General features: G+C 31.6%; 3 protein-coding genes across 4 annotated transcripts; 2 read left to right on the top strand and 1 right to left on the bottom strand.

Annotated features, from left to right (window-relative positions):
* Nucleotides 1–363: 363 nt before the first annotated feature.
* On the bottom strand, nt 364–10,795 carry LOC139520295 (uncharacterized). Of its 2 annotated transcripts, none has more exons than XM_071312810.1 (6): nt 10,712–10,795; nt 6,543–6,722; nt 5,512–5,532; nt 4,672–4,845; nt 3,957–4,052; nt 364–2,303 (listed from the first exon to the last, which is right to left on the bottom strand). In XM_071312810.1, the coding sequence occupies exons 2-6, from the start codon at nt 6,713–6,715 to the stop codon at nt 2,243–2,245; spliced, it is 525 nt and encodes a 174-aa protein (XP_071168911.1). In that variant the 5' UTR covers nt 6,716–6,722; nt 10,712–10,795; the 3' UTR covers nt 364–2,242. The 2 variants fall into 2 exon arrangements, with proteins under 2 accessions (XP_071168911.1, XP_071168912.1); XM_071312811.1 differs by having other exon boundaries at nt 10,721–10,792.
* Nucleotides 10,796–10,813: 18 nt separating this feature from the next.
* Nucleotides 10,814–35,008, top strand: LOC139520294 (bromodomain-containing protein 8-like). The gene is made up of 20 exons (XM_071312809.1): nt 10,814–11,055; nt 12,854–12,944; nt 13,686–13,755; nt 14,729–14,778; nt 16,900–17,019; nt 18,367–18,447; nt 19,026–19,087; nt 19,353–19,444; nt 20,827–20,994; nt 23,469–23,574; nt 24,434–24,535; nt 27,188–27,309; nt 28,332–28,479; nt 29,624–29,685; nt 31,049–31,215; nt 31,813–31,893; nt 32,273–32,341; nt 32,863–33,040; nt 33,607–33,699; nt 34,691–35,008. The coding sequence occupies exons 1-20, from the start codon at nt 11,040–11,042 to the stop codon at nt 34,781–34,783; spliced, it is 1,971 nt and encodes a 656-aa protein (XP_071168910.1). The 5' UTR covers nt 10,814–11,039; the 3' UTR covers nt 34,784–35,008.
* A 4,669-nt stretch (nt 35,009–39,677) lies between these two features.
* On the top strand, nt 39,678–42,299 carry LOC139518511 (protein wech-like). Its single transcript, XM_071310019.1, has 2 exons — nt 39,678–39,750; nt 40,394–42,299. Exon 2 carries the CDS (start codon nt 40,430–40,432, stop codon nt 42,134–42,136), a length of 1,707 nt encoding a protein of 568 aa, XP_071166120.1. The 5' UTR covers nt 39,678–39,750; nt 40,394–40,429; the 3' UTR covers nt 42,137–42,299.
* The last annotated feature ends 18,649 nt before the right edge of the window (nt 42,300–60,948 follow it).

Raw genomic sequence — 60,948 nt, 5'->3', positions numbered from 1 at the left:
AAAGAAATCTCTATTTAACAGGCTATTATTTGAACTTGGAATTATTTTTAAATATGGAATTTGCTTGATTTCTTGTTATTGAAATTTTTAATAAATTCCATGTTTATACTGTACTGAAATGTTCTGTGCTGCGCACAACACTTTCTATTACAAAGAATATAGTATATTTTCAATAGAATGTACTGTGCCGCGCACAACACTATCTAACCAAAATACATTGTATGGAAAGTGTTATTAACCGCTCAAAAGATTATGATACCAAATAAACATGGAAATTTATTAAAAATTTTAAACACAAGAAATTATGCAAATTCCATAATTGAAAATAATTCCAAGTTCAAATAATAGCCTGTTATTTGTTTTTGTTCAAATTTCAAGCCAATTAATTCTTGTAAAATATATTAGTATAAATGCACTGAAATATTTAAACAAATGATCTTAAAAAAAAAAGAAGAAAAAACAACTATATGTTATAAAATACATGTTAATTTTTAAATAAACTCAAATACTAGGTACAATATCAAATACACTGATATATCTCTACAAACTGGCAAGACTGGACAAAACTCAAATGCAAAGTTCAAATAAATAATTGTGTAAAATATAAAGACAAACATACTATGGTTGGTTTTAATTTCACATTAAATCACATTAAATATGCACATAAATACATGTTTTTTTGTAGATATATAAGAATTATGAATTTGATATGTTTAATGAATATACTAACACAACTAACTAAAATGTAGTATTTTGGCACATATATTAAGGACGGAGTATTATAACTTGAATATAAAGATTCTACAATAAAACATCATAGGCGGATCCAGGAGGGGGGGGGGCCTGGGCTCCCCCTTTCGTGGGAAAAATTTGGTTGATTATATAGGGAATCATTGAAGCATGACTGGATCAGTCCCCCCTTAGGTCAGTCAGCGGGCCTCCCCTTAGGAAAAGTTCTGGATCCGCGACTGAACATGAACATCTTTTTTGATAAAAATATACCAATAATATGGAAATATAAGTATAAACAGATGGACGACAAGAGTAATCTAGATAGGGGTTAGAGCAAATATCTATATCCTTTTTTTTCTTCAAAAATGAATGCAGTTACATATCTTCCAGGGGGGACAATATTCAAAAATATTTTTCCAATAAAGAACTTATATTATAAAGGAACTTCTATTCCATGAAAGATACCAGATAGAGGGACAGTCAAGCTCTATTCCATGACAAGTTGATGGTTAATTAATTTAAATCTTAACTGTTATTGTCTTTTGGACTTTTTCTTTTCAGCCATGGCATTGTTAGCTTATTTTTTGACTTATGTCCCTTTGGTATTTTTTGACTTATGTCCCTTTGGTATTTTTTGACTTATGTCCCTTTGGTATCTTTTGTCTCCTCTTTTTATACTTCAATGTCCTGTCATAAATCACTTCAAAATATATTTTAATGATGAATCTGCCTGTATTTTGGATATCCTTGTTTGAAATAGATTAATTAAAATAGTTTGACAACTTAAAATGCAAATTTGCAATATGAATAAGTATGTTGACATTACTAGAAATTCTTATAAATGTGAAGTTTTGCTTTGACTATTTGTGGCTAAACATGTCCTGTATAAGAACCTGTTGTAAAGGAGCTACACTTTTAAATTCTAGCACACTAGCTGGTAACTATAAATTTGGAACTGTACTGGTTGATAAATATAACAAAAGAATTTAATATATATATATTGTGACTCCTTCAAAGAAGACCCTTATTTGGGCTGTTCCAAAATTGATCTTGTGGGAGGGAAGGGTTTCACTCAAATCAATAAATTGTGGGTGGTAGCATTTTCCTTATTATTTTGAAAGAATTAGAAGTAAAATGAAAGTTTTATTTAATGGGTGTTTGGGGTCAAAAATAATGCCTCTCATTCCACAATTGTGTTTAATTCTGAAACACTTACAGAATATTATTTCGTTTTATTCTCTGATGAAAAAATATTTAAGTCTTCAAAAATCATATTGTTATACAACTGTCAGACCAAAAATTAGCCTTTATCAGAATATTGTTTAGAATTTAGTTGCAATATATGCAATATATGCCATTTATTAAAGATCTTATCTGATGGCATTATTAAAATCATATGAAAAGATAACACTCAAATTCCTGAAGGTCTTGTGTTACATAAGGCTGCCAGTGTATAGATATGTAACATTCTAATAATCCCAACTCCTAACTTGAATTCAAAACATTGTAGTTACAAGTCATATTTGTAATGTGTTGGCATACTTGGCTGGTTTAATTCGTTAGATTCTGATCTGTAAATAAAATATAAAGTGTTTTTACATACAGCACATTCATCTTTCATATAAGAAATATGTTATCAAGAACAATGAACATGTATTTGATGACATGTTAAACCAATGAAGCCTGATAAACAAAGCATCAAATTTTTAAATAAATTTATCTCGATACTGATCCAATGCTAAGGTTTAACAGAAACATATGATAGGCAATGCCTGAATTGTATTTTAACCAGCTTGTCAATTAAGATATATCACCTGATATGATATATTGTTATAAGGACTTTAAAATATAACCATAGTAACATTTTCTATAAACACTTCATGTTTGCTCTATACAAGAATAAAATCTGAATAAAGATAGTATCTTAGACTTGAGTTTTATCTTTTTTTATGTGCAGGACTAAATAAATATTTATGAAGCACAATGTTATGGGTAGTACAATAATTTTTTCTTTCTTAATATATAATTTTGAAAAATGTTTTAATAGAACTAATTCATTAAATCCACTGATACACAAAAAAGTCTATTGAAATTGTTCATCTCCCCTTCATCAAAATGTTACATTCAGTTACAATAATTAAACAATGAAGTAAAATATTCTAGTAAAATTCTAATTGTAATATCAACCCAAATATAAGTTAAAAGTTCAAGTAAGCTTTTTCACGCCATTATCATGTTATTAAAAAATAAAGTACCTCATAAAGTAGCTCCATAACCTTTCAATATTTTAGCTTACTTTGTTCCCTTACTAATGCTGTTCTAGCTACAATATCATTTTGTTTTTTTAATTTCACCTTAGTACATCCTTAAATGACATTTTAAAATGAAACTATGAAGAAATATGACTTATGAATAAGTTTGAGGATTTTGGTAGCTGAGTGGTGACTTACCAAGATATGTCAGACACATATGAATAGGTTTATGGATTTTGGTGGTAAGTGGTGACTCACCCAGATAAATTAGATAACTATGAGTAACCTGATGGATTTTGATAGCAGAGAAGAGAAGTCACTTAAAAATAAGCTGGTGGATTTTAATAGCTAGTTTAATACTTACCCAAATAAGTCTGACACATAAGAATAAGCTGGTGGATTTTAATAGCTAGTTTAATACTTACCCAAATAAGTCTGACACATATGAATAAGCTGGTGGATTTTAATAGCTAGTTTAATACTTACCCAAATAAGTCTGACACATAAGAATAAGCTGGTGGATTTTAATAGCTAGTTTAATACTTACCCAAATAAGTCTGACACATAAGAATAAGCTGGTGGATTTTAATAGCTAGTTTAAGACTTACCCAAATAAGTCTGACACATAAGAATAAGCTGGTGGATTTTAATAGCTAGTTTAATACTTACCCAAATAAGTCTGACACATATGAATAAGCTGGTGGATTTTAATAGCTAGTTTAAGACTTACCCAAATAAGTCTGACACATATGAATAAGCTGGTGGGTTTTAATAGCTAGTTTAATACTAACCCAAATAAGTCTGACACATAAGAATAAGCTGGTGGATTTTAATAGCTAGTTTAATACTAACCCAAATAAGTGACACATAAGAATAAGCTGGTGGATTTTAATAGCTAGTTTAATACTTACCCAAATAAGTCTGAAACATATGAATAAGCTGGTGGATTTTAATAGCTAGTTTAATACTTACCCAAATAAGTCTGACACATAAGAATAAGCTGGTGGATTTTGATAACTGGGTGGTGACAAACTATGTGTTTCTTCTCTTTGATGCCGACGTCTGTCTCTGAAAAAATATAAATTAGTCAACTACATTTTGTATATTTACACAACTCTGAATAAAACAAAAAAATAATCAAAATTTGACCCATTGTACATTGATGATTAACAGTCCATTTTAGTGTTAAAAATAAACTGTGCTTTGGCTTTTTTATGTTCAGTGTTTTCGCTGGCGATTAAAATTCATCATTGGCATAAGAATTAGGCGAAAGAAATATATTTTACGATTTATTTTCAGCCATCTTGTTTATTTACATTTTTTTCGGGTTTCTCGGATTTTATCGGATCAGACAATATACTCTGAATTCACTTTGAACTGGTTTAGATTTAGACAATGTTGTAATGTTGCTGTGTTATTGAGGTATATGCTACATCTCATTGTATACCAGTACATCTTTTCAGGAAAACCAATCTAAATTTTGTGTCACGGAGATGTGTTAAAATACAAGGATTGCACCATATCCTAATTTAACTTTAAATATTTTGAATCATTAAAAAAACTAAGATGCTTTATCATTATGATCATGTTAATGGTAGATTTTTTTCAACATTTGCAAAAAAAATATCAACCTTATTTAATGGTGTCTTTAAATTTGACTCCAAACCATTTATTGCAAATCAGATACCTTTGTAGTGTATTAGGAGCAGAGTAACATGTTCTTCGTGATCTGCCGCTGGATCCATTTCTAGGTAAGCTCAGAGATCCACTCCTTGGTTCTAACAATGTATCTCTCTTGTGTGACAGATCTCTAAGACTCTGAGAAGCTCTCCTTATTGTATTGTAACATTCCATTTCATACCTTATCAATGATAATAGTATAAACATGATAAACATTATAATATTTTTCCTATTTCATTTCCATCTTCATTTTACTTTTTAGATTCATATTTTCCTATGACATGTATGAAATGGCAAAACAGAAGAAAATGAACTGAAATCTTTTATTTATATATAAAAACCTAATATTCCGAAAGAACAGTTTACTTGCTTTGAAAAAAATCCAAACCAATTAATTGTATTTGTCATATTTCTACAGTGGAAGTACACATCCATGATCTTCAATATTTTTTTTATATACAATTGAATAGATTCGTTTGTTAATGTGTTACACATTTGTTTTTCGTTCATAAATTAGGCCATTAGTTTTCTTGTTTGAATTGTTTTACATTGTTATTTCCGAGTCTTTTATAGGTGACTATGTGGTATGGGCTTTTCTCATTGTTGAAGGCGGTAAAGTGACCTATAGTTGTTAATTTCTGTGTCATTTTGGTCTCTTGTGCAGAGTTTTCTCCTTGGCAAATCATACCACATCTTCTTTTTTAAATTTTGTATTACATGTCATGTATATTGTTGCTAGTACTGTGTCTGTTGCTACATATAAACTGAAGAGAACTTGTAACCCTTCCTTTATCCAAATGTAAAATGTATTGCAATCTAATAACTAAATATTTCACTTTAAACTTACTCTTCCACTGGCTTTTCTTTCCTAAAAAAGAAAAAAATATATATGATTATGGTTAAATGGTGAAAATGTACACATATTATATGCCTAAGTGTTATGTCAGCCTGTCTTTTAGCATATGATTTGATTTATGGGTAATTCTAATTCTGTCAATTCAAAAATTATTGAGAGGTTTTTATCAATTGATGTGAAAAATGTCAATGTTAAGCAGTGAACAAGGGAGATAATTAAATGTTTTTGATTGATTGGATATGTCTGACTTCTACAGTTTAAATTTTTTCCATTTCGCTTAGTATTTCTCAAATTAGAAGAAACTTCACCATATCTGCATTATTATTGATAAATTTGTTTATTTACTGTTTTCAGTTTTTTTTATATGAAACCAAGTATAGAGTTTGACACACATCCATCATACAGAATTTTTAGTATGAATTTTGTAGCTATTTTAGGCATGATTTATCATCTTTATATAATAATCATTTACTTAGTTTAAATATATTTTCAAAGATGTGAAATAAGGGAGACAATTTTTCTTTCTAATAAATGAAAATAATATTCAACATGGGAGATAACTCCATAATCCTAAATTGTGGTAAAATGTGTCATAAATTTGTTTGTTCACTGTATTTTTTCTGCAGTTATTCTATTTGTTCAGGTTGTTATCAAAGATAAGCTGTTAATTTAAAAAATAGTTCATTTTATCAACTTTATTTTTAATTCTAAATGTTTTGTCAAAGGGAAGCAATTCATTGATAGGACATTAATCTGTATCCTGTCTATTCAAACCTGATATAAAGTGTATGCTATTTTGATGAAAACTGATTAATTTTGGAATTCAATTTTGACCAAGAATGTAATGAACTTATAAAGTCAAAACTATTGTCAGATCCCACATATTAACAAAATTACTTTTATATGTATGAGGTCCTGTATTTTGATTGCATTATTTTTATATTTGACTCTTATTATCTAATGTGCTTTAACCTTTCAGGTACTTGAAGGTATCAAACTAACAATGATTTAAATAATCTTACCTTTTACAACAGGTACATAGAATAGAAACTGTAATTATCATAGTCAGTAACAACACTATTCCCCCTGGAATAATGAAACAATACACAAACTCCATGAAATAGTCTCGACATCTTTCATCACCACATATGTCAGGAGGGTTGAAATCATCTACTGGCATCACATTTACATCCATTGATAATCTAAAATGGTAAAAGGATTTTTTAAAGAAATCATTTTCATAAATGTAACTTGCAATACAACAAATACAGTTTAAGAAACCAAACAAAATTTTTTTTTCACTAGAAACTATGCATTTCTCTAGGTTTATTATTAAACCAAATCAAATTAACCTGCAAAATTGAAAAAGCTGCAGTTGAGGTATGACCCAAGTTTTTCACAGTTTAATTGTGCCTCAGAAGTGTTTAAAGTATATTTAAGTGTAATATGAAGATTAAGTAGCCAACACAGCCACATCATGATTAGTGATTTAATGCATTGGGAAAACATTGAAACAATAATTGCATTCTTTCTAAAATCTTTTTAAGTCTCTTTAAAACTACCACCATAGATAGGTACCATAAAAAGGTGGTTTAACATGGTAAACAGGTTGGCAAAGATTCTCCTCAATGAGGGTATTAAAATCCCAAAAGGCCATTAATGGTAGAAAAGTTGATTTTGCTCTACAGAAGTATCACATCATCATGAAAAAACTATTTTTGGGTTTTATGTTTTTTCCTTATACGTATAGTAAAGAATCATACAATATCACACAAATTAGTATCTGATTAACAAAAGGAATGATGCTAAGAAAGACAAAATTAAAGTATAAATGCTCAAATATCCTATATATAGCTACAGGCTTTGAACTAGCTCAGTCAGAAACTGGCAGTACTCAGAGATCTGTACCGGTACTTTATGTCTTTTTTGTTGTGAGAATTGTGGGAATGTATAAATACCCTACAACGTCCAGTCTGTGTTTGTGTTTGTATCTATCTCATGAGTTAGGCCATTTTTAACTGATTTTTATAGATTGATTTTATTATGTACTGTTACACCACTGTTCCAGGTTAGGGGGAGGGTTTGGTGTCAGCAAACTTGTATAAACCAGCTACAACATATATGGAGCCTGTAATTCATTGTCATTTGTTGCGTAACTTTGCAGTATATCATATTTGTTTTTAGTTCATTGTTCTCACTATCACCTTCAACCCTCTGTGTAAAGTATTGGCTATTGCTGTGGTTCATTTGATTAGTTGACTCTGCATTTGTCGCATGATTATGATAAAGGTGATAGTGATAAGACATTTTCTCTAATTCTTTGTCAATTTATCCCTTTCTGCAGCCATTGTATAAAAAAATTAATCAATGTGTGGTTTGTTTGATTTTAGTTCTTCATTGGTTAAAATTGATTATGACGTGAAATTTTCTTGCTTTCCTCTGAATTTCCTATTGTGACAGCATGAAAAAAGGCGACCATGCCTGATGACTTTACATAGAAAGAACAAATCTTTTTGCAGATCATTAGAAAGGAAGGAATAAGTTTGCCTGCGTATTGTTTGAAAATCATTAGAGAAACAGATTCCACCACCAAATCTTCTGTAATAAAATATTTATCCACTCTCAACAGTTAAATTCTAAATATTTAAACCGCTCAGCGAGCCTCAAGTTTTATCCTCATGTGATGAGTTTTCGTACAAATACAATTTTCACTGCTTACAGTTTTCACTGTTGAGTTTTATTCACATGTGTACCTACATGTTAAAAGCATGTTCTGTTGAATGTTTTTATGTATTTAGATTTTTTTGTCAAGGCTCACTATGATTTTTTACTGTTTCTGATTATTGTGTGATTTTTCGTATGTCAAAAAACAGTGTCATATGATTTCGTATAAAGTAAAAATTGGATCAATACACGGACAGGAAATTACTATAAAATCCGGAAATGAGTTTTTTCTAAAGTCTTGGTTCTTGTAATTGATTGAATCATAAAAAGAGATTTTAATTCCTTGCAGTACTATTTGGTTGATGTTTCATGTGCTGAAATTTTAACATTGTGATGTTTTTTCAGATCCGAACTGAATGACTGATAAAGTTTTACAAAAGACCTTACTTTTTATAATTTAAAATGCAATCTTTATGTATTAAGGATGTATAAAAAGAATAGTCAATAGAATATTGAAGGAATGGAGATTGAACAACCATTTTACATAAGAACCCTGATTATTTTAACTCGCTCACTGGTTTGTAATAAAAACCAAAAAAATTCACACATGACAGTCACATGTCTTGAAGATCCGGTGTCTAACAGACAAACAACATATCTTTACTGTATGTAACTCTTCAGAATTTTTCTCAACAACTATTTTAGTGATGCATATTTATGACATTAAATAAAAATGGCTAATCTGGTCAGATTTATTAAATTTGTTCTAGCTTCTTTTTAAGCGACTTTGAAAATGTTTTAAATTTGAAAAGTTTTCGTGTTGTTGTTGTTCCAGATATAGAAACCGAAAAACCCACCACAATATACGCGTGAGCAATCAAAACCAATGACATATGGATGATACAAAAACATATGACGTACGAAAACATTAGTCCAAATAATTATGACGTCTTGAAAGGCTATTATAGCAGGGATCTCTATGGATGAAAATTGAACGGTGGAGGAACTTTCACCATCATAAATCGTATCTACGTCGTACAGTGTAGCGCGATCGAAAGTATTTCATCCCTCCACATAAGGATAGGTGAACATGCTAATTCATTGCTTATTCAAATTACATTTATTTGAATTTTCATTATAAATACTACATGTATATAAAAGTATATATATTTTCAATAATTGCCGTTTGTAACCCTTCAAAGGCCAAGCCCTCATGCCCCCTAGGCCTCTCTTTCCCTTAGTCGAGAATGACCAATAGCTATCACGAAGGTCCCAATGTAGTTTTCTTGCTATTTTTGGTAATTGTAATGGGGGTTAAAATTCATGTGCAGCTTATTTTTCACGGACATTGTCAAATTCAGAATTCATGAACCCATTACCAATATGGCTGGTTTGCAGCAACGACAAAACGAGTCGTACGGGTTATGTAAAAGGTTAAAAGATTTGTAAAGCGAACATTGTCAAATGAAAAGGTTTTTAATGACTTTATCTAGCAAATCGATGATATATGCAACATGCATCTTTCGAGTCTGAATAGAAACCGGAAACGCGGATGTATCAATTTGATTGTAAACTACGAAATGAAGTCGGAATTACGATACGATATTTATTTACAGGAAATATTAAAAGTTTTTACTTTTTAACATGTTTAACTTTTAAAGTAATTCTATATTATCGTTTCAATACAGCTGTACTCGAGTTATTTGTGATGAAATAATAATTACTGTTTTACGTCTTCTTTTTACTTCTTAAAAAGGGGGATGCTGATTGCGTAAGTCAAAATAAAAGCATGTGTTCTACTTGTTAAACTTTGTAACTGGACTATTAATTTATTTATTTAATCTGAATTATCATAAGCATTTGCGAAAACTTAATTAAATAATTCAACAAATGAATCGTCTATCTTCAGATAATATTCTCCTGTCTGCTTTGTTGATCTACCTGTACAAGCTCAGGTACAAGTGATTAGCGATCTTAATTCCGGATATCCCTCAGGCGTTAGAATTGGATTATACTATATATAAAGAAAGCCTGAAGATTATGCAATTCATGATTACATGCATTTGATTATAATTGCTAAAAAAATGGCGTCAGGCTGTAAAAACGATCACAGTTTTGAACGATGGCGCAAGTCATTTGACGATGGCGCAAGACATTTGAACGATGGTGCAAGTCATTTGACGGGGCGCCATCGTTAAACAGGCCATGGAGATCCCTGTATAGTCAGAATTATTTGGACTAACGAAAACATATGACACGATGATACTCTAGTGGATAAATATCGTATTACACTCGATGCAGTGTTAAAATCTATATATATATTTATGACAGAGTTTTAAAAATCTTCCTGCAGTTTGTTCATTAAACAATTTATAAAGGTACATGTACATAATTATGTCCGTTGTAATTTTACTCATTAAAATTCTCTTTGTGCAGTATTTGTTAAATATTCAAATTGTACCATTTTGAATAAATAATAATTTATCTCAAGACATATGCAAAATAGATAAATAATCTAACAAATTACATGAATTACTTTCAGTCACTAAAATTTATAAATCTCTGGTTTTCTTCAACACACAAAAGTTGGTCTTCAGTTAAATTTTAGTTTATTGAACCTAAAATATGTATACGACTCCCGAACTCCATTTAAAGAAATGTATATGTACAATGCGAGAATTGTCGCAATTCATTTAAAAAAAAAAATAACTTCATTGGAATAAATTGATTCAATGAATGTTTTGGAACAAAAAAATGTCGATTCTGAACGCAAAAAAGAAATTCACAATAGATGGGTGAAGGTCGGAAACGTACACCTAAAATTTTAATAATCCATAAAACAACTTCCGGTTCAGATGGCCAGTGCGACGAGTAAGTTTTCTTCTTTTAAATCAATGTTTTGCATTAAATAAATGCACAAAGTCATAAATTATCACATTTTATTCATATCTAATACTACCAACGCTCATAAAACATGATTTATCTGATAGTTTGTTAAATTCATTGGTGAAACGATTGGTACATCTGAATACCAATAAATTGTATTTTTGAAGATAAACAAAACGTCCCTTCATTTAAACATAAGTGCAAGCTTTAGGCATTCAAGCTTATTTAATATGTTATGCCTTTGTGTATCTTTACATCACAGTTCAGTTCACATTCCAGTAGACACTGATGTTAATGTGATTGCTTTAAAATGCTTTAGTTCTTTGTCTCTTTAAAAAGGTGTCTGATTTTATTTTACACACAAACCACACATGTTAATTTTTATGCTTAATGTCAGAAATTATGCATTGTTGCGAACAGTTGAACATGTTTTCATCAACATATAGATAATGTAGTCTTACGGTAGATTTTCAACAAGGTGAATAATTCAAACAATGCTACATTGAAGACCTGTTGGTGACCCTCTGCTGTTGTTTTCTATTTGGTCGGGTTGTTGTCTCTTTGACACATTCCCCATTTCCATTCTCAATTTTAGTCCTATGGAAATATAATTAGATCTTAACATTTACTTAATTCACCTATGTAAAAATATAGGCAGTGATATTGTTGTCTTTTTTCAAAACTACCTCTACCCTTTTTTATTGGGCATGTTGGGAAAAATGCATATTTTTTATTGAAATTGGAAAATTTGTATATTTTATTCTAAACACATCTCAAATTTTTTACTAACCTTTGCTGTCATTTTTGCACTGTTTTTTCATGTATATTTTGGTTGTCAGACATTTTCAACCTGAAAGGTACTTTTCGGAGAGGGGAAAGAAACAGAAGCAATGATGGTACTTAATGCATTGAAAACTACATGTGTTACGTATACAAACACCATGATGATTCTGATCAGAAAACCGGATCTTAAAAGTGCTTTCTAATATCAAAATAATAACATAATTACGATATTTACAAACATTACTACCAATGCCATCACTGTTTGGGGAAAATGAAAAACTTTTTGGGAGGAATTTTAAGCCATTTTTTTAGTAATTGGGAATTTTCTCCAGGGGAAAAGGCAGAATTTCCGCTGTAATTTGAGGCAAACAATATCACTGATAGGCATGTCATACCTGCCAACTGTCACTAATTGCAGGGGATTTCCCCTATGGAGGCTCCAAAATGGAAATTTTGATAGAGCAGTTTTGTCCACAATTTCAAACAAAACAATTAACTTTAGCCATTTTGCACGTAAAACCCCCATGGGTGTTTTGAAAAGTTGGCAGGTATGGCATGTGCATAGAAAGATGTAGTGTGATATCTATTTCTCTAAATTGAAACAAAATCTATCCCGAGAAATCAGAATACTCCTATTGCAACTGACATGATAATTCAGATATAGGTATATCCATTGTATCTGGTATTTATTAGACAATTTGCAATCTATTGATATTTGAAGCATATACGTATCATGCATGCATATACATGTATATTGTGTATGAAAATCAAAATTGCAAAAAACAGAAGGCTGATGGAGGAGAATACAAATTAAGCACACTGCCAGGGTATAAAAGCTGAACTGTACTTTCATAATTCTACATTGTGAGAAATTAAATAAACTAAAGCACATGTTAGGTGTATATTTTTAAGTAGATGGATGGGCTAAAGTAATGTATATACATGTATGAATCCATTAAAATTTTTAATGCATGCTCATGTATATATTTGTAATTTGTAGAATTCAAGCTTCATGGTCCTTTAGATGTATGGTCTACGAGAGAAAAATTGGCACTAGCATGCTCTGTATTAAGAAGTGGAGATCAGAATTGGTAAATCTTTAATGAAGTCTTAAACATTGATTTGTCCATTTCCACATGATACAGTGACACTTCAAAGGGAATCATTCACTGGCAACAGTTCTTTGATTTTTTGTTTATCTGTTGAATACATGTATGAATAACCTATAGCGATTCCTTTATCATGTATCTTAATGATATTGATGCAATACTTGAAAAAAACAACATATTTAAGACTTTAGTTGTTTTTTTGAATATAAAGGTTTCTCTATTTTTTCCAGGTGAGTTTTAGTGTAAACATGGCAAAGAAGGCACATGGCATTTTAAATTTAAAGTACTATTCCTTACTTTTTTACTTGTTTTAAGACTGGTAACAAAGCTGCATGCATTGAAAATATAACAATTTTTTAAATTATGTTTATAATAATAATTTACATATTTGAATGGAATATTTAGTTTGTCATAGAAGCCAGTAATCTATGTTTCCTAGAACTAAATTTTGTCAACTTTCTCCAAAATCTTTATTTTTGGTTTATTTTTGGTTTTTGATATCAATGCTTTATAAATAAGAAAAGCTTGAAAAATATAGTTGTTTTTTGTTTCTTCCATGTCTTTTCATCAACTTATTATTTATTTTTTAACATAAGCCATAATATATATAATTCAAGCCCAAATATGACCATTGATCTTGTTTTTACCAAACTTCCTCCATTCTATTCTAGTTTAGATGATTGTTTTCTACAGTATTATGTCATTTATTCTATTTGTTTATAGGGTATCAGTTAGTAGAGCTATCAAGCCTTTTGGAGAAAATAGCAGATCACCAGAATGGTTTTCTCAAAGGGTAGGTATATGTATATGTAGGTAAACGGACAGAAAGTCACAGGACAAAAAGTCACAGGACATAAAGTCACAAATTTGATAGGACAAAAAGTCACAGGACAAAAAGTCACAAATAGTTTGTTGACAATTATTTGAATATATAAGAGAAATATCTTGAAATATTTACTTTTTAATACATATATTCATATTAAAGTGTAGGAACTGTGTCATTATACTTGAAAAATGAAGATTTATTTAATTTTAATCATGCAAAGGGTATATTTCTTGGCACCATGAAGCCATTTAAGTGCAAAGCCACGTTGACATTTTGTTTTTTTAACAATTATTTGATCATCTTTGATATTTTTTGGATACATTTTTTTTACAATGTTGGTTTATATACAATAGTTCAAGAAAAATACAAAAATATTTTTGTAGAAATCAGTGTTTTTTATTCAAAGAAAATATTCAGAAAAAAATGAATTGTGACTTTTTGTCCTGTGACTTTTTGTCCGTGACTTTTTGTCTGTGACTTTTTGTCCTGTGACTTTCTGTCCTACATTCTATATGTATTATCAATTTACTGAAACCATTAAAAGTACATGTTTCGATGAACAGAGAAATCTGATTCAAATTCCATTATTTTGTCAAAACCCTGTTTCAGCATTAATATTAAAGAGTTCATAAATTAAGAAAAAACATGTGTTCTAAGTTTCAGGTTGAATTGACCACGAACAATCCTAAACCAAAAACTTCTTTACACCAAAACTTCAACATTATTCAGGATGGGCTGATCGATTGATTCACATACCCAAAAACACAATCCCCTCTGTTCTCAATGCAGGCAGGGAAAAGAAACTTTATTTAAATGCCTTGAAAAATGATTTTTTAGTTTCTTTAATGTTTAATAGAATTGTTAAACATGTTAAATAGCTATAAAATCATAAAGCAGAGAATTTTTATAAGCATGACAGAGACATGATTTATATTTTCAGAATTGTGCTTTGCAGTATACAGATTTATTAGAGAAAATTGAAACACCAAAGTAAGTTAGCATCAATAAAAAATAACAAGGGGAGGCAACTTCAATTTTCACCATTTTAAGCTTGGTCAATTTCTACCTGTACACTATCTTATCATGGCACATCACGAATTTGCTCTTGTCATTGCATAAAATTATATTATACACTTGATCTACCTACTTGTGATAGAGATTGTCAGTATCTCCTATAGGTCATTCTACCTACTTGTGATAGAGATTGTCAGTATCTCCTACACTTGATCTACCTACTTGTGATAGAGATTGTCAGTATCTCCTATAGGTCATTCTACCTACTTGTGATAGAGATTGTCAGTATCTCCTACACTTGATCTACCTACTTGTGATAGAGATTGTCAGTATCTCATATAGGTCATTGGTTCACGCTAGGTTCTTAAACTAATGAAACTGTCACTTAATTTTCATACACTTTCTTTTTGAGAGATATCCTCTGTCATAGAAAATAGAATGCATTACAGAAAGTTTTATTTATAAAATTTATTATTTACTCCTTGATTTGAATATGCTATTCACATGAAGGGAATTTATTTTTAAAAAACATACATGTATATCACAAGTGTTCTCCTGAAATGGAGGCTCCACATGCATATGTTTGTCAATTTATTAATGTAATCAAACTACACATAAGACTCCTAGCTTTTAGAATCTTATGTTGAAGCTACATTTGTTTCATGCACTATCCAATCTTTGCATTTTGATTTTTTGTATATGTTGTTATAAATTTTGTTGAGAAAGATGATTTGATTCTTTAATTGGAGGTCAAAGAATGATGTTTTTCACATAAATTTTTATGGAGGTTTTTTAGACTTATTATAGAATTTAAAACTTAGGCCACGTTTTTTTAATTTGATGGTTTACGGATTTCCCCCATGAAAAAGTCGGGTCGGTCGGTCGGGAAAAAAAAAGAAAAAAAAATCATCTTTGAAGACAGAAAAATATGCAAAATCAATATATATTTCACCTTTCTAACAATATGTTTGTTGTGCTATTTTATCATCAATTCTTCAATTTTAGTTCGATGAAATAATATTGCTCAACTGTTATAAACATCGCATGACATTGTCTAATAATTTACAGTAAAAAAAGGGGGGTGCACGGACAAAGACGAAATTAAATCGTCATTTCAGAAACAAGAAAAATAAATTCGCGTAGCTCTTTATCAATTCCAGAAAACTTGGTGAATAATGATCTTCAAGCACGAAAACTGATAAAGAAAAAATGTAAAAACGTCGTACGAAAATAAGTTTCAACACACGTGTCAAAAACCTAATAGACTCGTCCACTGGAAAACGAGATTATCGGGTTAATCTGTTGTCTCGCATTCCCGTTTTTTATCCAAATGGACGATAATTTTTTTATTATCTATATGAAACAAGAAAATTCCAAATGATTTGTTAATATTCAGTACTTCAACTTGATGCCTTTACCCTGTCCACATTTGGACAAGTCTATTTCTATGAGATGATGCATCTTACGGACTGATGACAAATAAGGGAAACGAACTTATTGTGTAATTGGTTTTAAACACAAGTTTCGTTCCGCAATATTATTTGCGCAAACGACATTTCAAGGTCAGTTATAATTGATTTGTCTATTTTTAGAAACGTAAACTGGAAGTTTTATTTTTTCACAACAGAAAAAGTGTTATCAATTTTGTTAGTGATTAATGCATTTCATTTCATAAAAAAAAAAAATTTAATTATTTTTCAGGGATAATGCATTTGTTAGGGTCGGCGGGAATAAAAAAGCATGAAAAGTCAATTTTATTTTTATTCTGGAAATCGGAAAAATCGGGTCGGCGGATCCGTAAACCAACAAATTAAAAAATCCTGGCCTTAGAAAGAATAATACAGTATGGCACATGTATTATCTTATAGCTTATACAGACAGAGGGGAACACTATAACTTAAGTTTATTCTAATAGAATAATAAAGGGGTATCCATCCATGACATAAAATCAATACATGCATAGCTACATCAAAAATACATGCAAAAGACAAAGGAACAGCGCTTTTATTGCTGTTCTTCATCTCAAAATCACATTAAGGCCTTCAACATGGAGCTATAAAACTTTCATCTCACTGCAAGTATATTCTGTATATTTAGGAGAAAGCGGGGAGATAAAGGAGAAGCAGAAAATCCTCAATCACAAATAATAAGACAGCTGGCTGTTGACAGAGCAGAAGAATTAAAGAAACATGTGGTCGAATATCAGCAAAGATATAAGTAAGATTCAGGATCTGTTGTTAGTTTATGCTTCCAAGGCTCTTTTCACAAAAAATATGTTGTGATGGTAAAAATACTCATATTTAAGTCAAGAACATGTACATTGCCGTATATCTTAAGATCAATTATTTTTGTAAGATTTTTATGGCCCCGCAACAAAGTTTTACCCTTGTCCGAAATTCTGTAATTCCGAAATGCCGTAATTCTGTAAATCTGTCATTCATCATTCCGCAACAAACTATTATACAGAGTTTTTTTCCAAATGCCTACAGAAATTGGGCTGATTTTTGGTATGTGAGTTTACCATGATGATTTACAGATCAAGTTTAAGTTTCGTTCTGCTCCGCTAATTTTTACTGAAATTACGGGCTTTAGACTTTCATAAATTGTTGAAAATCACAGTTATACAGAGTTTTTTTCTAAACGCCTTCAGATATTGGGCTGATTTTTGGTATGTGAGTTAACCAAGATGAGTTTCAGATCAAGTTCAAGTTTTATTTTGCTTGGCTAATTTTTGCCGAAATTACAGGCTATGGACTTTGATAAATTGTTGAAAATCACAGTTATAGTTATACAGACTTTTTTTCTAAATGCTTTCAGATATTGGGCTGATATTTGGTATGTGAGTTATCCATGATGAGTTACAGATCGAGTTTAAGTTTCGTTCGCTCGGCTAATTTTTGCTGTACTAATGTGGGGCTTTGGACTTTAATATATATTTGAAAATCACAGTTATATGGACCTTTTTTCTAAATGCTTTCAGATATTGGGCTGATTTTTGGTTATGAGCTAACCATGATGAGATACAGATCAAGTTTAAGTTTTGTTTCTGGCGCTCCGCATATTTTTACCAAAATTAAGGGTTTACAACTTTAAAAATTGTTGGAAATCACAGTTACGCAAACTTTTTTTCTATACGCCTCAAGATTTTGAGCTGATTTTTGATATATGAGACTACCATCATGTTTGTGTCCACATGTGTTATTGAAATTGCAGATTTTTCAAATTTTTGAGATGGGGCAATTCGTGTCGCTTTGACACATCTAGTTTTGTGAAAAGAGTTGCTGTATTTTTTCTTTAAATGAATAACTCAGAATTGCTTATTTTTCTATCTGCTTTTAATTCATCAAATAAAGATGACTAGGTTTAAAACTACTCTGACATAAATCTCATATTTTTCATTTTCAAGTTTAATCATTTATTGATGTTTGTTTGCTGAATTGAAGTTAAACAATGCAGTTTATTTAAAATGTATTCAATTTTTATGTTCATATTGAAGATCATATCAGTTATGACAGAGAAAGATGTAAAATTTAAAGTAATTTAATGTTATGAGTTTCATTTCAGAAAACTAAAGAGGGATCTTGAAAGCATCAAAACTGGTCAGTGGGATGATACATTGCCTGAGATATGGGAACAAATACAAAAGTAAGTAAACAAAATATTGTTGGGAGCATGGGGTCTAGAGGTGCTTACAATAAACAATTTATATTTTGTTATATTTATGCCAGTGGACATTTTCCTAGAATTTTATAACACTTGAACAAAGGCTTTCCTATGATTGACATGATTAAAAAGCCAAAAATTTGTAAGATTTTTTGTCATTTTTCTGTATTTGACTTAAAGATTGATTGAGGTTTTTTTAATTGCAGATAACATTTACATCTAGTATTGGATTTGTTGTCTTTATACATCAATAACTTTGTCATACATACATTCAAACGTAGAGCTATGATATTATGAAAATTAGACAAGCTTCTTCATCATTAAGAAGTTATATCTGAAGAAATATTTTGAAATTGATATTTCTATATTTTACTGGCAGTCAACATTAAACTTTCATACTTACAGTATCAATTGCAGAATTGCAGACAAGACCCATGGCTTCATAGAACCTTTGAGAATATTTTTTATATTAAATTGAGCAAAACATCGTGTGACTGAATTAAATGTATTTCTCTTTTGGTAATGTCCAAATGTTTACGTTTTTTTTTTATAATTTATAGAGAAAAAATAGCAAAAGAGGAAGCTTTGATGGAGAAAAAACCAGAAACCACAGAAGACGAGGGTAAGAATAGATATTCAGTTCAAGTGTTAGAGATCTGCTGACAAAAACAATACCAACTCTTAAGGCTGTTGTATCTAAGTGAAGTTGATCTTCTTAAAACAATATTATTAGGTGGATTGGGAATCAAACAAAAATTATTTATGATTTAACAATATATAAATAAAATTGAGAATTGAAATGGGGAATGTGTCAAAGAGGCAACTTCGACCATGTTATGTTTCAAGAATAAACCCTGCATCCATTTTGTTTTTTCTGTTTAATTAAGATAAACCAAAGTCAGAAGAGATTGAAGTAAATTCAGAAGAGAGTAACCAGGAACCAGTCATAGAACCTATAGATATACCACCACCTATAAAGGTTAGAGATTATTTTAATGATATTTACATCAGCAAAGAAAGAATATTTATAGAATGACTAATAGAAGAATTCAAATAGAGAAAAATATTCAACGAGTGAACGAATAAAATTGAGAATGGAAATGGGGAATGTGTCAAAGAGACAACAACCCGACCAAATAAAAAACAACAGCAGAGGGTCACTAACAGGTCTTCAATGTAGCGAGAAATTCCCGCACCCGGAGGCGTCCCTCAGCTGGCCCCTAAACAAATATATACTAGTACAGTGATAATGAACGCCATACTAATTTCCAAATTGTACACAAGAAACTAAAATTAAAATAATACAAGACTAACAAAGGCCAGAGGCTCCTGACTTGGGACAGGCGCAAAAATGCGGCGGGGTTAAACATGTTTGTGAGATCTCAACCCTCCCCCTATACCTCTAACCAATGTAGAAAAGTAAACGCATAACAATACGCACATTAAAATTCAGTTCAAGAGAAGTCCGAGTCTGATGTCAGAAGATGTAACCACACATTAACTCAGGAATGCGCGTAGCTCATGAGTTAATTATCAGTGTTGTTTGGTCACGAGTTGAATATTTTTCGATATTTGAATTCTTTAATTAGTTATTCTTTTTATTACATTGGCAAATGGCTTTTTTTTTTAAAGAAATTAATGTAAAACATGTAAGGAACTATATCTTTTATCTACGCATTACCAATTTGTTTTGATCTGCCGTTATCGATGTCTTGACAAAGCCTATTGTTGTATGACGTCGGAGAGTGAAATAACCACATTTATTTCACATGTGAAATTATTGATTTTTATTTAACTGGGAAATCAATGTTATTCATTGCAACCTATGTAATAAAAGATTTTTATTACACTTTTCAACATCAAATAAATATACTGGGCCAGTACTAAGGGGCTGAAATTATTAATTGAATTCTTCTCAGAGTTAAGATTAAGTTCTCACCTGATCTTGTAGTTATATTATTGAAATTCAATATACTTGTTTCAAATGTTCAGAGTATTATCAAAAGAGGTGAGGTGTCCATAAAATATTTTAAGTTTTTTTAAAATATATCTCTTGGTTGAAACCATTTATAAATGATTACATCTGACAAATAAAGATTCTCATTCAATAGAAAATTCATGTTAGAACACAAATGTTAGCATATTAAAAGATAAAGTTGTTTTATCAGTACTCAACATTCAAAAAGCTCAGTCAGTGGAATAATAAAAAAAGGGAAAACAGAAAATCAACACAGAATATAATAATTGTTTTCAGTCGGTTTTCATATTAAACCAAAAGAACAAATTTTCCAGTTTGTATTTTTATCTTTACTCATATAAATTCTGTTTTTCATTAGATAAATTTGTCCATATACATTGTAGGTAGAGGTAGAAGAGACTAGTGTCCCCATCAACAAACCATTGACCCTGGATATAAAGAGGTTGTCAGCTGATGACAAGCCCAAGCCTACTCCTCCAACATCACCATTGTTATCAACATTGTTACAGAGTTCTAAATCATCATTTGGGGATTTACAGCAGTTAAAACAGGTGAGTTGTGGGATCTACTAAGCTATTTTCCTAAAGCAATTTTATTTCATGATTATAATTATGTATTTTTTGCATCTTGTACAATTGTTCTTATGCTATATATATTTCGGTACTTACTTATCCTCTTCATCCTGAAATGGGTACTAGTAATAAAACTACTTCATCAAGCTGCAATAAAGTCCAACTCAATGTTTTGGTTTCTGGATTTTTATGCCCCACCTACGATATTATGCCCCACCTACAATAGTAGAGGGGCATTATGTTTTCTGGTATGTGCGTCCGTCTGTGCGTCCGTTCGTCCGTCCGCTTCAGGTTAAAGTTTTTGGTCAAGGTAGTTTTTGAAGTTGAAGTCCAATCAACTTGAAACTTAGTACACATGTTCCCCATGATATTATCTTTCTAATTTTACTGCCAAATTATAGTTTTGACCCCAATTTCATGGTCCACTGAATATAGAAAATGATAGTGCGAAGTTCAGGTTAAAGTTTTTGGTCAAGGTAGTTTTTGATGAAGTTAAAGTTACATCAACTTGAAACTTAGTACACATGTTCCCTATGATATGATCTTTCTAATTTTAATTCCAAATTAAAGTTTTGACCCCAATTTCACGGTCCACTGAACATAAAAAATGATAGTGCAAGTGGGGCATTCGTGTACTATGGACACATTCTTGTTTTTACCAATTTTCACGGTCCATTGAACTTGGAAAATGAAAGTGCGAGTGGGGCATCCTTGTACTTTGGACACATTCTTGTTTTTTTCTCAATTATTAGGAAATATATGTTTGATCCATTTGTACCATTTTTACCAAATTGGATGGATAATATTTTGGGGTTGATGAGAACTCTTTAGAACAACATAATAAAGATAAAGGCCACAACAGCTATTTATAGGTTGAAATTTCAACAAAATGTTGGATTCTAGATTTTGATTCCAACTTTTATAATCTTTGACTTTTTTTAATACCTCATGGGATGGAGATGATCCTTATTGATTTTAATGTCAATAGGTCAAAGATCAAGGGTACAGACATTTGGGAACAGTTTTGATTTCCACATCTATTTTGTGTTAACACTCTAACTTTTACCAATATTTGAGGTCACTTGGTCAAAGACTATTGATGTCAACCAGGGATCTCCATGGCCTGTTTAACGATGGCGCCCCGCCATCGTTCAAATGTCTTGCGCCATCGTCAAATGACTCGCTCCATCGTTAAATTATCTTGCGCCATCGTTAAATTGTCTTCCGCCATCGTTCAAAACTTCATCATTTTTTGTAGCCCGACGCCATTTTTTTTTATCAATTATAATCAAATGCATGTAATTGCATAACCCTCAGGCTTTTTGTGTTATAATCCAACACAGTTCTAACGCCTGAGGGATATCCGGATTAAGATCGCTAATCACTTGTACCTGAGCTTGTACAGGTAGATCAACAAACCAGACAGGAGAATACTATCTGAGGATAGACGATCCATTTGTCGAATTAATCAACTAAGTTTCAGCAAATGATTATGATAATTTGGATTAAATAAATAAATTAATAATCCAGTTACAAAGAAAACAGTTTAACAAGTCGAACACGTGCTTTATTTTGACTTACGCAATCAGCATCCCCCTTTTTTAAGAAGTACAAAATAAGACGCAAAACAGTAAATATTATTTCATCACAAATAACTCGCGTACTGCTGTAACGATAATTTAAAATGACTTTAAAAGTTTAAAAGTAAAAACTTATAAATATTTCCTGTAAAGAAATATCGTATCGTAATTCCGAATTCATTTCGTATATTACAATCAAATTGATACATCCGCGTTTCCGGTTTCTATTCAGACTCGAAAGATGCATGTTGCACAGCATCAATTTGTCAGATAAAGTCATTAAAAACCTTTTCATTTGCTTTACAAATCTCTTTAACCTTTTACATAACCCGTACGAATCGTTTTGTTGTTGCTGCAAATCAGCCATACCGGTAATGGGTTCTGAATTTGACAGTGTCCATGAAAAATAAGCTTCCACATCATATGATTTTTGATCCCCATAACAATTACCAAAAATACAAGAGATCTACATGGGGACCTTCATGACAGCTTTTGGTCATTCTCGACTAAGGGGGGACCATGAAGACTTGGTATTTGAATGGTTAAAAACGGCAATAAATGAACATATTGACACTTCTAATTCTATAATGAAAATTCAAATAAATATAATTTCAATAAGCAATGAATTAGCATGTTCACCATTCCTTGTATGGAGGGATAAAATACTTCCTATCGCACTACACTGTACAGCGTATACACGGTTTGTAATGGTGAAAGTTCCTCCATGGTTCAATTTTCATCCATGGAGATCCCTGGTCAACCATAAGTTGTACTCTAGACAACTATTTTTTTTCTATATCATCAAGAGAAAACAACTAATGGTGCGTCAGAAATATTTTGCAGTTTTCATTTCTGTTTATTTATTTACTTCAGGAAGTAGAATCTAAAGACCAACAACAGACACCAAAGACTTCAGTTGGTTCAACAAAACAAACAGAAAGTTCTACGGCTGCAGCAGGGGAGACAACTGATAAAACTAGTGAGTTATTGAAATGTATACAAATGGAATTTGTCAAATCTTGTGAGACTGTTTCATAAATGTTGTGTATAATTTTGACTAAAACAAAAGATGAAAAATTGAATTTCAAGAAAACTTTATTAGGAATTCATTGGCCAGTCAGTCATCTTTGGTATCTTTCTAAATTTGGTGGTTGTACTAACTTAATGCTTTTAAGCCCCTGCCAGTAAGTGTGCAAGGCATATGTTATTACACAAGATTTGTCAAATCCAAAAATTGTGTTGTCTTTTTATTCTTATGCCAGCAGATATAGACCTAGAAAAATTGTTGAAAATTTAACTAGGCTTGATCACTCTTTCTTTAATGCTTGCAGTTCTAATGCTTATTTTTGGTACCTAATTTATTAATTGTAAAATAATGACTTACAGATATTGACTTTGCATTTCATTCTGCTTAACTGACTTTTCACAATAAAACTGCAGGTGGAGCATTCATATATATATCATCATATCTAGTCTTTTCATAAATCATAAGTGAGATATGTTCATTCACTCTAAATGACTGTTAGATATATGAATTTAAAAGCTTTACCACATGGTATGGGGAAATTAAACAAGGTTCATCAATTCATTTTCAGCTTGAATTCCTGGTCTTGTTTTCAAAACAAGAACTGAGATCCTGCTACTTGTAAAACAATAAATAAAAAAATAATCTAAATTCACCTTGATTGAAATCTTATTAAAAAACTCACTCACTATGCTCCCAAAAATTTATGTAAATTAAAGCGACAGAAAAATAGAATAAAATGACAGAAAATATTAAACAAGGTGCTTATCATGGTATAACTTGCGGACTGAACATTTCCACCTTTATGTATCAGGTACTACAGCACCAATTAAGAGACCACAGCATCCAAGCACAGAAAAAGCTGAGATAGATCCAGAGATTGTAGTAAAAATAGAACCAATTGAACAAATACAAGGTAAATATGGAAATAGAACCAATTGAACAAATACAAGGTAAATATGCAGTGATTTTGCTAGCGCTCGTCATTTTCGTAATTTACGAAACGATTTTCGCATTGACGAAAGTATTTTAAATCAATTTCGTCACTTAGATTTTGAAAGTGTAAAAATATTTTCATCTTAAAATACTCTAACTCTACCTGTCTTTATGCTTTTGACAAGTTTATGACCCCCAGGTAATTAACATTCACAACAGGTGTTACAAGTTGTGATTACAACTAATCCGCTTATCTTCATCCGATGGGTACTATAATCCGTTAATTATAAATAAACCTCATAAGGGACCATCATAATTATTTTCCCGAGGAAAGTCAATCTGTTGGCATTTCAACAACTAGGAGTATTGTTTCGTCATTTGATCAAAATTGTTCCCCCACCGGACAATTGGCTTTTGAATTTCAATATTTCTAAAACGATAACAATCTGAAGTTCGTTTGTCGTAGATTCGTCATACGAACACATTTTCGTCATATTTGATAAATGTTCATCAAAAACTTTAGACAATTTCCATTTAAAACGTTCAGAAATGTTTTCACGAGTCAAACAGGTGCTTCCTGCACTGCTTGCTAGGCATGCGTGAAAGTATTCGTATGACTATTTATAGACACCAAAAATGTAAAATACAATATCATTTAGTATTTAATGAACGAGAGAAACAAATCTCTTACTAAAGGAATTTGAATAAAAAAATGATAATTTCCTGATGAATCCGGACTCATTTTAAATTTATTATGCAGTGTCACTTCCCGTTTTCATTTCATTTTAAAACCGAAAATAGTAAACGTGATCTATTCTAGATTTGTTTACAACCTCTTTACAGTCATTATAATTGTTCCCAAAAGGATTTATACAGTTCCAACTTAATAGAAATGATTTCCAAATATCGATTTAGACGTTTTATAAGGATAATGATTATGCAGTGAGATAATTGTTGCAAGTTAATTTCTGCACTGATTCCTTGTTTACAAAAAATTGAATCCAACTTTTGTTGACCAGGAATGTCCCCTGGAACAAACTGAAGAGAAATTGTGATCTAAATTTCTAGATCCCATGTCAGAATCTTTCATATTAAGGGCCAATACAGTCAAATCATACAATAACTGCCAATCATGCCTAGCCCTAAGTCCTATAAAATCTGACAAAGTCAAAGATGAAGCTAGTAATTTACATTCTTGGTCCCTTGCTGTTACACAAAAAAAAGGTTGATTTTCATAGCGTGCAAAAGTGACTAAAGCCCTCAAAATCCTAGCTTAAACCCTGAATATGAAAATAGAACCAATTGAACAAATACAAGGTAAATATGAAAATAGAACCAATTGAACAAATACAAGGTAAATATAAAAATAGAGCTAATTGAACAAATGCAAGGTAAATATGAAAATATAACCAATTGAACAAATACAAGGTAAAAATGAAAATATAACCAATTGAACAAATACAAGGTGAATATGAAAATATAACCAATTGAACAAATACAAGGTAAATATAAAAATAGAGCTAATTGAACAAATACAAGGTAAATATGAAAATATAACCAATTGAACAAATACAAGGTAAATATGAAAATATAACCAATTGAACAAATACAAGGTAAATATGAAAATATAACCAATTGAACAAATACAAGGTAAAAATGAAAATATAACCAATTGAACAAATACAAGGTAAATATGAAAATAGAACCAATGAACAAATACAAGGTAAATATGAAAATAGAACCAATTGAAGAAATACAAGGTAAATATGAAAATATAACCAATTGAACAAATACAAGGTAAATATGAAAATATAACCAATTGAACAAATACAAGGTAAATATGAAAATATAACCAATTGAACAAATACAAGGTAAATATGAAAATATAACCAATTGAACAAATACAAGGTAAATATGAAAATATAACCAATTGAACAAATACAAGGTAGATATGAAAATATAACCAATTGAACAAATACAAGGTAAATATGAAAATTGAGCTAATTGAACAAATACAAGGTAAATATAAAAATAGAGCTAATTGAACAAATACAAGGTAAATATGAAAATATAACCAATTGAACAAATACAAGGTAAATATGAAAATATAACCAATTGAACAAATACAAGGTAAATATGAAAATATAACCAATTGAACAAATACAAGGTAAATATGAAAATATAACCAATTGAACAAATACAAGGTAAATATGAAAATGTAACTAATTGAACAAATACAAGGTAAATATGAAAATATAACCAATTGAACAAATACAAGGTAAATATGAAAATATAACCAATTGAACAAATACAAGGTAAATATGAAAATATAACCAATTGAACAAATACAAAGTAAATATAAAAATATAACCAATTGAATCTATCATCACCTATATGTGAATGAACTATTTTGGTTATTTATCAAAATTTTAATCTTATAAAATTTCATAATGAAAATCTGCACTGAAACAATTATAAGAATTGCTGACTTTTTTTATGATGTTTTCTAAACTCTTGTTTTCAGAAAACTGTCTCTAAAATTTAGAGTATTTTTATTTTATGGTTTATATCATGTGGTTTCTTTTAAGTCCAGTTTTATTTTAGATGAGTTGTAAAAGTAATTTAATTGCAGATGTTCAGGTGAATGTAGAAGTAGTAACCGAAGAAGTCAAACAAGAGGTGGATAAAGAAGTTGTTGTGGATAGTCAAAAAGAGGCCCCAGAAGTGGAGAAATTGGATGTCAAAGAGGAAGATGTAAGTTTTAATATTAGTACTTCGATTTTATTAGTAGACTTTAGTTTATTAGTAGATTTTCATAAAAAACATATTTAGAACTAAATGAAACATCTCCACAGAGTTATCTTCTCTTGGTCAAGGTATTTTAACTTTTGTCTGTTCTATTGTCCCTGTGAAAAAACTACATAGAGAAAAATAGCTATTGTATTTATTTAATGGATTAGTAGAATAGACAACAGTTTAAATGTTGACCAAGAAGAGATGACCGAGGAAATTTAGGTTGGCAATAATATTTTTAGAAACCATTGAAGTAATCAGAGATATGAGAGGTCAACTAAGCAGTTTTATTGCTACAAATACTTAAAACCTTGATTAACCAAATGTTCAGATGAAAAGCTAGCTAATTACAGGTACCTAGATGAATCCATCTTTTAAAATTTTTTGATTGATTGAATAAAAATTGAAGTAAGCTGGTGATGGGGTAGTGAATTTAATTGATATTAATAACTGTATTAAAGTAAATTTATAGATATTTACAACTGTCAAATTAAAAAATATATGTTTACTAATTTTCAAATACGATGGTTATCTTGTTTCAAATGCATTAAAAAGAAAACACAGCTAAATCATAGATTATCAAATCAGCCATACAAAGTTTGCACTTGTGGGTATGAATTTATTCCAAATCTATCATGGAATTGATGCCCTGGAATTAATGCTGTTATCAAATCAAAGGAATGTTCCAAACAATGTTGGTTATAAATTAAAATTATGCAAATGTTATCAAAATTAAGATAGGATACCTAGGACAAAATTGACATTTGATATTTAAGGTTTTCATGATTTGAATTACTTCATGTTAAGCTTTTCAATATATCTGGTATCAGACTGATCCAGAAATTCTGAAAAAGAATATTCCAGAACATTTTCATCATGAAGTTAAATTTATGTTATCTGGTACATGTATTTAAAAGTAAATCAGACAGAATACATGTGTAGTTACCGTTCATAATTTTAAATTTGTGTTTGTTTTATGATAGGATGATAGCCAAGTCTCTGTTGATGCTGGAAATGCTACATTTGTTAGTGTTGATGAGGAAATATCAATCAGAGAAGAGCCAATGTCACCAGCCAGTAGTGAATCATCAAAAATTAGTGAAGCAGATGTCAGATTTCTCAATAAAAGAGGTATGTTTCCTCTCTGTTATCTACATTTTCTAATCCCCATCCCCCCCCCCCCCCCAAATCAAATTCTACAACCATTTCCAAAGAATTTGGGTCTACCCAACAGTAATGCAATGGGATATTGTTTACCTTTCAGTGAGACTGTAGGGAAATTATTAAATTTACTTATCAAGAGATTAAGTTAAAAGTCTTAAGTAAAGCTAATGCCTTTGACGTGTTGCTGTTTGGTGTGAGTCAAGACTCTGTGTTGAAGGATACCTTTGACCTATAATGGTTCATTTTTACACATTGTGACTTTGATGGAGCGTTGTCTCATTGGCACTCATACCATATCTTCTCATTTCTATATATTATGAGTCGGTAACCTAACAGCAGAATAGCATCTCTTGCCAATTTGTCAATCAAATTCTTTTTTCAGATCATTCTTAGTGATGACATTAAACTTCTTGTTTTATCTTACCTAATTCATTACTCCTCAACATTTTAGTAGTTTATGTTACTTTTAAAATGTCAATTGCAACTTAAAATTATGGTATCAATGTGTTTATAATAATATTTACAATTAGTGCACTATGAATTTTTTTTTTTTGAACTTTCTTAATTGAATCTTTAAAAAATACAAATGATCAAAACAAATGCATAAAAATTCATAAAGTATGCAAATGTAAAATTGAAATCTATTTTATTTTATGGAATGACTGTAATATTTTTTCTGTCTATGAAGTAATAACATCAAAAATGTGGTGCACACTAAATAACCCCATTTTTATGTTATTTCTAATAAACAGAAAAAATATAACAGTCATTTCTTATAATTTAATTTTAAATTCCATTATAAACTGTAGTAAACTATGAAAAAACATTGATGACATTACGGTCACATGACAAAATTATGTCTATGAGCTGATAAACAAAACAACGTCAGCCAATCAGAAGACGCTTTACATCCAAAATTAAATTATTGTCCTAGAAACGATGATCACTATAAAGAACATCAATCTTCTGTGACCTTTTAAGCATAACCCCTTGAAAGATCACAAAATACAGGTTTCGTTGAAGATTCACATCTAGTTTTACTCACACATTATTGATATGTTGTTAATGGGTTTCTTATTGGCTATTTACTTCTTTAATGCTTATATTCCAGGAGCAAGGAAAAGTAGTAGCAGGAGATCCTCAGCTAGAAACAAGAAATCTATCGATATCTCTGTAAGTGATTTCCATTATTTTTAATTACGGAGGGGGCATTACACACAGAGGGAACATTAAGTTTTACCAAAACATCACTAAATTGGTTTCCTTTCTCTAACTTTAGTTTGCCTCAACCATAAGTAATGAAACTTATACATAACGCTTATAACCACAAAAAACAGATCCAGTTTGAATTTTGTTGGTGTCACTTATACCATTCTAGAGTTATGCCCCTCTACAAATGGAAAATTTGTTGAACTTTTGTTTCCGTTCTCTAATTTGAGTTTGCCTCAACCAAATGTAATGAAATTTATACACGCTGCTTATTATTTCAAAACACAGATCAAGTTCAAATTTTGGTGGCCTCACTTTTATCGTTCTAGCTTTATGCCCCTTTACAAATGAAAAAATTGCTTAATGTTCTCTAACTTAAGATTGCCTCAACTACATGTTATAAAATGTATTCACAATGCTTTTACCACAAAACTTAGATCAAGTACACATTTGGATAGCTTAACTTTTATAGTTCTTGAGTTTTGTCCCTTTATTACATTATATGCAAGGGGGAGCATCATTTGTGTCCCATGGACACACTCTCTATTTACTTTTTATGCCCCACCTACTGCCCCACCTACCATTATCATCAAAAATATTTTACAATTTTAACTTATTAATGTGCTACCACAAGTTGAAAATGCAAGCTAGTATTGTCAATTATCATGAAAATCACAAAATGTGATTTACTGAAGACCTTTGGCTGTTATCTGATGATCTTTGGTCGGGTTAGTGTCTCTTTGACATATTCCACTTTTCCATTCTCTATTTTATTTAAGAATTGAATGCTTCTTTTTGTAACTTCATTGAGGTGTAAAAGTGTTGACCGAAGTACATTTTGTATGAAGCGTGGAAGCGATTTTATATCAAAATGTGTGCACGGTCAAAGCTTTTAGGACCCTATGAAGTTACAAAAAGAAGCATTCAATACTTATAATAATATTTTTCAGTTAGTATCATGAAAACACGATTTTTATCAAGTTTTTATTTAATGTACTTGTGCACTTTATTGTGTGACCTCGTGTCATCATGAATGATAAATTTTATTGTGTAATGAAGTTGCCTATAAAGGATAACGCATGATTGCAGTGTAGCTAATCAGAATAGCGTATTATAATGAAACATACATCTAATGTAATTATAAACAAGTAAATAAATGACTGAAATTGAAAGAAGACTCTTTTTAAAGAAGTAAAATAATGTTTTTTGACCAATAAACTATATTTATCTAAAATCTTCAAAACTATAATTTTAACTGAACCTACAAACAGCAAAATATAATCATCAACACAAGATCTACAAATCAATACATAAATTTTTATATCAGGAGGAAGACAAGAAGGAAGATCTTAGTTCTCAGCTGACAGATGGAGAAACAAGTGACGATGATGGCAATGAAAGTGACGACACAGCCATTGGTTCAGCATCCATCGCCAATACATCTGTTACAGCTACATTCTCAGAATCCATACCTAACAGTCCTCTATCACACTGGTAATATATTTAGTGGAAAATTATGAAAGTTACTTTCAGATCATATCAGGTGTTGTACAATGTATGTCTGTAAAAAGGAGAGGTGTGGAGTATCAATAATAGAAACAGCAACAAAATCGCACTAAAAATGGTGGTACACATGAGAACAAATTTCGGTAGTCGATGTCCACATGTACATATATGAGAACATTTTTGTTGTCCAATTGTATTAATAAGGCATACATGCATTCAAATTTATATAGAGATATGAACAACAAAGAGTTGCTAACAATGCAAATTACTGTCCAGATTGCCTTTTATTATTGTTCCCTATTATTGTAGGTTGACAAGTAATTTGAAATTCCTTTTTACTGTCAGCTGTACATTTGTATTGCTAATCTTATTTGCAAACCTTATAAATATTCCTTTTTCTGTTATTCAGTAACGCCAGATTTAGCTAATTTACATTTCTTTGTCTTCTTGAAACAATTATTTATATGATAAAATAAGTTGTCAATAATGATCTGATTTTGATAAATTAACAGGGTAGGATAAGTTCCATGTCTTGTTTCGTTAATGTTTAAAAATGTTGATTTTATTCTTTAATTACCATTGCAGTAGTGATACAGAAGATGACAAAGCCCATAAAAACTGGAAGAAATCTATTATGTTGGTGTGGAGAATGGCTGCTAATCACAAGTAAGTGTTTTATATGTTTGAATTAAGGCAGTTCACCTAATTTTAATAAGTACATGTGTTATAAAATGTTTGCTGTAGAATATTCACATTCATCTGCAAAAAATGTTTTATATTTGTTCTTATTATATGTTCTTAATTTAGAAAGACAAAGTGAAAACTTTTCTGCTTTAAAGTTGTAATGACTCAGTGTTTTTAAAAACTTCTTATGGAAAGACATATTTGACTTGTGTTAGAGTTCTTTATATGACAAAGTTAATATGCTGGCAAGATAAAACCACAGTGGCACCTTCTTTAATAGAAATCAAGTACAAAAGTATATATATGCATGTTAATGATTACATATTTGGAAGCATACACATATTTCTCACTTACTTTTTAGATATGCAAATGTGTTCCTACATCCAGTGACCAATGAAATAGCTCCTGGATACCAAGGCATTGTACTAAGGTATACTTATATTGCTTTATCACATATACAAACCTATATAAATCAAATACATTTAGGACAGATAATTCTGTTCATATAAGGCAGGTGCTTGATATTATACTCTGGTTACATTTCAACCATTAACTCTTTGAATTGTATGTGATGATTCAAGAATTAAGTTATGACAAGTTTACATGTATCACACTATTCCTTTTTGATAGGTTACACAGCTTCACATGCTAAATAAATCATTTCCTGCAACAGATTGTAATCATTAAATCTGTATTCAATCTGTGAAGCCTCCTATTTTATGATTGTCCTGTCTGCTATTGTCTAAAATCAATAGGATACAGAATTATCCTGGTATGCATTTAATTTTGTTTGCAATGATTGATAAACAAAATAGGTAATTTGTTTTAATTGAAAAGGAAAGATTTAACTTTTCTAATTTATTTTATCAAATATTGAAGTAAGGAGATATAAAGTATATAAATGGTAGCAGAGGAAGTTCATTATTTAGTACTTTGTCCTTACTTCTTCAGGCCATTGGACTTAACAACTATTAAGAAGAATGTTGAAGCTGGTATAACTAGGACAACACCTGAGTTCCAGAGAGACATGATGTTAATGTTTACTAACGCTATCATGTATAACAGTTGTAATCATAATGTACACAAGATGGCCGTGGAGATGTATGATGATGTCATGACACACATTGAGGTTAGTTATACAGATATATGAAAAAGAACCAGTGGTATGATTACCAATGAGACAACTCTTACCGAGAGACCAGATGATACAAAAATTATAAAACTATAAGTCATTACCTGTTGAGCATAGAAGCCAACATACTAAATTTAAGTACTTATGTTGAAAGATATATAGAGTTATATAAGAAAAGGGTTATTTTAAAGAATAACTGAAAAAATTGTGGTCAACTATCCTAAATGACATTGACACTTTTACAAAATATAAAGATAAAACTATATGAAAAAATTATATAATTAATAAACTAAATGATAAGATTAACGTTATGAAAGTTGATGTCATCTAATAGAATGCCACTTTCATTATTACTTGTATGTTTTTTTTTAACAGATATGAATTTTAAAACATATTCTCTAACATGAAAAGTAAATTTGATTTTTGAAATTATGAGTATGTTTACTGTTCAATAAATCAATACATTGCAGCATGAAAGAGTTGTTTCTTTTTTAATCTCCAATTCATTCATCAAGCAAATGAAATATAATGGAATTAATTGAACTTGATTCTAAAATTTTCAGCAATATGTCAGTGCACAGTTAATGTTACAGTCATCAGAGAGTAAATCATTAAGGCCATCCAGGAGGACAGAAAGCAGTGACAAAAGTGATAAGGTATGGGTTCTTTGGTGTTGTGTTGCTCATCATAGATATTTATCCATTAATCACCATTATTTTTTATAAAGTCCCTGTGGAAAGGATTTACATGTACGATGTAGTAAATTGTCATCAGTTGTAGGACACAAGCTTAGGTACAAGATGTCAAATCTTGAATCTGAACTCAAACGAACTTTGATCTCAGCCGGGTGGTCAATGGTCAAAGTTGCATCTTTACTTAATAGGCTGCTAGGTCTATTATAGGATGTATTAACTGTTGAAATTGTAAAACAATAGATGAGTTAAACAAATTTAAAATTAGAATTTGTAACAGAAAAGTGAAGACAAAGGGATACCCCAGACAAAAAAAATTGCAGATTATGTAACAGTGGTATTGTGAAGGAGGAAATTCATTCTATTCTTCATTTTCCATCACTAAAAACTAAATGATTGAGTTTTATTTTAGATTTATCTTCTTTATTTTCTAATTCTAAATTTTTGAATGACCATGAAGGAATGCTCTGTGTTCAGAACTGTCTTCTTTAAATTCTTTAAATTCTTATCCCCAAATATATTTGTGCTTGCAATTTATATATGGTATTATCCAGGGAAGAAAAATAACAGGAAAATAAAACATTGTGAAAATACATCAACAAAGTTTGAAATATTGCAAAAATTTATCACTTAAGCCTATTAGAAAGGGCTATACCAATTAAAGATTTGAGTTTGAGTGTGGACAAGTTCAAGATCATATATTCATGTCATTTAAATGCTTGGCTATCCTTTCTACAATTTGAATGTTTATGTGGTACATATAATATATATCAATCAAAATTTAAACTTGGCAGTTGTGAAGTATCAAGTGCAAATAGTTTGGAAAGATGCGAAAAATGGTGGATTTACAATCAATACTTATAAAAATTATTATACTATGCTCATAGAAAAGAAATAAATGTAATTGTGATAGGTCATGTTTTGTTTTTTTATGAGTTGATTTTTTTTTCAACAGGAGGATGACTCGAAGAGAAGAAGAACGTTCTCAGAATCTCATCAGGAGGGAGGGAAATCAAAGAAAAGAAAGACAAGAGGAGATGACACATGATTTAATCCTTGCCAATGAAAAAGGAATTTTATTGAAATTGAATGTTAAATCCTATTAGGACAGAAGTATGAGAAACATAGTAGGAAGGGCATTATATGCAAGAATGAATTGTTCACAAAAATTTGTAAAACAAAAAAACTCTGTTGAACTAAGAAAGGATGGAGCTATGGCATTTAAATATGTCTCTTTATTGTTATGTATGTGTATAAAAACAAATTGTGTATAGTTTTTGTCATTAATATTGGCCACTCAATAAAAAGGACCCTGATAAGAAAAGGAAAATATATCAGTGGAAAATTTAGAAAACAATGATGATTACCTGTTATTCATAATACAAAAATACAAAACTAAAAAAGTCATAATTGATTTCATTGTCTTTCCGTTTGCAAAGTGGTCTTGTAAAGTTCTGATTTCAATTACTTGTGGTTGTTATGTCTCATTAGATTATTTATGAACTACTGTCTGCTTGATTAAAAATTCCCAACCATCAGTCTGAGCATTTTTACTTAAAAAGTTATCAAAGGTACCAGGATTATAATTTAGTACGCCAGACGCGCGTTTCGTCTACATAAGACTCATCAGTGACGCTCATATCAAAATATTTATAAAGCCAAACATGTACAAAGTTGAAGAGTATTGCGAATTCAAAATTCCAAAAGGTTGTGCCAAATACGGCTAAGGTAATCTATGCCTGGGATAAGAAAATCCTTAGTTTTTCGAAAAATTCAAAGTTTTGTAAACAGGAAATTTATAAAAATTTGGGATTGGTAGTGTAATTTTTTGAGAATCTATTGGAAGTAAATAGATCTGATGTTACCATGAATTAAACAAAAAAATGGCAATCATTGATATCAATCACATCATAATAATGGAAATACAAGAATTTATTAAATTTTTCCTAAAAATGTTGATACAATGCATGTTACATAAAGATAGGCTTATACAAAGAGTATCCTGGTCTGTTGACAGATCTCTGAACTATGCTCCATTGTACTTATTCATCATTATCATCTGTTGTCCATTATCATAAACAAAACAAAAACTATGAAACAACTGTGTCAAAATTTACCTTAAATTTAGGATAGGAATTTAGTTGCACACATTTATCCTGGGAAACTGAAGCATCAAAAAGAACATAAAGGTAAATTGTAGCTTTTGGCCTATATCTCCAAAACTAAAGCAGATAGAGCAAACCTGACATGGAATTAAAAAAGATCTGCGGCCAGGTTGATCTATGCAGAACTTTAAAAAAAATATTGGACTTGTTTCAAAAAGTAAAATCACAAAAATACGGAACTCTGAAGAAAATTCAAAACAGAAAGTCTGTAATCAAATTGCAAAATTAAAAGCTCAAACACACCAAAAGAATGGACAACAACTGTCATATTCCTGACTTAGTACAGGCATTTTTTGAAGTAAAAACCTGATTTTATAGCTAGCTAAACCTCTCACTTGTATGACAGTCACATAAAATTCCATTATATTTACAACGATGTGTGAACAAAACAAACAGACATAATAGGTAAAATGTCAAAAATAGGGGACATTGCCATTGCAGCATTTGTTTTTGTTAATTGCTCTTCCACTTCATTCTTTAGTTAGCCTCTTAACTTTTATTAATCTAGCATCAATGACGAGTCTTGTAGACAAAATTTGTGTCTGGTGTAAAACAAATATAAGCCTTTATCTTTGATGTGTTTTCAGACAGATATTTGCACAGAGAAACTGTAACTAGTAGGTTGGCATAGATGAAATTGTCAATTGACCTATTATAGGAGTTTTTGCCCTTGGAAGATGGTTTTAACCAATTTAGTCTTTTTAGCTGAAATTATGATAGCTAAAGAGAAACTGGATAAACGAAGTGTTTTGCACAATACAATCTATATACAAGTCATAATGGTGGTAATTGGGGACTCTTTATAAGAGTTATTGCCCATGAAAGACTGTTTTTACCAATTTTTGCTTTTTGCACCAATTCCTTGATAATGAAACATTTAATAACAAAAATGTTCCGTTCAAAAAGATCTACTAATAGTCGAAAATTGCTTAAGATGCCAATAAACCCAATATAGAAGTTTTTGGCCATGAACGACTGTTTTTTTAGCCCACCTGGCCCAAAGGGCCAAGTGAGCTTTTCTCATCACTTGGCGTCCGGCCTCCATCGTCGTACGTTGTCCGTCATCGTCGTCGTCTTCCATCGTCGTTAGCTTTTACAAAAATCTTCTCCTCTAAAACTACTGGGCCAAATTTAACCAAACTTGACCACAATCATTATTGGGGTCTCTAGTTTAAAAAATGTGTGGCATGACCCGGTCAACCAACCAAGATGGCCGCCACGGCTAAAAATAGAACAAAGGGGTAAAATGCAGTTTTTGGCTTATAACTCAAAAACCAAAGCATTTAGAGCAAATCTGACAAGAAGTTAAATTGTTAATCAAGTCAATATCTATCTGCCCTGAATTTTTCAGATGAATTGGACAACTGGTTGTTTGGTTGCTGCCCTCCAATTGGTAATTTTTAAAGAAATTTTGCCGTTTTTGGTTATCTTGAATTCTATTATAGATAGCGATAAACTGTAAACAGCAATAATGTTCAGCAAAGTAAGATCTACAAATAAGTCATCATGACCTAAATGGTCAATTGACCCCTTAAGGAGTTATTGCCCTTTATAGTAAATTTTTAACAATTTTCATTAATATGGTAAATTTATGTAAATTTTTACCAAATATAGTTCTATGTTACTAATGGGCAAAGTTCATTATAGATATAATTGTAAGAAGCAAAATCGTTCAGTAAAGTAAGAACTTCAAACACATCACCATCACCAAAATACAATCTTGTACTTTGTACTTGTTTGGCTTTATAAATATTTTGATATGAGCGTCACTGATGAGTCTTATGTAGACGAAACGCGCGTCTGGCGTACTAAATTATAATCCTGGTACCTTTGATAACTATTGTCATGAATCCATTTGTGTCCTTTGTTTAATATGCACATAGACCAAGGTGAGCGACACATGCTCTTTAGAGCCTCTAGTTTATCAACTTTTGATTATTGTAGAAACCATGATAGATAGAGATGAACTGTAAGCAGTAAAAATGTTCAGTAAATAATTATAACAAATCAGAAGGATCACTGAAATCTAAAATTGATCCTTTGTAGGGGTAACTAACCTCAACAGACCAATTTTACATATTTTTTACAAGATAAAATAAAAGCAGCTAAAAAATTTCAGCATAAGAGAAAAATATTCATATATAATCAGGTAATTATGAATCTTTACCAACATACCAATTCGACTAGGTATTTTCAACTATCCATTTTCATATAGGATTTAAGATATATATTTGTCCAAAATCTAACAAACCAATCAAAGGCAATCATGATTAACATATGACAACTACAGGTATCCATTTGTAGCCGCAATGGGGTGATCACAGGTGCTCCGGAAGCGTAAGCAGATCATGCTACAAATGTGGCACCCATCCTGTTGATAAATGAGTATATCTCCATCATGGAAATCTCTAATTCGATGTTCTGCATGTTTGTCTTTATTTTTCAGTAATGTAAACGTTTCAACATTTGAATAATGTTCTGAATTTTTCGATAGTTAGGTCTCCCTTTATTGTCGCCGAATAGTAAAATTTTATGTGTGAAAATGTGCATATCATACTATAAATTATTTTAAAAAAACCAATCATCAAATGAAGAGGTTAAATAATACAGATACATGATAAAACCATGAGAAAATGAAGGAACAGACCACATGAAAAAAAAAGAGCAGGACAATGAAATATATCTGAGGCTATCTAACCTGAGTTTCAACAGTATTCAAATAAATCATCTCAACAATATACATGTCATACACTAATACAAATATCTAGGATGCAGACACAAAAAATGTTATTTTTACAAATCTTTCTCTTAGCATACACATATTTTATTGTTCAAAACATAAATATTGGCATTCTATGCAATACGTATATAAATACAAGGATTAAAAAGTTTGCTTTTGGTAATATATTTCTGATCCAAATAGAATCAATGGCTGTTCTATTCATGTGAGAGAACTATTGAGTCAAAAGGCCAAACAAATATTGATGTCTTCAGTGATAGAAAGGACTGACACAGAAACTTATAATTAAATCTGTAAATATTGGACAAGATATCAAGAAGTGAGAATTTTGTTTCTTAATCACCATTGCTGAATTACAATTAAATCCTTGGTTATATATAACACAAATAGTCAAAACGGCAAACTAAATCGAGTCCGTTAAGCATTCAATTAGACGAATTCAAATTCATATATGAGAATCCTTGTTTCAACAGCTTTCTTGTAAATGGCAACTTCCTATTGAGACAATTTTTATAGGAAACTTATGATCTGCAATATAGTTCCAACCTTACTAAATCTACTCGATATACATATGCGACGGGAATGTTGTCAAATAAAAATGGAAGTGTCAATATATAAAAACTTAAGTTATCCCTTGTTGTCAACCTACTTTAACTGCCAACGAAATTCATCACATATACTGATGTTTGAATGTCAATTTAGCCATCGTGAAGACTATTGAACATGTTTTTTTTAGTTCTGATTAAGTAATATCAAATACAAATTGTTGTAAAACAAATGCACTGTTGGATGTTTTTTTAGTAAATTCCTAAATAATATGATGAGTAGCAATGAAATATTGTAGGCATGCACAAGTGAAATTATGTAGCTCTATTTTTAAAAGTTAACCAAACATCAATGCATGGTTAGAATGTTAAAATAATCAGTTTCCGTATGGTTTTTGTTTGTGCTTTGATTACAAGTAGTTTAAAAGTATCAGGGTAATACTCTGAGGGGTAATGTTCAGATGATATCAGATAAAGGTATGTTAAATAAAGATTTAAACGACCTTGACGAACATTTGAACTTCCTTGTTGTAAAACAGAACAATTAGATTGACATTTTGATCAGGTAAATTTTGTAAACATTTTTGTCTGCAAATCCATAAAAGTTTACTCTACGCTGGTTCTTCCCATCAATTGCTTATCATATTTATGATCACTTATGTTGGTATGAATAACATGTAATTACTCATGTAAACATATATGGATAGGTCGACAAAGGGTCGAACTGAGTTTATTTCAGTTTATGTTCATTAGCAAATCGAAGATGTAATTGTCTTCATATATGGGTACTTTAACGTTGCGATAATTTAATGAAAATCTAAGGATGTAGTAAAAATGGAAAAAAATATATATAAAGGCGTAGTAGTATACCGATGTTCAATAGTCGCAAATCGATTGAGCAAAAACAACAGCTATTAGAGAAAAACAACTGACCAACAGAAACAACGAACTGCAACAAAACAAAACGCCAACAACATAAAAAATGGCTATTTGATAACAACTGCAATATTCCTGATTTGGTACCGGACATCTTGAGAAATAAATAGTGGGTTGAATCTACTGCTTAAAATACCGCTAAAATGACCACATTACCTGATTACGTGACAGTAATACAGTAGAAATAAACACAAGCACACTCGGGACATATAACGTCCGCGATTTTTTTTATACATAAACCAGAAGACATTATACACTTGAAATATTTTTAGGTGGATGCAAATAATTATTTGGTTTATTCAGAGTCGATGGCAACATCAGGTGACATAGTATGCGGTGTGTGTGAAGTTGAACACATAACTAAAGACGCTGAATATTGGTGTCCTGAATGTGAACAAGGTCTGTGTTCCAATTGTCTGAGGTACCACAAAGCATTAAAGTCCTCTCGTAATCATTGTATTATCTCCATAGATAATTATAAACAACTACCGCCGTTTATAATCAACATAAAACAATATTGCCCCGATCATGATAGGAAATTCACAAATTATTGTCCTCAACATGAAAGTCTGTGTTGTCCTTTGTGTATTCCAGCCAATCATAAAGAATGTCATGGAATATCAGCGGTAGAGGAAATAATTCAATCGTCCAAAACATCAACATTATTGCAGAGTATGGAACAAAACCTTAATGATATCAAAAGTAATATGAATAAAATAATCGAGAACAAAAAACAGAATCTTGCTTCAATCAAGAGCCATAAACAGAAGTTTCGTGATGAGATAAAACAGATGCGAGAAAAAATAAACAAGCATCTAGACAAATTAGAACAACAAATACTCCATGACTTATCTGCACAGGAAGAAAATGCCAAATTACAGATAGAAAGTATTTTGACAAACGTTTTCGAAAATACAGAAAGAGTTGATATGTTACAAAACAATATAACGACTGTCAAGCAGTATGCATCAGACCTTCAGACCTTCCTGGGAACGAAAACGATTCAAGATGAGGTACAAAAGCAAGAAAAAGAAATGCATTCAATTTTGGACGACAGAAGTGTAAATGAGGTAGTCCTTAAATGCAATCTAGACGATAAGATAACAGAAATATTGTGCACAATAAGTTCGTTCGGAAAGGTTTATATAGAGCTTGGCCAGCCATTGGTTGTCATTAAGATGGATAAGGGTAAACAAGCTCAAATTGTATATAATCTACCAGCACAACCAAAAACAATTGATGATATCACCCTGGTTTTACAATGGAAAACAAACCTTAAGGAAAAAGGTCGTATGACGTTTATCGCTGGAGCTTGCATCAATACGTCTACTGGAGATATCATACTTACAGATTACCAAGATCGACTGTTAATTTTAAATCAAGATGGATCTATACACAAAAAGATTCCTTTGTCTTTTTCCTTTCCTGCAGATGTTACTTTTATCGATGACAGAACTGTTGCTGTTTCAACTCACGAGACATATTGCATTCACATTATTGATATAAGAGATAATGCATCAAAGAGAATAATAAATACTACTAACTGCTGTAGTGGGATATCCTATAGACACGGATTTTTATTGTACGCTGAACATAATAAGGGCATATGCAAAGTTCAGCTGCCAAATTCTGGCCAAACTCTCCTCATTCCGAAAATGGCTAATAATCACTGGGATTATCTTGCAATGTCAGACGATAAGATATATCATACAATGTACAGAGAAAATAAAGTATGCTGTTATACGATGTCAGGAGAAAAAATATGGGAATACAACGACAAAACAATATTAAAGAACCCAATTGGTGTGTCTTTCGATAAAAGTTCCAATATTTACGTTGCATCAAATGGGAACAACACTATTATCGTCATATCATCTGAAGGGAACTCTGCGAGGTGTATATTGGGAAAAGAAGATGGCATCGGCCGGCCTTTTGGAATGTGTATCGACATAGAAAGAAACAGTCTATTAGTTAGCAGCAATGATGGAACCGTGGTTTTATACAAATTGACATAATGCATATTCTGGTCCACAGTAACAATTCGTAACATTAATTTAACAATAAGACATACCGTTTGTTAATGTAGAGTTATATATGTACAAATTATCCGAAAGAAACAAAGAAGTTATATAACATGTTGGAGTTCAATCATTTATGTTTTTGCATAAATCATTAGCCGTGTTTTTTTTTAGCTAACCAGGTTCAAATGTGTTTCCATCAATTTGAGTTAATCATTTCTGACCTTTTCTTCAAAACTATTCCCTAAAACCAGCAGGCCTACAGGAGCAGCAACCTATATCTAGAATGATAGAAAATACAATCCCGGGAATATCATATCAATTGAGATATATACTCCGTAACCAGGCGCTACTGGAATGTTGGTACATACAAAAGGAAAGTTCAAAATTGGGAAACTAAAATCATCCCTTTCGTCGTAAAGATCATTGTCAATTTCTAGATATAAGTCATGATATAAAGCAGATTAATTTCATACCAATTTCCATCAACCAATACAATCATAAGATCTCAAAATTGGGAAAGGAAATGGGGAATGTGTCAAAGCGACAACAACCCGACCATAGAGCAGACAACAGCCGATGGCCACCAATGGGTCTTCAATGTAGCGAGAAACTCCCGCACCCGGATGTGTCCTTCAGCTGGCCCCTTAAAAATAAATTTACCAGTTCAGTGATAATGGACGTCATACTAAACTGCAAATTATACACAAGAAACTAAAATTAAAAAGCATACAAGACTAACATAGGCCAGAGGCTCCTGACTTGGGACAGGCGCAAAATTTCGGCGGGGTTAAACATGTTTATAAGACCTCAAGCCCCCCTCCCCTATACCTCTAGCCAATGTAGAAAAGTAAACGCATACTAATACGCACATTAAATTCAGTTCAAGAGAAGTCTGATGTCAGAAGATGTAACAAAAGAAAATAAACAAAATGACAATAATACATAAATAACAACAGACTACTAGCAGTTAACTGACATGCCAGCTCCAGACCTCAATCAAACAGATTGAAAGAGTATGTCTTCTTCATATGAATATCAGGCACAATCCCTCCTGTTAGGGGTTTAGTATCATACTATCATAAAATATATGAGAAGAACATAACCATGCCAATAACTGTTTAAAACAAAATGTGTTTGGTTCCGATTCAAAGATCCTATAAGTGAATCAATATTAAAGCCATATTATGTAATCTTTAATGACAATCTTGCATACATTAAATAACCATCTACACATCTACAAGACGTTTAATCCACTCTTTTCATCTGAAATAATATGCCTGCACTAAGTCAGGTATATGGGATTTGAGAGAGAAACCAGCACTATCAAAAACAATGCATGATATAACACTTATATACACTGGAAAATAAACCAATAAGAAAAATATAGTAATACCCATAACTGGAAGGATTGTGATTGATTTTCATATGAAATTCTTTCAATCAGTTTAATTAAGGTATGTGCGGAGCTGGTGTGCAAGTAACTGTTAATAGTCCTTTGTTAATTTATGTATACGTATTGTCATTTTGCTTTTGTTACCTATTCTGATATCGGACTAAGACTTATTTTAAACTGAGTTTTAATGTGCGTATACCTGTGTGGTTGTTTTTCTACATTGGCTAGAGGTAAATGGGCAGGGTTGAGATCTCATACAGAATGTTTAACCAAGCTATTTTTTGGCACCTGTCCAAAAGAAGGATCATCTGACCTATTTGAGTCTTATTTGTAGAAAAGACAATTAGAAAGCATGAATCAGCACTAAAGGCGTGAGTTGATATCACGGCCAATCACACACTCGGCCTTCAATATTATCGGCCTATAAAAAACTAGAACCATATCTGACTAGGACTATGATATTTGAATGTGGAAATGAAACATAAGGTAGCTATTATAATCGTTTTCATGATTTATGTTTATTTATCGTTTTGTGGTTGTTGGCAGCTTCGCCTACCATGTTCAGGGCTTGCGATCTAGTCCTCACCTCTCCTCTCCACCTTTGAGAGATTAAGTCAACAATATTTCTGATTACAATTCTGCGCCATCTACCTGTAGATAAAAGTAACATCCATTCCGACTATACCATTCTTGACCAGTTCAGCACTTGAACTCTTTTCATTGTGGAGGTGTAAAAATGATTGTGTCCAGTGTTTCAAAAATATCGTGAAGCAGAAACCGAAAATATACGTTGACATTCCAACATTTGTGCTAGAAAGATACCCAGAAACTCCAATTAGTTGATTTAAAAGAATTTTTAAAATGTCAGTACATATCGGTTTTGAGTTTGGAGGTTAAGCTTTGTTGCTCAATCAGCACCTGGTAATTGTTTATTTACATTTCCTACATTTACACGTAGTCATCTTCAGGGTACTTTTTTTTTTACTATAAATCCATTTGGACTAGTTTATATTCCTGCATTACAATAGATAACTAAAACGTCGTGATGATTTCTGCAGGTGAGTCCCCATTGTTTGTATATCAAATTATATAATGATGTATAAAGGATGTAGGTGTTGATTTTTTTTAAACAACACGTGAAATAATTTCATGCATATGAAGCGCTTTTCTGGATTGATCGTCATCAGGAACACTCAAATCCAAATATTTGTTAATAAAAGCGTTGCAGAAGCATAAGGTTCTGATTTCATTACAACTATAATGAGAAAATTAAGTTCAAAAGCTAACGACTCTTACAAAAGAGGGTAGCATTGGTCGGTTTTATATTTCATTTGACTTTCTATCACAAATGATGATAATAACATTTTCAAATAAAAATTTCAAAATAGTCCTTAGAAATAGGTGTTTTGTTTTAAGATTTGCAAAGTATTCAACGAATCCTCTATTAGGTGTCAGACCACCAATTACTCCCTCCAATTTAGAACGTATGTAAAAGTAGTCCTACTTTGACACAAAATAGTGCTTTTGATGTCATTGTTTACTTAAACTAACCAACAAATTTGCAGAAATGAAACTTTTGGTGAAAGGGAAATATATTTAGACCATTTTGAGCCAAAATTCACTTGTCTATAAGTTTGCATTAAAAATTCAGGATTAATGCGCTACATAGTACACTAATTTAAGATTTCCAGAAAACCGGGAGTTATTTTGGTAGTACCTGTCTTTTCAAAATCAGAAATTTGTTACAAGACTTTAAACATTGGTTGAAAATTGGCATGTAGGAAGGTGATACATGTACAATTCAGGATATACCTGGTTTCCTTGAAGTTAAACTTAAGGTAAAATATTTAGAAAGCTGTGAAAATTGCAAAATTTGGTTGAACAGATAGGGATTTTTAATTGGTGGTCTGACACCTTTAAGTATTAAAATAATCTTATTTAGTACAATAAAACCTGGCTACAGATTCACTGTGAAACTACCATATGGATGTAATGAAACAGCTTTAGATTCCTAAACGAGTTTAGAAATTATACGTATAAAATTGGCCTCTGATATTACAGAAATCGAATTTCCCTTTGTTATCTTTCGCCTCTCTTTTATAAAGAGGAAATGTTGACGTGGATGGTCGGAATTCTCGTTTGCCATTATAGCCACACAGGGTTTGTCTTCGATACTTACTGTAACTGAACACATATCAAAAAGTAAAATCACAAAAATACTGAACTTAGAGGAAAATCAATTCGGAAAGTCCATAATCACATGGCAAAATCAAATAACAAAACGAATCAAAAACGAATGGACAAGAACTGTCATATTCCTGACTTGTCAACCTATAATATTTACATGTAATCCAACAACTTATTTTGTAAGATATCAATGATAACTGATGAAGGTAAACGTCTTGAAGTACATCGCTATATGGACAGCCTACACATTAGCACTATCTACTGTAAGAAACTAGAAATCCGAAAATAAAATTGTAACAGTAGTACAAAGTTATGATTTAACAATAGTTATCAAAGGTATCAGGATTATAATTTAATACGCCAGACACGAGTTTCGTCTTCATAAGACTCAGCAGTGACGCTCAGATCAGAATAGTTTAAAGCCAAACAAGTTCAAAGTTGAAGAGCATTGAGGACCCAAAATTCCAAACAGTTGTGCCAAATTAGGCTAATGTTATTTATGCCTGGGATAAGAAAATCCTTAGTTTTTCGAAAAATTCCTAGTTTTGTAACAGGAAATTTATAAAAATGACCAATTAATTGATATGCATATCAACAACGAAGTGCTGCCTACTGGGCTAACGAAACGTCCACCAAACAGTGGCATCGGCCTGGCACGCGTTTCGTCTACCTAAGACTCATCAGTGATAAACGTTATAATGAGTCTAAGAGATGGGGTGCTATGTTTAAAGCTGAACTAATGGTGCTGAAAATTTGTTGAAACATCAATTACAATGCAAAAGTAAAAGAATACCAAAAGACGACCACAGCATAAAGACACAAAAGACAGACAACGAAATGTTAAAAGAGGGAAGGTATGCTAATTTTGATATATTCGTATCGTCTGGTACACAGGTATTATGTAACGGTCGACCAAATGAAAATAGCTTCCGTAAAACTTTCAAATATATGCTTTTGGTTCTATACCTTTCCTATATTCCATTTCAAAATAAGTACAGTAGTTCACTATTTGATACGAGTACGAAACGCAGGCCCTAGTTGTACCTTCTTTTAAGATACAATAACTCTATGGGTAGATACTTTAGAATGCTTTATATAAAAATTTGTAAGGGTTCCGCGGAACCCAGTGTCTCGCCTATTTTTGCTGTAAATCGCAGGCTCAACAACAATGAGGAAAAAAATCAATAAAAATATTCCTCTTGTTACTATTTAATGATTGTAAGAAAATCTAAGTCCATTTAAAATTAAATTACAGAAAAAACAGAGTAATCTTTTTACAAACTTTACTTCTGGATACAATCTTATGATCATAAATAAGCTTCTGTCGAAGTTTGGTACAAACCCAGGATAGTTTAAGAAAGTTATTAAAATTTTAAAAACTTTAACCACAGAGTGAATGTAATGGTTCCCCGCAGAAAAACTAAGTCCATTTAAAGGTAAAATATGGAAAAAATGGATTTATTTATTTACAAAATTTACTTCTGGATACTATCTTATGATCATAAACAAGCTTCTGTCCAAGTTTGATACAAACCCAGGATAGTTTAAGAAAGTAATTAAAATTCTAAAAACTTTAACCACAGAGTGAATGTAATGTTTCCCCACAGAAAAAAACTAAGTCCATTTATAAGTAAAATACGGAAAAATAGAATTTTATTTTTACAAAATTTACTTCTGGATATTATCTTATGATCATAAACAAGCTTCTGTCCAAGTTTGGAACAAACCCAGGATAGTTTAAGAAAGTAATTAAAATTCTAAAAACTTTAACCACAGAGTGAATGTTTTGTTTCCCCGCAGAAAAACACTAAGTCCATTTATAGTAAAATACGGAAAAAATGGAATTTTATTTTTACAAAATTTACTTCTGGATACTATCTTATGATCATAAACAAGCTTCTGTCAAAGTTTGGTAGAAATCCAGTATAGTTTAAGAAAGTTATTAAAATTTCAAAAACTTTAACCACAGAGTGAATATTTGTTGACGCCGCCGACGACGCCGACGACGACGGAATGTAGGATCGCTTAGTCTCGCTTTTTCGACTAAAGTCGAAGGCTCGACAAAAACGGAAAGTTCATAAAAATGAAACTTAAAATTAATCTAGCTATTTTTGTGGTGCTCAACCTACCAACTCTTCGGAAACAAATGTTGCACACGTTCTATTCATATTGGAAATATCGTATTCAGTAAACCTTTTTTCTGAAATCTATAAAATGCAGTATTGAGCACATTTTTTCTTAGGAATAATTAAAATAAAAAATAAATAATTATTAAGCAAGTTATACTGTCTGTTTGTTAAATAAGTTACACTTATGTTTATCATCAATTGCACGTTCAAATCAATCGCCACTTTAAATTAATCGGATTCGATGATGTTCGTAAAAATTACTCTTTATGTTGTATTATTTCTATATCTAAAATATTGTAAGTTCAGTCATTTCGTATAATGAATGATAAGTGAATAAAAAAAAACCGTTCGAACTAATTTGTGAATATTCAAGAAGTATTTTAACTTCCGGTACACGTTGCAACTAGAATGACAGTGATCTACACTTAAGTAAGAAAAATCTTTAACCGATATTATTTGTATTTTCTTTATGCACGCTTAACCGTAATAGTTAAATGTGAATTTCCTTCCACATGTATAAGATCTTATTGTCTTTGGTATTAAATGACGGATGATATCACAAGGACATTTAAAACTTAGAAGGCAAAGACAAAGGAAAGTAGCCACGAAAAAATTAAAAACGTAGAAAAGACAATCGCCAGCTTGAAATAATTATACAAAGAAAGCACAGACCGAGCCAAAATAAAACCCGCTATAATTTTTGTAATCTCATGTTCCCCGCAATAATAATCAAATCCTTCTCCCTATGTGATATAATCATATAAGTCGTTCTATAAAAGTAAGATTTTTTACCTGTTCGGGAAATTATTGTCTTTTTGAAATATTCAACCTAAAGAAACTGTTTTCCGTTGCGTCAATTGGTTAGATACAACATACAATATTTTGAATGTATTACAAGTGTGGACACATATGAGTGTGGATAGTATGTTTGGATGTTTGACAGTGTCTTATGACAAAAGGAGTTCTATGTTTTTCCTATATGGTGTTATTAGTTGTGTTGCATGATGACAAACAATCTGAGCATTAGGAGTGTTGTTTATTTATTATTTAGTTTTTATGTTCAAGACGGGCATTGAAGAGACATTAATTGCATTAGTTACCAAATGATTATGATAGAATATGTTCCACATCTTTGATTTTGGATACATTTTGTAGCTAGGAGAGCAACACATAATACATTTTTCTAGGTTCATTTTTTCATGTGTTTTTTTTTCTAAATGGGAGATGATATCTAGATTTGAGAACATGATATAAGGAGCCTGTAATTCAGTGGTTGTCGTTTGTTTATGTGTTACATATTCGTTTTCATTTATTTTTTGTACATAAATAAGGCTGTTAGTCTTCCCGTTTAAATTGTTTTACATTGTCATTTCAGGGCCTTTTAAAGATGATTATGCGGAATTGGCATTGCTCATTGTTGATGGCCTTACGGTGACCTGTAGTTGTTAATTTCTGTGTCATTTTGGTCTCTTGTGGAGAATTATCTCATTGGCAATCATACCGCATCTTTTTTTATATGTATTTGCTTACTATTTGTATGGTTCTATTTATATTACTTTGTGGAGGATCGTCAGTATCATTAGTAAAAAAAAATTGTTAAAAGGTCGAATTGTTCCTCAGATTAGAATACATTTATTGGTTTTTAGTAATGACAATGCCTGACAAGATGCTAGGGGCTAGATGAGCTAGGAAGTAAGGCAGCAACCATTTGATTTTCTGGGGGGGGGGGGGGGGGGGGGGGGCTATGGTTTTTTTTGAAAAAAAAAGTTTGTTTCCAGTTTTTGGAGAAAAAAATAATTTGTTTTGAATTCTGGGGAAAAAAAATTGTTTGTTACCCCCTCAGCTGCCACTATATGTTATGCTAAAATTGAAAGAAAAAAATTGTTTTGGACTTGTCCCGAAAAAAATAGATTGTTTTTCGTCGCAGGCGAAAAAAAAAGTTTGTACAGAAAAAAAACCATAGCCCCCCACCCCAGAAAATCAAATGGTTGCTGCCTAAACTTCTGTGCAGATTTTTATCAATTCTTTTATAATATTTCCTCCAAAGCTGGTCGAAGCAAAAAAAAATTGACAAATATGAAAATGATTTCACCAAAAGAACTTTTTTGAGCATGCTTCAAAGACTCAAAACTGCTCCAAAGTAATCTAAAAGAATTTCAAGCATGTCAAGCGGATATTATCAACATCTACTTAATAAGTCTTAATATGTCTAAATATCTAAAAAGTTATAGTATACAAAAGGTATTGCAAAATTATTCTCTTTTCATATTTGTTTGTTACATGTATATAGACACAAATATAAGTGATACATGTATGTACCACAAATACAGTATTTGTTGTGGTATATATGAAAGTGTAGTAATTAACATTTACTGTTACCATGTTAATTCACACAAATTTATTAGAAATAAACAATTGAATGAAAAATGTTGAACATGTACAATGAAACATAGTTTTAGAAATCAATTAGGCCAGATAGGCCTTATTATTTTTTTTAAACATAATCGAATGACCATTTACACTCAGGACCAAGTCATCAGTAGGCAGTACAGATGTATTAAATCAACCTAGCATCATATTGCTAGTAGCGGGAGTAGCATTGTCGGGTAAATTTGTTCTTTTAATAAAATTTGGTCAAAGGACATATAATGTTTGGTTCAAATCGATATATGCTTTTTATCTCCCTATTACTTACATTGAAGAAAGAGGTGATACTACTTTGACAAATCCTTGTACATGAGAGTTGTCTGTCAAATCTTTATTTCACAAAGAATGAATTGCATAACAATGAACTGAGCTCAAAGCAAAGTACTTTTATAATACACTTAGACAAAGAGCTAAATCCAGTGATATACTTTGTACTGCAGGTTCTTCATGAACATCCATTGACCAAAACCATATCTCAATAAAATGCCATACTACATGGTTGGATCAGAAGTCCTGAAAAAGACATGTTTTTTTATCATATTTAAAGTATGCACAGGTTAAAACTTTCTTGTGGTATAATCATTCAGTATCTAGCAACTATCAATTTGCTTCATGCACAAATTGATATAGGTTGAGCGCTCCTCTGTTGGAAATAAGCACACACCTCCTGGCTCCACCTAATTTAAGTCAACTGATGAAGAAACATTCAAAACTATAAAATGTTATCCAAGACTTTTCAGTGTCTATTTACCATTGCCACTGAAACAGTGATATATTTGTACACATATATATAAGACCAAAACTGATATTCGGTCTTAACTACGTCTTCATTCCCCAAGTCATTTTCAAATTTTCCAAATTTAGCTATATTTAAGCTAACTACTCCTCACACACATGTATAGATTATCAGTTTTTCTACACATGAGTATCGTAAGATATTTGCTAGTGAGCCGCAATGAATATTTTTAGCGAGTGAGCCCAGCTAATGAGCTAAAATGAATCAAATTGTGTACTCAGTCAGAGTTGTTGATATTTTAAGGTATCTTTACAAAGAAAACCTGCAAATCTCAGTGGCAATTCAGCACTTTTCATAAAGGGATGGCCTCTGACTTTCAAAAGGGCTGCCCACTCCCGTCAAGCTTTGATGATTTCCTATATAATCAACTAAATTTTCCCCACCAATAGGAGGATCTAGGGGGCAGACCCCTCCCCCCCTTTTTGTTGGAAAAATTTTGTTGAATATATAGGGAATCACTGAAGCATGACTGGAGCGGGCCCCACCTTATGAAAAGTTCTGGATCCGCCACTGCCACCATCAGCTGGCACCCCCTGGGTCTGTCTATGCATCTGTTTATGGTTCTGCGTAATAGTACCAATACTGGTTTTTTTTCACCTTCCTTACTTGGCCCTAGACAGTTGCTTATCAGGTTAAGGTTCTATCACTAGCTTTTTTTAGACTAGAGATTTCATGCGTACAAATTAAACCGGACCTCAAACGCATGTACTACAGATGAAAAGAGACAAATAATTTTATATAATAACCTTGAGTTTACTTCGACTACTGATATGCAAACCAAAAAACAGACACAAAAATATCATAAAATAGCGATTGAAAGATTGATTGCACTTTGAATGTATAGTTCAGACTGAGACACGTGTTACATGTGGAGCTGGTTTGTTTACAAATAATAATGTCACGTGATCACTCACTGACATCACAATTTGCATCGATCTTGCAGTACACTAGACAGTTCACTCAAACAGTACCCATTATCATGCAACGCAAATGTGATTGGTTATCAAATAATACAGAAATAATGCATGTACAGTTTTAGAAGAAATTAGTTCATCAAATAGATTAGATTTTCACTTTTGACACGAATAGGTCAGGTTGACATTTCTGTCATCGGAGATAATATTGAGATAAATGGGATTAAACTGACCGTCAAAGATGTCTAGAGAAGCACATCTGGAGAACTTTAACATAAATAAGCCATACTTAACAAAAATTACTCTATATTAATAAACCCTATGTCAGTGAAATTTCACAATGATTACGATAAACAATTTTGATACTGACGATGATGCTGGTCACGGTTAAATTGGCGCAAAAAATATTCTTACTCCTATTGCTTTATGTAATAAAGTTTGTATAGAATTGAATTTGACTGAAGTTCAGCATACAAAAAAACGTGGATATGCAGAAGCATGACAATATATTACTGATAAAGTGTGTATATATTTCTGTAAACGAAGTTGCCTGTATACTTCCAGGCGCGGATCCAGAGGGGGGGTTCCGGGGTTGGAATCCCCCCCTTTTTTTGGACGATCAATGCATTTGAATGGGGACATATAGTTGGAACCCCCCCCTTTGTCCTGGGTTAGGAACCCCCCCTTTTTAAAATGGCTGGATCCGCCCCTGACTTCACTTGAAAGGATATCTCTATTTGTGAATCAGTTTATTAACCCTTTGAACCAAGGGTCGAAGTTCAAGATGTTAACATATTAACGGAAATTTTTTGGGTTGCTTTTACATCATTGAGGCTATCTATTTTCATTGCGGGGTTTCACATATATTTCAAATGGAATTATAGAAAAAATAGAATGTTGTTAGCAGAATCAAAACAGAAAATGATGAACACTTGATTATTTTTAGCAATACATAAATTGGATTGAGGGTCTGTGTATTCACATTATTTGTAAAACTCTCCTTAATTATTCCTGTGAAGCGTGTGCTTTACATCGACGCCACAGTGCTTCAACCAATCAGGGAATGTTTATTTGGGGCATTCGACCTATTCTAACTCAGATTTTTGAACATTTTAATCCAAATTATAGAAAAATGGAATATTGTTAGTACATATAAAATAGAAAATGATGAATACTTTTAGTTAAAGATGAATTGGATGGGGGTTCTGTGTATTCACATTATTTGTACAACTCTCCTTACTTATGCCATATTTTGGAATTTCCGTGACCTAAAAGGTTCGCGAAAATTAATATTTTTATATATATAGTATAGTAATTAAACTCCAAAAAGTAAATCGGTTCGATTGAAGTATTATAAGGCGGCTTCACTGTTGTGCCTTTAAAATACACCTTTATACTGCACGTACAAACTATGCTAGAGGAAAAACGATGATTTTTCAGTGTTATTTTCAACCCTTTTCAAATGCATAAAGCATTATATTTAGGACTATTTGGAAATGCCCTTAAATTGTCTGAACATCAAGAATAACTGTATTTACCAATTTCATTCACAAATTATTTCTAGAACGGGTTTGTTGAGACGCCTCCGGGTGTGGGAGCTTCTTGCTGCATTGAAGACCCATTGGTGGCCTTCAGCTGTTGTCTCCTCTATGGTCGGGTTGTAATGGGTCTTTCCCGCATAAGCAATTTCACACAGCAAAATATAATGAACATGTTTACTTTTATATAAAGTTTCTTTAATAAGGGAGTTTATTAGTAAATTGAGTTGTTTTCGCATCACTTAAGTAATTACATGTAACGAACTAACATAGGTCCAAGTAATGTGCAGTGGCTGATCCAGGGGAGGGTTTTCAGTTGGAACCGCCCCTTTTTGGGGTGATCAATGCATTTGAATGGGTACATGGTTGGACCCCCCTTTTCACAAAATGGCCTGATGTGTTTCAGTTTAGATTAGAGTAACTGAGACAGATCCAACCATTTTTTAAAAGGGGGACCTCACCCAGGATAAGCAGAGGCGGATTTAGTAATTTTTCAAAAAAGGGGGCCTAATGTAAATTGAGTTTTTTCGCATCACTCACTAAATAACATAAGTCCGAGTAGTGTGCAGTGGCGGATCCAGCAGGAGGGTTCCCGGTTGGAATCGCCCCTTTTGTGGGGTGATCAATGCATTTGAATGGGGACATGGTTGGACCCCCTTTCAAAATGCGGCTAGATCTGCCACTGATGTGTTTCGGTTCTGACTTGACTAGCTGAGACAGATCCAGCCATTTTTAAAAGGGGATCCTAACCCAGGATAAAGGGTCAGTTCCAACTGGTATCCCTATCCAAATGAATTGATCGTCAACAAAAAAGGGAGGTTCAACCTCCGGAATCCCCCCTCCCCTAGATCCCACTGACCAGAGACTTAATGTGTACAAACCTGACGCAAAATTATGTACTATTGAATAATAAATAATATCACATTACCTCCAAAAATCAATAACTGTTACAGTACATTTCACATGTTTCAAAATCCAAAAACGATGTTTATGTAAGATGTTCCCGCGCAAATGTCATGTGTTACCGAAACGGGAAACACACAAAAGAATTGTAGGTGCATGTTGTCATTCGCATTCCGATTAATTTACACAGTTCAATAAAATATATATGTTAACATTATCTATATTGGTTTTGAATTTAGTTACTAGATCAGAAAAATGATTTGTTTCTCGCAGACAACAAAAAATAATATACATATTAACTCGACACTTAATCTAAACATCCCTACAACAAAATGGGACGACCAAACAGATTTCCTAATTTTGATAAAGGTGAAATAGGTAGAATAAGAATTGTGCACTCTGGAATAAGATCATAAATAAAGCCCTATATAAAGTGTAAACCAAAAAAAAATAATGTATGAAATCATTGTTTATTACATCTGCTTGCATAATAATATTGAGTTGAAACTAACAACGATCTGATCACGTGTATCCTGTCAACCCCTGAAAAACATAATATTGTCTTCTTGACTACTTCCGCAAACCGTGGTCTGGTAAAATGATATATTGTTATAGTGTATGTTAATTAATAATAGGAATGACAACGCACTCTGTTTCTAAATAATGAATTCCTAAATCGTAATGTATTTTTAAATGTTTAAAATCATTTTTCAGATTTAATAAATTAATAATTTTATCAATTCAGTGTCAATGGCATCATCAACTGACATTTTATGCGATGTATGTGAAGTTGAACACATAATAAAAGACGCTGAACATTGGTGTCCTGAATGTGATCAAGGTCTGTGTTCCCAGTGTCTGAGGTACCACAATGCATTAAAGTCTTCTCGAAATCATGGAGTTATCTCTGTTGATAGTTATAAACAACTACCACCTTCAATAACGAATATAAAATAATATTGTCCAGATCATGATAGGAAACTCACAAATTATTGTCCTCGACACGAGAGTCTGTGTTGTCCTCTGTGTATTCCAGCTAATCATAAAGACTGTCATGGAATATCAGCGTTAGAGGAAATAATAAAATCATCAAAAACATCAACATTATTGGACAGTATGCACCAGAGTTTAAAGGATATACAAATTAATATAGATACAATAATCAAGAATAAATATCAGAATCTTGCTACAAGAAACAAAAACAGAAGTTTCAGGATGAGATAAAACAGATGCGGGAAAAAATAAACAAACATCTAGATAAGTTAGAACAACAGATTATTTTGGACTTATCTACTGAGGAGACAAAGGTCAAACTACAGATAGATACCATATTGACAATACTTTTAGAGAATACAGAAAAGGTTGAAGTTTTACAAAGTAATATTTCGACTATCAAACAATATGCATCTGATCTCCAAACATTTCTAGGAAGTAAAACGATTGAGACTGAGGTGCAAAAGCAAGAAAAAGCAATACAATCTTTTTATGACGACAGAAGCGTAGATGAGGTATTCCTAAAATGTAGTATAAGTGATAGTATATCAGACATATTGTCAACAGTAAGTTCCTGCGGAGCAATATGTATAGAACTAAGCATCACACGTGTTGTCACGGAAACAGAAAAAGATAAACAAGCCCAAATTGTCTCTTATCTACCGAAACGGATAAAAATAATTCATGATGTACCCATATTTTGACTATTTTATTTATTGTGTCTGTTTAGTTAACGCATCAATGTAAATATAACGGAATTTGATGAGACTGTCATCAGAGTGAGAGGGTTAGCGCTATAAAACCAGGCTTAATCCACCATTTTCTACATTTGAAAATGCCTGTCAGGAATATGACAGTTCTTGTCTATTCGTTTTTTATGCGTTTTGTTATTTGATTTTGCCATGTGATTATGGACTTTCCGAATTGATTTTCCTCTAAGTTCAGTATTTTTGTGATTTTACTTTTTGCCCTTATTTTGAAATTGAATGTCAACACTGAAACACATGTAGATGATAATACATAGATTATATGGGGCTGTACTTTTTCCTTGAATGGAGATATCATTGTAACAGATTATTGCAACAACCGCCTGTTATTTTTCAAAGAAGATGGTTCATTCTACAATGAGATACCTTCTTCTTTGAGCTATCCTACAAATGTTACACATATCGATAACATATCTGTTGCTGTTTCATTTCACAGTGCATGCGGAAAAGAAATAATTGATATCAAAGATAAAATATCATTAAGAATAATTGACACTACAAGTTACTGTAGTGGACTATCATATAGAAACGGATTTTTATTGTTTTTTGAACATGCCAACGGTATTATCCGAGTTCAGCTTTCAGATGGTAGTAAGTCTTTACTGGTTTCAAGGAACGCAGTGGAGTATTGGGATTGTCTGACTATGTCCGACGATATTATATATCATGCCATACATAACGAAGATAAAGTATGTTGCTATGCAATGTCAGGAGAAAAAATATGGTAATACCATGACAAGACAAAATTAAAGAATCCAATTGGTGTGACTGTTGATAACAGTTAAAAACTTTACGTTGCATCACAGTGTAATCGTCATATCAGCTGACGGGGAAAATTCGAGGTGTCTATTGGAAGCAGCAGACGGTATCTCTAGTCCTTATGGGATATGTATTGATAAAGAAAATAACAATATATTGGTTACTAGCTATGCAAATGTACTTATTGAAGTATACTTTTGATTATCAGTTATATCATCAAAACATAATTCGTCATTTTAGAGCAAATTTGCCGATTAGGCAAGACAAAAAACTAGGAATACAGAACTTCCCAATAAATCATTTAAATATATTTTTATGGAATACATAACGTTTTTTATTCAACTCACAGTTCCAGATGTGATGTTTTCAGTTTGATTTTATGTTCAGTAACTTTGTTATTCAAATGACTTTCTATTAAATATTTTCAAAAAGGCTTCATTTTTGGACATTCACAAATGATATGGTAGAATTTTACTGTTATCTGTTGTTAACTTCTTATGGTACTGCCTTGACGTTTACTTATCAACTGCATTGTTCTGTTCCAAATAAAGAAGCGTAGTGAATTGCATTGTTCTTTTTAAAATTTGTTAATGAATTCTTCTGTGAAGGTCTTCTATCTTTTGTTGTGCAGCATTTTTGGCTTTGAAATGTTTCTGGCTTTCTTAATTTTTATTATAATCGTTTTAAAGTTTGTTTGTTATTCTTGTAAAAAAGATAGTGTACGCGAAAATTAGTAAGGGTAGTATGGGGAACCGATGCGATGTCATCATCCACGTCACAAATAATTTAAAAGAAGTATTTATCATACCTACATTAAAGGTACTGATGGTTTTCCGTAACATAAAAATATTAACTCAACCGATTTAATTGCACCAAATGCGCGTTTAGACATTTACTGTCGCTTAAGTGATACTCAGATAAAACAAGTTTGAAAATCCAAAAAGTAATACGAACGCCGAAGAGATGATTAAAACAAAATCGAACCAAAGGTAATGTGAATTAGCATGGCCTACATTTTACGCTTAAGACTGAATGATAGTAATGTTAAGTTTTATGATTTTTTATCGGGTTAATTCAAACACATCATTATGATGTTGTAATTTTATTGACTGTAATGTTTAAATTGTATGATATAAACGTGTTTTCAATAACGGTTTGGTTTGGAAGAATGTAGTGAAGGTATTTTCATTACTAAAGCTTTTACAGAATCGAATCAGTGTATGTAAAGTGCGGATCCTAGAATATCATTTTCACTGTATATGCCAGAAATTTTTGATGTAGAATGGTAAATAAACAGACGACTTTTTTTTTATTTTTGAAGAAAATGAAGAAAAATAGTTAATAAGTATATGTTAAGAAACACATAATACTAATAAAACAAAGTAAGAGATGCGAACGGGGTTTTTTCGCGCCTAAATCCAAATAGCTGTGAAATATATACCAAAATAGGTGAATATTTAGGACATTTCATGAACAGATCGTGCAGGTGTTTTATAACTAATAGGTAAGATGTTGTTGAAGAAAAAATATTCATTTCAACACAATTATTATGAAATTCAAAACAGTGTAGCTGTGGCCATTGATTGACACATTAAAATCATCCATTGACTGGGACAATTTAGGTAAACGTTTGTATGTAACGACCAATGCTCACTATGTACTTTTTATAGATACTTAAACTATGGGGTCACCAAAGGTTCTCAACACCTAAATAAAGTAATTCGAAAAATTAATCAGAAATAACACGATATTTTGATTTATATCAATTATATAAATCAAAACAAAAAGGTTATTCCTGATTAATTTTTCGAATTATTTTATAATTAAAGGCGTTAAGAAACCTTTGGAGACCCCACAGTTTAAATGTCTATCGTAGATACGTCGTGAACAGTGGTCGTTACAGACAAACGTTCACGTAAATTGTCCTAGTCAATGGATGATTTTAATGTGTCAATCAATGGCCACAGCTACACTGTTTTGAATTTCATACTATTAAAGTTGTATAACGTAGAATAGGTTTTGTCATTCAGTTTCTTCATATTGAACTGAATTCCACTATGATGCTTTCGTTATGCGAGTCATGTTTACTGTCGAATAATGATACTTTTCTTTCATTTTCACTGTAGAGCGATTCATTAGTATTGTATATGCGCCGCATTTTCACTGTATGATATATTTATTTTTTTATCTATTACAGCGTATTTTTTTAAGCATGTAAAGCAAGACTAGTAAGCGTGGTTGCTTTGTTTTTTTGTTTTTTTGTACAATCATTATGATAACACCCAATTTAATTCAAATATAATAATTATATAAATACAGGTTAAACTATGCCGATACATATTGTTTAAAGATGTCAATATTATTTACAAAGTTTGTATAAACAATTATAAAAACTAAGCAATCAAGTCAACCAAAGTTTTGCTTTACATGCATTAGTAATTAGCTGTAAAGCCTTAATTTAGCCGACTTGCTCAAACAATAGATAAAGTAAGAGACGGATTTGATAAAATTTAACTTACGGAGGAAAGTTTGGTTTTAAAACACTCTAAATAAATTCAATAGAAATAACATTTATTTCAAATGTATTCCATTTTAAAAATTTCTTATGAATCGTATAGGGATCTTTATCCTTGTTTTTTTTATCCATTTCCATATCCTTCTTTTTTTATCCATTTCCATGACACTTCACCACTAATTACGTACATCTTGATAAAGATTGAATCGTTGGTTTTCCCGTTTAAAAGGTTTTACACTGGGGCCCTTTATAACTTGCTGTTCGGTGTGAGCCAAGACTCCATGTTGAAGACCGTATTTTGACGTATAAAGGTATACTTTTATAAATTGTGACTCGTTTTGAGAGTTGTCTCATTGTCACATATGACATCTTATCTATCTGTGGCTCAACCCGAAACGAGACGGGATAAAAAGGGATAAAAAACACACTTTTTTAATACTAGTATATTTATAATGGGCTTAATATGAATCAGAAAAGAGTAGAATAGTGGGTCGCGTTAGGGTATAAGCGTGACGCGGAATTGCCGATTGTTTTGTAAGCGTGACACGTGATAGTCAAATGATTGTGTCGTGAAAACGAGAAATAAAGTATAGCGGGACACGGAAAAAAAATGAGAACTGCATAGTATAAGCGGGATACGGGAATTTGATAAAGCAGTAAGCGGGATCAGGGATCAGACCCTCCCCCCCCCCACCAATGAGACCCCAGAATAAGATATTTTTTTTATCTTCATCCTATTGTTACAGTTATGCCTTCAATAACAAATGTATCCCATGCATGCATTTTTATAGACAAAAGACCTTATGGATATTTGGGGTTCTTTGACATGCTGAATCTAACCTTGCATCCAGTTTGGCGATTTTTACCAAGTTACCGAAATAGCCCACATAGAGGTCCAAAGGGTCTAAGATCATCAAACATGAATTGTAGCATGCATGTTGTGTACAATTACCCAAATGTGCATTGTTTGACCTCTGTGGTAGTATCCACTCGCGGATCTAGAAATTTTTATAAGTAGGGGTCCAATGGCTACCTAAGAGGGGGCCCGCTCCAGTGATTCCATATAAAAGTAACCAAATGTTTTCCCAAAAAGGGGGCAACCCCCTGTCCCCCTAAATCCTCCTCTGGTATCGAGCTGTTCATTAGGGATAAATTTTTTTGTATCAAGGGTGCTCTACTTCACGTACCAATGCAAACAAAAAAGTTCGCCCACACCTTACATTTCATGTTTTAATGACTGTGGATAATTTATGTCACATACCGTTTCACCTTATACAGTTAAAATCATGCAAGCAACAATCGAGTCAAAAACATTTGTTCTACCAAAACTGTCTTTTTCAGAATATGGAAATTGAAGCAGTTGAGGGTACAACTGGGGAAAGTTAATCTTTTATAAGCTTTTCTGTCACCATTGCGTTTCAAGATGCATATTTCTCTGTTCGCAAGTGTATTTAAACTCCGCAATATCAATCTTTGACATAAAAA

This window comes from Mytilus edulis, chromosome 4 (assembly GCF_963676685.1).
Source record: "Mytilus edulis chromosome 4, xbMytEdul2.2, whole genome shotgun sequence".
NCBI lineage: Eukaryota > Metazoa > Mollusca > Bivalvia > Mytilida > Mytilidae > Mytilus > Mytilus edulis.
This window is presented reverse-complemented; position numbering and strand designations above follow the sequence as displayed.

What these genes read in the sequence shown, in the direction of transcription:
- LOC139520295 (XM_071312810.1), bottom strand. Translation starts at nt 6,715, where the DNA reads ATGGATGTAAATGTGATGCCAGTAGATGATTTCAACCCTCCTGACATA. An exon ending in CTATGTACCTGTTGTAAAAG is followed by an intron (nt 5,533 to 6,542) that starts GTAAGATTATTT and finishes TTTCTTTTTTAG; the next exon opens with GAAAGAAAAGCCAGTGGAAG. An exon ending in AAAGAAAAGCCAGTGGAAGA is followed by an intron (nt 4,846 to 5,511) that starts GTAAGTTTAAAG and finishes ATCATTGATAAG; the next exon opens with GTATGAAATGGAATGTTACA.
- LOC139520294 (XM_071312809.1), top strand. An exon ending in AGAAGTGGAGATCAGAATTG is followed by an intron (nt 12,945 to 13,685) that starts GTAAATCTTTAA and finishes ATTTGTTTATAG; the next exon opens with GGTATCAGTTAGTAGAGCTA. An exon ending in ATATGGGAACAAATACAAAA is followed by an intron (nt 18,448 to 19,025) that starts GTAAGTAAACAA and finishes TATAATTTATAG; the next exon opens with AGAAAAAATAGCAAAAGAGG.
- LOC139518511 (XM_071310019.1), top strand. Translation starts at nt 40,430, where the DNA reads ATGGCAACATCAGGTGACATAGTATGCGGTGTGTGTGAAGTTGAACAC.